Here is a 72,089-nt window from a genome sequence, read left to right as displayed (position 1 = left end):
CGTAGGGGCGAGCAGGGGCTGTCCCCCTACACACGCACGTTTGTCGTCCTCTCAGCAATAGGGACTTTTAGATTTGCGTGGACTGATACGTGTGAGGTGTGACGTCCATTCAAGGCAGTGCATTAAAAGGACGTCGATCGTAGCAATCCACATTGTCGTTGTGCAAATCTAAAAGTCCCTAATAGAGTTCCTGCACGTTCTCACAAACAAAGGGCTACTTAATATGTAAGAATGAGTGGTAAAGAGAGCGAACTAGAACGGGAAGATAAAGGGAGAAGAGAGAGAGGGAGGGAGGGAGAGAGAGAGAGAGAGAGAGAGGGAGAGAAAATGTGAAAAATACTTCAAACATTGAGTATAACAATGCTGAGTATTATTTGTGTACAATCTTATCGAACACAAGCTTTATTCTTTTGTGAGAAAAATATAAAATATTATATATATCAACGACAAAAAATAGCAAAAATATTGATTATGATTAATATTTCACATAAATGTATTTTCTTCATCTTCTAATAATAAAGGAAGTGTTATTACAGTGATATAATCAAGATAATCAATTAATTATTATTTCCGTACAATGCAAGCGATGCAAAGTGGGTTGGGACTATACAGCTTTTCCTCCGAGTGTAGGTTATGAACCGGGAATTGAGTTGGTTTGAAAATGGTTACAAGCCTTAGAAATATTAAAGGGGCTGTAGCATGACGAGACTACGAGTCTTTTCCCGTGGTCTGACGTCTACGGACGACGCGACCGCAGTATTCACGTGCGTGCAACCATGGTGGTCCATGGTGCAACATACGCGAAACCGGAGCGTGAGGAGAACGGTCTGTTTCGCGAACGCTAGCGCGCACTGACCCAGTTCATCAAGTCCACTCGTTTACGTGCAGTTGTCCAAAAGAAGACGTAGATGGCGTCAACCAGTATTTCACATGCTACAGCCCCTTTAAGATACAGCATCTGACAAAACATACGACGTTACCAATTGAGCAAGGAGAACAGCATTGTATAAAATAGACATTTTATAGCTACAGAAACACGTTTACAATATACTTAGATAAGATTTAAAAACAATAAACTATCATAATAATACATAGTATATAAATACAAATTTAACATAGAACATTATATATCAAAGTGGCCTGCAGTAGTCCTACAATCCAAAATATATTTTTTTTATAATTATTAAAGAATATTTCAAATATTCTATTAAATACATACATGATTAGATATATATATAAATAGTTGATTTAAATCTGATTTTGCACTAAATATTCCATCATTTTTATTTCTCTTCACCTCACTGTTATGCACTGTTATTTATATATTTTTTCTATTTATTTGTATTCATGGTATGAAACAAAATATGATTAGCCGCCTATGGCCGAATTGTTTACATTTTACAAGCAAGATTTCAAAATACAAAAATACAATACTAAAAATGGTAAGAATATACAAAACGCTAGATAATACTCCGGATACATAAACTACTGTAGATTAAAAGAAATACAAAAAAACAGAAGTAAATTGCACTTGTTATCAATGAATTTAATATTCCCACCATTTTATCCGTTCCCTTCTTCCCCCCCCCCCCCCCCACTCCCCCCCCCCCTCTCTCTCTCTCTCTCTCTCCCTCCCTCTCTCTCTCTCTATATATATCTTCCTCTCTCTCTCTCTAGTCTGTTGGTTGTTGGCAGATATATCGATAATTTAGTTACAGATATTTGGTTTAATTCAAAGTTCAAAGTATTCTTGATTAGCTTAAAATAGAATATAATCATAATCCACGGTATGAGTATTAAAAAAAAGAGTATAAATATTGCGTAATTACAAGCCATCAAATTGGTTAATGGCATGTACAATTGTACATATTGTATAATAATTTAATCAGCACCAAATAATTGACAAAAATGACGGGATAAACGCCATAAATAATAAGTAAATACTAACAATAAACCGAGGATAATGGAATTTCGCTGGAAGTTTTACTTAAGTAAAATACATGATCAATACATGTTTATTATTTATAGTCTTTGCTCTGAAAATCAACAATCCTCAGGCGCTCATCGAGATTAGGTATTAGTAAACGGGGCAGGAGGGGTTAGTCGTTTCCAAAGGGGGGTTGGGGGTTGGCAGGAGTTATCAAGGGGCATACCCGAATTATAGACTCCGTGCTTGCTGTAGTGATTTGTGTAAGATACTAAACGGGGGGGGGGGGGGTAGTGGGGGTGATTGGCGCACTCTATCTTTACCGTATGATGGGTACGCCACCAAAGAGAGAGAGAGAGAAGGGGGGCTGGTGTTGCCGTACTGGTGTCCTATTTGTCACTCTGCACTGGACAGCACTCACTCAATACCGAATATTCAGTACAAGATATATAGCGCCATCTATCAGCTATGATAAGATTGTTCATTCTCCGTCGCATTTCGTCAAGTTAATCGGAACCCTTGAAAACTAATTTTAAAAAAAAATCAACTCAAGAGTAATTTTCATACCCTAATATACCATATAAATCATGTTCGGCAGTATGTACTACATACGTGTAATCAGGCACGTACGCAGGGGGGGGGGGGTTGAGCCCCCCTTCGACTCTTTTATGTGTATGTTTTTGAGGACCCCCCCCCCCCCCCTTTGTAATTAAAAAAAAAATTGTGGTAATGGGTGACCCAAAAACAAACAAGGCCATTAAAGGTTGAATTTTCAAAAGTAGGTTGTGTTTGAATAAATGTTATGCCTAATCTAAATACTTCACGTAACTAACTTCTTATGCGAACAATTTCTGTAGGAAATTAACGATTTTATATTCACAAAATGACAATTTAGCCTGTATTTTGTTTCTCCATTTTCTTAAATTTTCACTTCAAACTGGAATTGTTTTACGCCATTAACATATCCAATCCAATCCACAAATTTATAAAGTGCCAAATTTTAGTTGCTTACACAAATAGTCATTAACCAGACAAGCCAATTAACTCTCCCTAAAACTTCAAACGTCGGCATCCTTCACAATTTCGCTACTCCTTTTTCGACGCCTCTCCAAAAAGATTACGACGACCATGAGCACTGCAGCGAAGAAGGAAAGCCCGGCCGAAATCATGTATGTCAGTCGATAATTCCCGGTGACATCCCGAAGGAGACCTACAGATAATAATGATGAGAGAAAGTTTGAATAATATGGAGAAGCTAAACCTTTTTTTTTTCCTGCATAAGCTGTAGGAATGAAAGAATGAGTGGTTATCCGTTTAATGTCAACATTATAATGATGTCTAACTCAGGACAATGTTATACAGTTTCGTCAATTTAAGGCCACAAAAGAACCGTCCATACGATAACATAATTAAGCTTGAAGCGATGCAAAAGCATGCTAAAATTCCACACGTATCTGTATTCTAATTTCACATGAAATTTAATATATTTGAAATTTGGTATTTGAACATTCCTGTCTATGTTCGAAATATAAAGGGGAAAGGGGGAATTGCCATAGCGCAGAAGAGAAAGGAAGAACGAGAACAAGACCAAGAACAGGAAGAAGAAGAAGAAGAAGAAAAAGAAGAAAAAGAAAAAGAAGAAGAGGAAGAAGAAAAAGAAGAAGACGAAGACGAAGAAAAAGAAGAAGAGGAAGAAGAAAGGGAAGAAGAAGAAGAAGAAGAAGAAGAAGGAAAAAAGAAGAAGAAGAAGAAGAAGGGAAAAAGAAGAAGAAGAAGGAGAAGAAGGAGAAGGAGAAGAAGAAGAAGAAGAAGAAGAAGAAGAAGAAGAAGAAGATGAAGTAGAAGAAAGAAGAAGAAGAAGAAGAAGAAGAAGAAGAAGTAGAAGAAGAAGAAGAAGAAGAGGAAGATGAAGGAGTTATTCCATACCTCCTAACGAGCCGCCGGCTGGTCCCGCCAAGCCTTCAATAAACATGAAGATGGACAAGGTCTTGACGTCCACTTTGGGGTCCACTATCTCGCGATGAAAGACATAGAACAAAGTGGTGTAGACCCCGGTCCCGATCCCGTACATAGCGGTGGCAGTCGCTCGGAGAGGGAAAAGTTTACACAGATACACCGCTGAAAGTGTTTAAAAAAACATGTTGTTATTGTTTAAGTAAAGCTACGATTACAAATGTTCGTACGAACGATAATCTCGTACGAATCTCCCTGTTTTTCCATTGTCTTCCCGGATTTTCATTGTCTGAAAATCGTTCGTAGCAGTTCGTAATGGCATTTGTGACCGAGGCTTTACATTTACATGTTGAATTCTTGCCTTACAGCTAGCTTCATGAGCAAAATGACCATGATTGGTGTACACGTTCCAATGCATTCCTTTATATTTAAGTATCACTATTAGTAATCAAAAATCCTAAGGCTGATGTGTGCTAGTTTCCAATAACCGAATTCGAGTGAAGAGAGAATGCATGAAATGAAGTAAAGCAAACTTTCTACCTCATCAATTGCCGCATAATTGTACATAATGCTAGGCTGGCTAAAGAAAGACCGAACCGGCCAATCACAAGACAAAATAAAAGTTGTGCTTTGAATTAATTCTATATTCATTTTCACAAACTCATGAACAGCATTACATCCATTGGGTTGGTTCTTGATGGATTTTAAAGGACAAAGATCCCCATTTATTATGAATATATTATTTGGGTGATATTCAAGTGAAATTATACAGTGATTTAACAACACAGTCGCTAGAACTTTCAAAAATTCAATCAAATGCAATTTAAATTGCCTTGTCCATCATCTCTTGAAATGTGCGGACATTACAATGATGTATTACGTACAATAATCGGAACATTATTTATTTGGTGTATACAGCAGGGAATTAAAACCTCTGGAAACATGTTTAAAGTGGTCGAAAAAAGAAGAAGAAAGAAGTCGATTGCATGTCTATGGTCCGGATGAAGATAAGTAATGTAGATTCTTTCCTTTTATTTTCATTAATGAGAACTAGTCTAGTAACACATGGCTGTCACCCTTTATCAAAACGTTTTAGGATTCCTTTACCTGTGATGGACACGAACGCCAGAATTTCAGCCAGGACGATGAGGTAGGCAGGGGGAATGCCTCTGGCGACGAACAAGCCATTGGATAGCCGTCCTATCAGGTTGAATGCAGCAAAGACAGAGAGGCCGGTTGCAACATCCTTCAGACCCACTCCGAACTCCTTGAACGAGGTCGACACGTGGAGCAAGAATATACTGTACCCTACCGTCGTTGAGAACATGGATAGCGTGTAGATGGCGAAGGTGTGGTAATTCCGCGCGACGATTGTGTCCAGGCATCCTGACCTTTGACCTAATCCCACTCCTGACATCGTAATTTTGTCTGTGTTACATTCGGCCGCCTTTGATGGTCGGTCGTCAAGGTCTAGGCTCTTGTGCGAATGATGATCAAGTGCGGACTCAACAGTCGTCGTTGCATCGTTTTTGTTTATCCCATCTGATATTTCTATTTGGTGTGTTTCTGAGGAAGACAGTGTACCGCTCTGTATAACATCGGGGAAATTTACCTTGTGATCTACAGTATTACAATTTTCTGTTGAAGTGCAAAGAGAAGAAGAGTCGATTCTATCGACAGCCCCTTCCTCGGGATTAGCTTGGAGGTTAACAGTGCCATTGTATTCAAGGTCAGTACCAGCGGACGGTTCATGGTTATTCAAAGATATGTAACTCCTCTTTTCCCCGTCACTCTTGCTCCCCTCAACATGTTGTTCACTTGGTTTGACCTCCGCCTCTATCGGCGCATAGCACTCTCGAGTCCTCCTCGGCGGCTTCATCAGAGCGCCCATGAGGACGGTGTTGAACATGAACCCTGATGCGATGAGGCACGTACCACGCCAGCTGAAGGCGATGCTTAAAGCTTCCAGGATGGGCGGAAAGACGAAGAGTCCGCAGCTGTAGCCGGAGATGACTACCCCGTGGGCCAGGGCGTAGTGAAGGCGAAAGTTCCGACGTATCAGCAGAACTGACGAGGCAAAAACAGTAGCCTGCGTAGCAGCTGGAAACAGATAAAAGGGGAGAAAATTGATTTATCTGCCACAGTATAATTTAATTGATATTTTTATGCATAAGGATGATTACCCGCACATATTCCCTTAAGATAACTTACTTCAGATAACCCCTTGAAGAAGAAAAAACTACGCCAAACCACGCGCCAGACAATATCGATCCGTCGCTCGCATCACGAACCGTCCTCTCCGCGCATTTCCTATCAAAGTCAGTTTTGCAGAAAACGCGTTTAAATGATAGGACTTTTTGAAACTGTAATTGTTAGACTTTAGAATAGATTATATTAAAAATCAATGGGACTACTTGAGAGCTTAGGTCTTACAGTTGTATACAGTTTGTTTAGATTTTCTTGAGTTGGAGTATTTTTGCTACAATTGGTTTGTGAACAGAGAGGACGGTTTGTGGAAAAGATAAAAATGCTCGATCACGCTACGCGATTTCACCACGAACCGTCCGCTCTACTTGCGCGCAACCTGACAGTGTTCAAAATGAATGAAAGGCTCTGGTTCTGCGCGCAACAGAGGACGGTTCGTGGTGCAGACAAATCGAGCGGATGCTTTGTGATGATTACGGTATTTCGTAACCAAGAATATTCACGCTCTGAAGTTTTTACAGGATGTAGGTAACCATGAGTTACATGCAAAAAATGAAGAAAAAAATGGAAAATGAAAAAATAGCAAATTTTGCTAGAGAGGACGGTTCGTGGTGAGAGCGATCCTTGAAAACTCCAGTTATCCTCCTCCGGTGTGGGTGGGGGAAGGTATTAATCCTTGAAAACTCCAGTTACCCTCCTCCGGTGTGGGTGGGGGAAGGTATTAAGGAGATTTCGAACTGACTGACGGGGGAATCTTGAAACAGAGTTAAGGGAAATGCGATATAAATTATCGAGTATTTCGTAGCGTAGACTTAAAATTGGAATCCATATTCATTTCAGCTATCAACCATCTCTTTATAAAGATGTTAAAAGACGGGTGCACGGGGGCCCAAGGAAACATCTCGAAAACGTTTGGCGAGTAAATCGCTAACAAAACAGCTTTGCAGGAGGATTTTTTTTAAACCCAAGAGAGGGGAGAGAGAGGGGGTGTCGCGGAGGCGGGGAGGGGTGGCAGTATGATGGCAGTATCGAACAGTCAGTTTGTCTGTTATGATTTGCCCTCACCGTTGTGTAATACAATCATGCAAAATTATTAGTTTTCCAAACTTCCAACGCAACGAAAGATGTGAGAAATTACAATATCTACGTCATTTTGACGAATTATTGGGTCAGTGACAGTGGGAATAATGTTTCTGCTATACATTATTGTGTCCATTAAAGGTAAAGACCAGTTATGGTCATGCGATAGCATTGTGAAAGAAACGTTGTGGAATCGATCAGAAAAGGTTGATCATCTAGCATCTAGCATCTGCAAGGTTCTGGAATCATCAAAATGATAAGAAATTTGGCCCATTCTTCGTAAAGTTACAAGCACTATACACAGAAAGATGTATATGGGACTACCCTATATCTCTCACAGACCATGAGAGAAACAAATTTACCAAATATATGAATTAGTAGGCGGTTTCCCGGCAAATTTTTTATCATCATGTATTAGTCAAAACATATTCTTTCACATGATTGGTAATGAGAGCTTCCATTTCATTTTTTGAAATTGGGGCATTTCCAATACTGGTCTTTACCTTTAACCTTCACTAAGGAAAAGGATGAGGGTGATTACCTGGTGCAGAATCTGAATATAATTCAATATTATATCTGTATATAGCTGTAATAACACTCGGAATTCTTCAGATACCACGATTAAATTTTCGTACTGCATACTTAACCACTTCCACCGGAAAAGGGACGTGAAACCAGCGTGAATTATTGATTTTTTTTTTTCTTCTTCATTTTTATTTTCGAATAGCAAACTTTTTCCTCTATTCATTTCCAAATGTCCCTGGTTACCATGATAAAACCATTTGGATTTGGAAATAGCCTTTTGTTTAAATGAATCAGGTTAATTCGATTTTTTTCTTCTAAAAGTCGGTAACGTTGCTTTCTGAGGAGTGAGGAGCAAAGGAAAGTTGGCAGAGGGAAGGTAAAGGACCGTCAAACAGAAAGTATTGAAAACAAGTTGAATTGAAACACTGAAACAAAGCAATCTTTCATAACAAAACACATAAAAGGCTTCATCGATGTCATACATCAGATAACGAACTGCAAACCGGTCGTTGACATTGAACAATATGACTCTAATCGGCAAAACCAAATAATTGCACCCTCAGAATTATGACGATAAGCAAACGATCAAAAAGGCCGTCATGAAATTCTGTTGCCACAAGCACTTGCTTCTCACCATGACAAAAACATATAATAGGTTTTTAGAAAGGGAGAAGAAAGAATGGTTGAGAGGAAAAGGAGTATGTAAAGAAGATGGTATGATCCCTGGCCGCTTTCGACACTCTTCCCCTCCCCTTTGACCCCGATGGTTCCCTTCCATTCCTTGTATCCACCAATATGACCACCCCCGGCCCCCCTCCCCCTTGACACCAGTGCGCCCCAATGGTTGGACCCACGTAAGCTACGTCACACAAACTTTAACACAAAGGGATTGGACGTTCAACTTTTATTTAGCACACAAACACTAGGAATGAAAAACAAATTTACTTAGAAAATGATTAGGCACTTCTCACGTACTTACAACAAACATTACATTGTTATTTGCACAGATAATGATCGATTTCAATAAAAAAAAACATGAATATCAAATTAGATGATAAAATGCATTGTATAAATAAATTGTAAGTGAATGACCCAATATATAGGAATACGCTCGCTCTATTTGAGGTGGAATAAACTGGAGACACTCCTGCACACAATAATGGTCATACATCATGTATATACAGTCAAACCTGCTTTAGCGACCACCTGTTTATAAAGACCACATGCAGTACGTGCATTCTCCGTAACTTTTACATGTCACATGTAAGTACGTCAAAGTAATACCTCAGTCACACAGACACACAGACAGACTCGACACAGCATCCAAACAAACTGACTCTTTTGCATTTGGGGTAATGATCTAATTGCATTTTGCGGTTGTTGTTGTTGTTTTGTTGATTTTTTTTAAAAATCTGTTGTCGGTCTCGTTGGTGTGACAGGTATTATGGGGGTGGGGGTCGAGTTACATTCTGCCCTTTGACTTGAACTTCACTTTAACATTAATGATGCCCAACAAGAAAATGGCTTTCGCTGCTACTTACATGTCACTACTCCTATTGCAATCCCCGCCAGCGATATGTGGCGTGCCTGGGAGAACAGCATAACCCCAGAAGCAGCGAAAGCCCCGCTGACCATCACGACCGGGCGCGTTCCGAACTTTGAGGTGGAATATGCAACGAATGGAGCTGGTAACAAAATATTAAACAAACAAATAAACAAGGGTGTTATTCAAGTCATAAAAATCAACAAATGCAGGAAGAAATTGTAGCTGTATGACACATGCATCGGTGACAATATTGTTCCATGGTCAATTTTTTCTTCACTCACTGAAAAAAATGATTCAGGAATATTTTGATTTGATTTTTCAAAAATAAAGACTTATTAAAAAAAGTTAGTGCGTATAACAAAAAATGGGGGTTCTTTTATTGAAACCCTCAATTGCCTCCAAACAAATGGCGAAAATGGAGAGAAAGAGATAGAGAAAGAGAGAGGGGGGGGGGGGGGGTTAGCAGGAGAAGGGTGGATATGAACACCTTCCCAACCTTCCCGTCACTAGATAGTACGGCGTTGTTCTCTCGCATTTCATCCATAATTATTCAGACCAGTACCCCTCCCCCTCCTCCTCCTTCTCCCATATACACGCTTCGTCAGTGTACACGGTTATATCCCTCAAAGCTCAGAAACAGAGCAATTTCATGAATATACACAAAAGTCTAGATAAATTCGTTCTATATACACCATAATTTGAATCAGCCAAACCGATAATAAAATCCCTTCGTTTTCTTCATTAACTCTGGGGAGACCATGTACAAGAGACACCCCCCCCCCCCCCCCCCCCCCCCCCCCCCCCCCCCCCCCGCCCCCTCTCCGATCTCATGATAGTCTTACTCGTTCATGAATCATGAGACTTTAAAATTAATGGTATTTTGGATTTGAACAATATGAGGATACTTTTATTATTACAGGAACAATCTCCAAACGTTCATGTGTTATTTCCTGATCGGGCCATTGCATTGAAATGGCCAATTGTTTACGGCTGGAGTTTGAACTTAGTAACTGCATCTGGGAGGGAAGAAAGGGAAACATTAGTGTTGGCCTCTCAAAATGGTTTCCTACCTACTTAAGAATTTGTCTTTCGATATGTTTTCACGCTTCGGTGTATCATGTTTAGAATTCATATTATACGAACAAGCGCATATAGATGATTATGTTATATAGGACTAATTCTCGTCTTCATATTGAACAAATTTTTGAGATTATTTACTGTCCATGCATTTCTTTTTACTTTATTTTCGATTAAGTATCGCAGAGTTTCCTAACTAACAATGATTTTTACTCCTCTGCTCTCCCGTCCTGCCTGATTTGAAAACTATAAACTCCTTAAAAATCAAATAGAGGACTGTCATATTGGCGGAGGTTCTCGAAACTCATACAATAGGTCTTTACTATATAGGTGCTTGCATTCTTGGACAAGGTGTTTTATACACATTTGTCTTTCTCGATCCAGGTGTATTGATTGAATACCTGGCAATTAGGTAGCAATGCTGGGGGCTATAATTGATGCAGGGCCCTCGATAGAGTATAAAGGGCAATAGTCAGGCTACCCTTGGTTACAGGTACTGTATCCCTTTGCAGCCAACACTTGTATAGCCCTTTATTAATATGTCACGTATGTTCTATCTGTGAATAATGTAAACGTGAGCAGTGTTCTAGTATTCAAATTATGCAAAATGTCACGTATGTCGTATCCAGGCGCTTACGCAGGGGGGGGGGGGAGGAGGGTTTGGGGTTAACCCCCCCCCCCCCCTTTTGTTGGTTTTTTTTTTTTTATTAAAAAAAAAAAAAAAAATAATAATAATAATAATGCTAATTGCTGACCTAAAAAAAGTGACCTAACCCCCCCCCCCCCCCCCCATACGGAGCAAAATGTCAAATTTCGAGACCAAAAAAAAAAGTGTCCTCTGACTATAGAACCAGTCGGCCCATGTATTGTTATTTTTAATTAAATAATTAATTAACGGTCACCGTATTTTTTTTTTAAGTGGAGCTGAATTGGTATGATCGTATTGGCTAAATTTCACACATTCTAAACTGGCACTAGAAATTTCATAGATAATTTTAAGAGCAATAACCATGCACTTTGAAGGCATTGGCGGTCTGAAAACAGAACTCAATAAATGATATTATAAACGATCGAGTCTCGAACATGGCCATTATGTATGTTCATTGAAAGGAAGCAATAATATGTCTGAAAGGTTTGCTTCGTAAGGAAACTAGTATTACTATGATATATCAATCGTTCATTACATACCGGGTATGAACTTTGGCGTGTACGTACATCAAATCTGAGTATGATTGCGTGCATCTTATTGTTTACTTCTACAATCCTATCTGTTTCATACGGAAGTAACATCATTGTCAATATTCATGCGCAGGTATACATAATATAGTAATATTTATCGGCATTTTAGTTTCTTGTAAAGCGTCAATATATATTACCTCGTGAATTATTGCTAAATATAGTAGTGCAAACATGCTTAATTTTCTTCATTCAATAATGAAAATAACATGGATGAAATAGTTAAATTAATTTACTCATGACGCCGAGCATGAAAGGGCCAATGGAGAATAGCAAGCCCATCAGCGTAGCACTGCTTTCGAACTCGACAATGAAATCGGGGATGAAGATTGTGATGGACCGAAAGCATCCGTTGGAGAAAAAGATGGCAAAGAAACCATAGACGACCAGCAACCACGACGAGTTGCAGTTGGAGCATCCACGACAGGAAAGATTCGATTTCCGGCTCGTCCGAAATCGGGACAGCCCTTTCGAGGGCGTTTCCGTGGTGTCTTCCATACTTAGCTGATGTGGAGTCCCGTGTGGCGTCTATAATTAGAGTATCCGTATAGCATACGACCATGCAACGATCACAAAATTACACACACGCCACAGAAGAAATGTAGAAAGTACGTCCGAAGGATTCAACGATGATTTTGAAAACCGTCACTATGCCTCGAACAGCTTAATCCGCTTTGTTTGTTGAGGCTTCACTTCGTCGTTGAGCCGAGGTCATCCGAGGTCTGGTGAACTTCACGGTTGAGTGGAGAAAACGCACAGAGAAAACGCACAAACGTGAAAATAATATGTATGTCCCTTTGTAATAAAATGTATTATATACCTCTCTATAGAAATCTAGCCCTGATCTATTTGGTCGAAATTTCAGTCGTGATTTTAGCCATTCTCCCGTAAAGAGACAAACAATGCCAGTAATGGTAAATAGTTTATGAGTGATATTCCCGCAAGATTCCGGGTATCATGAAAATAGTTAAATTTTGCTGCGATCCCCATTCATTATTCCCACAAGATTCCGGGTACCAGGAAATAGTTGCCATCTACATAGGATTACATGTTAAAATTAGTTTGTGCGCAGCGCGCGCGGCAACCATAATTTGTGCGATTAATAATGTAGGCCTAGATCTACATGTAATCACGAGATGACGCCACTTTGAAAATATTATGGAGATTAACCTGCTCTTTCATTTGACATCTCATTTTTTGAGTATCACCTAGGCTACAGGATCACAAGCAATAAAGGTTTGTATCTGTTGTTAACCCCATGTGTCAAGATGTCCTCATCTTCATATTAAAAGAAATTGTTGTTTACTGTCCATGCGTTTCTTTTTACTTTGTTTTCGATTAAGGACCGACAATAATTGTTTCCCCTCTGCTCTCCTGTCCTGCCTGATTTGAAAACTATAAACTCCTTAAAATCAAATAGAGGACTGTCATATTGGCGGTCGAGGCTCTTGGTACTCATACAATAGGTCTTTATTATAGTTGTTTGCATCCTTGGACAAGGTGTTTACTCACATTCCCTCTCGACCCAGGTGAATTGAATGAATACCTGGCAAGGTAACAATGCTGGGGGTTATAATGGATGCAGGGTTCTCGGAAGAGCAACAGTATTGACAATGATCAGGCTACCCTTGGTTAATAAGATAATGACACAATTAATATTAAACGAAAACGGCATTGGTTGTATCACTATGAATATGACGGACAAAGAAAGAGGACAAAATATACAGTTCATCAGGTGGATAAAGGAACATCCCTTCACTTGTAAAAAAAAAAAAAAAAAAAGTGAATATGCATGTGACACCTGTTCTACACATTTTTACATAATAGCAGTGAAGGGATGTTCCTTTGTCTACCTGAGGAACTGTATATTTTGTCCGCTTTCTTTGTCAGTCATGTACATAGTGTATATTCCCCTTTTCCTTTACGCTTCACGCTTTCTGTGTCTTTCGTTGCCCGTATTACTCTCTGAAAAATAGGAGTGGAAATTCACTCTGTTTGGAGTCATATTCAATAGAGATCACTTCATTTGGAGTGAAAATCCTCGCTCAAATAGTATAGAACCCACTCTCAAAAGAGTAATTCAAACCAGTACTTGGAGTGGATTCCACTATTAAAACCCATACTGCTCTTTTTGCAAGCAATGCAACCACTTTTACCCCAGCATTTTCCAGGTACTCGTTTACACATGGGTGGGGAGTGGCACATTGTATTGTGGATTAACGCCTCGCCAAAGACGTTTGTGCCGGGCTCGGCTTCGAACCTTCAACCCTCGGATTGAGAGTCAAATGAATGGACCACTATACCACGACACATACCACTATGATCGATTTTGGAGCGAATTCCACTATTATTTCTGAGTGCATTTAGCTCTGTGCAACTCCATTATAAGTTATTCCTTATTATGTTAATATGACTTCTCAAAGAGTGCATTTCCAATCTTCTGCATATCTCGGTTACATTTTGTTCGTACCATGATGAATCTTATTGTCCGACTAGTATATGCAAAGGTTTACTTACGTGAACAAAATACTCCTGGTATACTTCAAATATTATACACCGGCATCTTAACAAAAGCAAGATAGGCCAACAATTCTTCTTCATATAGGTAGGTTCGCAGTATTATAAACGCAAATACATTTTAGTCATGCACAGTGGATAGCTTTATTCAAATTACATAAACAGTAGAGTGAATGGAAATTGAATTTGAACAGGGAAGATAAACCTGCATGATAGTATAACAGCGTTGTTACTGAAACTCGAAGAGAAGTAATGCAATACAATGGTATATCATGGGTTGAATGACAGGCACAATGGTTAAAGACATGCAGTGTGTGGACACATTGCGAACACAACAACACACACACTCTCTCTCTCTCTCTCTCTCTCTCTCTCTCTACATATTAAGTACATGACATACAGTCATGTATAATTATAATTATATACATATATTATAAAAGTGCGAGAATTCTCAACTCTGACATGACAACGGGTGTTCGAGAACCTGAAGAAGCTAGGCCTCACAAGCCGAAAGCTCGTAATCAAATAGTAAAGTACAGCTACGTCTCACGTTCCTAGACCATATATATATAAATCAAGTGAATGGACCAAATAACATATACATACACACATTATCATAGGGAAAGAATATTAGCATGGCTTGGGCAATGGGCATGCAATCGTGGTGTCACATGTACAGGAATGGTCATCAGCAGAAGGAGAATAAAAGAGAGAGAGAGAGAGAGAGAGAGAGAGAGAGGGAGAGAGAGAGAGAGAGGGGGGAGCCAGAGAGAGAGAGAGAGAGAGAGAGCCAGAGAGAGAGAGAGAGAGCCAGGGAGAGAGAGAGAGAGCAAAATCAAATCGTATAGCCTCTAGGAGACGTGGTTGAAATACAGGAAATTCAACGATAACTTGAATCGAACGTAAACTATACACGAGCTTCGAACATCGCGATTGTGCATGCTCCGTTATTAAAATGGGACAATAATTGTGTTTGTCTGAAAGGCTTGCTTCATGCTTCATAAATCGTTCATTACATACGGGTATTAATAATTGTACGCCTGCATGCACTACATCAAATCTTAGTATGCTTGCGTGCATGTTGTTTACTTCTAGTTCTACATGCCAATCTGTTTCATACGGAATAATAACATCATTGCTAATATTAATGCGCAGCTATAGCTAGGTATATACATAGCAGAGTATATATTAAATATATAATATAAAATTATAATATATTACCTCGCGTAAATTGTTGCTAAATGTATAGTAATGCAATGATTGCAATCATTCAATTAATAGTGAAAAATAGTATGGATGTAATATTTACTCATGACGCCGAGCATGAAAGGGTCAATGGAGAATATCCAGCCCATCAGCGTAGCACTGCTTTCGAACTCGACGATGAAATCGGGCATGAAGATGGTGATGGCCCGAAAGCATCCATTGGTGAAAGCGATGGCGAAGAAGCCATAGACGACCAGCAACCACGACGAGTTGCAGTTGGAGCATCCACGACAAGGAAGATTCGATTTCCGGCTCGTCCGACATCGGGATTGCCCTTTCGAGGGCGTTTCCGTGGTGTCTTCCATATAGCTGATATGGAGGCTATAATATTAGAGTATACATACAGCATACGGTCATTGTGTGAGACAACGATCAAAACAAAACACGCACGCCACCATAGAGGAATTGTAGAAAGTACGTCCGAAGGATTCAACGTTGATTTCTAAAACCGTCTGCTAAATCACAGCCAAGCCCGCTTCGTATGCAGTACGTGCCCACGCACCGCACACATTATTTTTTCGTCGATGAGCGATCCGAGGTCTGCTATTGATGAACTCCTCGGTTGAGTTAGCAACGCAGAGAAAACGCACGCGCGTGAAAATAATGTATGCCCCTCTGCATGCAGTAAAAAATATCATCCGGTGGGGGTGGGGGATGACCTACAAGACCCGCCAATACATCACGCTCTTGCAATCAAGGAAACAAAATGCACATGAGAGCACCATGACAATAAAGCATCGAGTTGCATTGTATACAAAGCATTTGACTTCAAGGCCATTGAATCAAATATGAATGAGCTGTTTTGTTAAGAACAGACCGATTTGTATTGACATATGTATTGGTTGCATCGTGAGAGCAGGGAGGTGAGACTTTAACTCACATGCCCTGGTGAGAGGGTGTTGATAGTAGGCCTGGGGTTAGATCAATGTGACCTATATATCTATGATTATAATATTTCACTTAGCTGCATCTTACATACTTGTGCTTATCAAGTCAAAATAATATGTCGTTCATAATGTCCGAATGGTGCAGATATCTTCCCTCTCGTGCAGTCTGACACGGGTAAAATAGTAGTGAACAAAATAGAGGCGATCCACGTACAAGATCAATGAGGTATATCCCGGCCGCGACTTTGCGTTTTACACCCTGGCCTGGACATTTTCCCGGTAAATAGCAATGAAACTGCTTGAATGAGTCTAGTCTACGCTCCTCGATCGGGCGCGCCAGTTCCAAATCGAATCGTACATGCACAGACGTACGTCGATGCAGCATTTATACACACCGTACGCAGCTGCAATACTGAAGATTAAGGGAGAAGATATAGGATTTCAAGTTCAGAACAACAAGTTAAGAAGCTTGCTGCACGATGGAATTCATCGAGGATGATGACGGAGTGGCAATGCAGACGCCTTTGCGGGTATGAATACTGTAAATCCAGTTTTGAATTGTAGTTATATGAGTACGATTAACTGTAACTGTTAGGCATCCATAGTTAGCAAAACTAAGAGTAAGACTAAGTGAGTCGCTGCACAGTGTCACATTGTCACTGTCACTGTCAGTACTGTCTGTCAGTCAACATTAACAACAGCAATGTCAATTGGACTAGCTAAGCATAAGTAACAATGTAAACAAACATAACGTTAGATCTAACGTTATAAAGTGCGGTGCACGCCTCTGCGCCCATGAATCCGCCTATGTTCAGATCTCTTTTTATCTACATGTGCATGTATTTTCAAATAAAAATTTCTTATAGTCATTTCTTGCATCTAAATCTTAACACACTGTCAAATTATCTGTTCAAATTTCTACTATTGTTTGCTTTCACTTTTACTACATATTTCTTCTTTATATAACTATTTATGCATACACATACTCCTGTATCTTTTGTATTACTTCTCTGACATTGAAGGATTAGATTACCTTCACGAAAAAAAAAAGTATATGAATGTAAAGCAGTAAATAAAGTGCAAATGAATTCATGTAAAACTGGTGTATAATTTCCTTTATATGTTATGTGTCTGTACATTACACTAGACAAAGTGATGAATGGAAAAAGAGAGAAAGAGAGGTCTTATAAACAAATATCATGAATTTAAAATGAGAAAGAGAGAAAGGGAGAGAGAGACAGAGGTCTTAGAAACAAATATGAATTCAAGAAGTGAGAAAGAGAGGGGGTCTTAGAAACAAATATCATGAATTGAGAGCTAGAGAGAGAGAGGTCTTAGAAACAAATATCAAGAAATGAGAAAGAGAGGGGGGGGGGGTCTTAGAAACAAATATGAAGAGAGAGAGAGAGAGGCCTTAGAAACAAATATGACTGAGAGGGGGTTAATGAGAGAGAAAGAAAGAGGGGTCTGAGAAATACATACGAGAGAGAGAGTGGGTCGAGAGAGAGAGGTCTTAGAAAACAAATATGAATGGGGGGGGGGGCGGGGGAGAAATGGGTCTTAGAAAACAAATATGAAGAGAGATGAGGGGGGGGGGGAGGTCTTAGAAAACAAATATGAAGGGAGAGGGGTCAAGAGAATTAGAGAAATTAGGTCTTAGAAACAAATGACATGAATTTAAAAAATGAAAGACGTGATCCCACAATAATAGAAAATGGTACGAGTGCAATATTTAAATCACAGTTTATGTATTACATTACCATTACACATATTATGTCGAGTGTAGTCTGTGTATGTGTCGATATGTGTACACGTGTGTTAGGGGGGGGGGTCCGAATCAGCAAATGGTTTGAAAGTAGGCTACACGTCAAAAATTGAAACCCTGAAGAAGGCGGAATTAAACCACAAAAACCATAATATTATTTGGTTTCTCTCTTTCCTTACTTTGATTAATTCCTTCTCTAATTTCTCTCTTTCTTTCAAGTTAGTTTTTGTTTTCTCTCTCTGCTTATGACATTCTTTGTTTCCTCTCTGTTCTTTAATTATTTATTGTTTTTCTCTATTTCCTTCTGTTGTTATTCGTTGTTTTTCTCTCACTCGTACGTCTCGATACAAAAGTACATGTACCGCGTACCGCGACACTGGACATATAGGACGTGGTAGCCTCTAATCGGGCACATCTACAAGGAGGTCAATGAATATCCATATCAGTGACGTCGTGTCAATTCATGAATATTGATGTTCTTGACTGCGCGCGTACGACCGTACGTACGTACGTGCAGAATTGGGGTCATGACTGTACAATGAAGGTAATACGTGCAACACAGTGGTTCAGCCAAATCAGGGCAAAATCTTACCATTAAACAGTTGTATTGTCCGTGATTATGAGGTAGAAGTGTTTGAGTGTTAAGTAAATTTATTTAGTGTGGATTTTGATACATTTTTGATACAGTTTATACAAAATTGGCGATTCTTTTGGTCGTTTTTTAACTCCAAAAAACAAGTGACCAACTCGGTCCTCGGCTAAACCACCTCCCTGTAGATGTGCCCGCCTACCTCTACATGTGCCCGATCAAGATAGGGATCGAGTTAGTGTAATAAAATAGTATTCTATATTCAATATCCGAGAGTTCACGGATGTAACATTAAAGCTCCCTTATATATGAGTTTCACAAATATCAATTTATCTTCTTTTCATGGATTTTCTTTGGATTCTACGTGTTTTACGTTGTCAAACAACCACCTCCCTGTAGATGTGCCCGCCTCCCGCTACATGTGCCCGAGATAGGGGATATGTAGTAAGGCATACAACTTAGTGTTGTATATTGAATTTCCGACATGTCATGAATATAATAAAGCTTCCTAAGATACAAATGAGTTTCATAAATATCAATTTATCTTCTTTTCATTGATTTTCGTTGGATTTTACGTGTTTTAAGTTATCAAAACATGCACCTCCCTGTAGATGTGCCCGCCTCCCGCTACATGTGCCCGAGATAGGGGAAATGTAGTGAGGCATACAACTAGTGTTGTATATTGAATTTCCGTCATGTCATGGATATAATAAAGCTTCCTAAGATACAATTGAGTTTCACAAATATCAATTTATCTTCTTTTCATGGATTTTCTTTGGATTCTACGTGTTTTACGTTGTCAAACAACCACCTCCCTGTAGATGTGCCCGCCTCCCGCTACATGTGCCCGAGATAGGGGATATGTAGTAAGGCATACAACTTAGTGTTGTATATTGAATTTCCGACATGTCATGAATATAATAAAGCTTCCTAAGATACAATTGAGTTTCACAAATATCAATTTATCTTCTTTTCATGGATTTTCTTTGGATTCTACGTGTTTTACGTTATCAAAACATGCACCTCCCTGTAGATGTGCCCGCCTCCCGCTACATGTGCCCGAGATAGGGGAAATGTAGTGAGGCATACAACTAGTGTTGTATATTGAATTTCCGACATGAATGTAAAGGATGTCATTTCACCATTATTTGTAAACAACCGTTATGGAATTAGAAATAAACCACGTTTGAATTTTATTTCCCCAAAGCCCCCCCCCCCCCCCCCCGATCTACACCTTGTTGGAATTGCAACTGATATCCCTTACCTTTCTTCATTCTCTTTTTTTTCTTCTTTTTCTTTCTCTCCTCTTTCCCTTTCCCTTCCCTTCCTTCCCTCTCTCTCTTTTAGATTTGATGGGAGTGGGGGCAAGGTCATTTTGACCCCCACCCGCTCCACACATTGTTGGCGGGATTAACCGCAACTGATCTCCCCTTCTTTTCTCCCTTTTCTTTTCTTCTTCCTCTTTTTTGTTCCCTTTTAGCTCTCCTCTTTTCCTTTTCATTCCTTTTCTCTTTTTTTTAGCAGGGACGGGGGGGGGGGGTGGGGGGGGGGGGCAAGGGCCTCCCCCCTATCCACAACTTGTTGGCGGGAAAATTGCAACTGATATCCCCCTTCTTTTCTTTTCTTCTTCCTCTTTTTTCCTTCCCTTTATCTCCTCTTTTCCTTTTTTCTTTCCCTTTCCTTCCTTCTCTTTTATTTTTTGATTGGGGGGGGGAACAGCCTGGAAGGCAAGTCCCCCCCCCCCGATCTCCTTCTTCCCTCTTTTCTTTTCTTCTTCCTCTTCTTTTTTCCCTTTCTCTCTTTCCCTTTCCCTTCTTTTCCTTCTCGCTCTCTCCTTTTTTTTTTTTGGGCTGGGGGGGGGGGGGCTCGGCCCTCCCTTGATCCGCGCTTGGTAACACCTACCTTTTAACTTTGTTTAAAGGTAAAGACCAGTTATGGTCATGCGATTGCATTGTGAAAGAAACATGAATCGATCAGAATAGGTTGATCATCTAGCATCTAGCATCTGCAAGGTTCTGGAATCATCAAAATGTTAAGAAATTTGGCCCATTCTTCGTAAAGTTACAAGCACTATACCCAGAAAGATGTATATGGGACTACCCTATATCTCTCACAGACCATGAGAGAAACAAATTTACCAAATATATGAATTAGTAGGTGGTTTCCCGGCAAATTTTTTATCATGTATTTTATCATGTATTAGTCAAAACACATGATTGGTAATGAGAGCTTCCATTTCATTTTTTGAAATTGGGGCGTTTCCAATACTGGTCTTTACCTTTAACAGTGTAGAGGCCTGTATTTAAAATCAGTATCCTTTAATATATTTAATATGATTGTTGATTATTACTCAGTATACTTTTGAGTAATTTATTTGTTTGATAATGATTCATTTGACGGACTATACTTTCTTTGGGTATGTTAATGTTTTCTGTAAGGTAATTTGTTTGTGTAAATATAATATAACAGTGTTTCAAGAACGAAACAGTGCATACGAGCAGGGGCGTCTCCAAAGAGGGGAGTGTGGGGGTGCGACAACCCCCCCCCCCCCCACCTGTCAGGATATTGTCGGTAAAATTGCGCTGCCGTCGGGAAAAAAGAGATAAGGGGGAGGGGAAGAAAGAGAGGGAAAGAAAAGAAAAGAAAATAGGAAAAGGAAAAGAAAGGAAAGAAAGGAAAAGAAAGGAAAAAAAGGGAAAAGAAAGGAGAGAGAAAAAGAGGGAGGAGAGGAAAGAAAGGAAAAGAAAGAAAAGAAAAAAAGGAAAAAGGAAGAAGAAAACAAAAAGAGAAAAAGGAAACAAGTGGAGGTAAGAGCCTGATAGAGGAGGGGTGGGAGTAAACGAGAGAGAGGGTTGTTGGGTGGAGTTGTCTCGTCGAGGGAGCAAGAAAGACACGCGGGGTTGGGCCGGAACACGAGCCTATACTGTCCGGAGAGGGGTGAGAGGTAGGGGGGGGGGCACTTCGGAATTGTGATTTGTTTGAGACTTTGGGGGATAGGGGGCTTGAACACTTTCGGACCTTGACGGTTTTCGCGTCATGTATCGTACAAAGAGATAATGCAATCCAAATATGAATCAAACATTTATTGTCTTTTTTGTTGGGGTGAGGGTGATGCATGGGTAAGGAGGTCTGATAAGGTCTTTTTAGTGCAACACAATTAAAGTAAAAAATGCCGTGAGAAATTTGTCTTCGTTTTTATTTTGGGGTGGGATATCTAGCCTTCGTAGCAACAAGGGGGCCTGATATAATGATAAACACAGAACAAACACATGAAAAATACGGAATGTAAACATAAATTTGAATGCAGGTTCAATAAAAAATAATCGTTGATTAATTCATTCGAGACATGGTAAATTCAAAGCAAACAAAGAAAATAAATGTAATAGTTATTCGAGTCGATATATACATGCTTAAAGGTTCACACACGAAATATAGATAATCAATTAATTTCAATAACCAAACCATAATAAAAAGAAAGAAAATACAACAAAGGGAACACATAGAACGAAAATTAAGGCTGATATAAGTTGTCATGAAACAAGATAGATAATTATAGAACAAACACATCATAATATACATATCACCTGTCAATTCATCATACACATTGAGAACAGGAATATATTGTTGTGTTTTTTGTTTTGTTTTTGTGAAAAAGCATTATATATTGTCATCCTATATGCTCACTGTCTCCCACGAGTTTGAAATAGTGTCTTATTGTCGGGGTCATCTCGTAGGAGAGGTTGGTAATCATAAAGCATATTATATTGTCTTACTGTCACGTTCTAAATCTGTCTTTTTTTCGGTCGAGGTGGTTTCCTTGTAAAATATATCGTCTTGTCACCAAAGATTAGCCAATCAGTTGAGGGGGGGGGGATATTTCACACAAGGGGGACAAATTACGATAGGATTACGTGTGTGTTATGTTTCCCTTTTTTGTCACCACTGGAGAGGGGGAAATATATTAGCTAGATTATGGTAATGTTTTTATATAATTATCAAAGCTTAAAGAAAATAAAGGCCTACTTTTAAAAAGACATAACATAAAATAGGGGACACTACCGTTTGCTTAATGCCTTACGATCGCAAAATCGTATCTTATTTGACTTAAAATCTTGAAAATATTACTTCCTTACATTATTATGAGGAGGAAAAAAAACCGTGCAATATTGTATATTTACGAAAAGTTTGAATATTGTATATAATCTAACTCCCTACAACCAGGGGCGTCCCCAAATGGGGTGTGGGGGTGTGACGCCCCCGCCTGTCAGGATATTGTCCGGAAAAGGAGGAAGAAAGAGAAAAAGAGGAAGGATAGGAAAGAAATGAAAAGAAAGAAAAAGAAGAAGAGAAAAAGAGGAAGGATAGGAAAGAAAGGAAAAGAAAGAAAAGGAAGAAAAGGAGCAAAAGAAGAAGAAAATAGAGAAAAAGAAAACAAAAGAAACAGGGGATGAAAGAGAGAGAGAGAGAGAGAGAGAGAGAGGGGGGGTGAGTAAGAAAGAGGGGGTATGTTTGGTGGAGTCGCCACGTCGAGGGAGCAAGAAAGATACGCATAGATATAATATATATAATATAATATAATGTCTGGCTACACCATTATCTCGGGCACATGTAGCGGGAGGCGGGCACATCTACAGGGAGGTGATTGTTAGACAACGTAAAACACGTAGAATCCAAAGAAAATCCATGAAAAGAAGATAAATTGATATTTATGAAACTCATTTGTATCTTAGGAGCTTTATTATATCCATGACAGTCATGTCGGAAATTCAATATACAACACTGGTTGTATGCCTCAATACAGTTTCCCCTATCTCGGGCACATGTAGCGGGAGGCGGGCACATCTACAGGGAGGTGGTTGTTTGACAACGTAAAACACGTAGAATCCAAAGAAAATCCATGAAAAGAAGATAAATTGATATTTGTGAAACTCAATTGTATCTTAGGAAGCTTTATTATATCCATGACATGACGGAAATTCAATATACAACACTAGTTGTATGCCTCACTACATTTCCCCTATCTCGGGCACATGTAGCGGGAGGCGGGCACATCTACAGGGAGGTGCATGTTTTGATAACTTAAAACACGTAAAATCCAACGAAAATCAATGAAAAGAAGATAAATTGATATTTATGAAACTCATTTGTATCTTAGGAAGCTTTATTATATTCATGACATGTCGGAAATTCAATATACAACACTAAGTTGTATGCCTTACTACATATCCCCTATCTCGGGCACATGTAGCGGGAGGCGGGCACATCTACAGGGAGGTGGTTGTTTGACAACGTAAAACACGTAGAATCCAAAGAAAATCCATGAAAAGAAGATAAATTGATATTTGTGAAACTCAATTGTATCTTAGGAAGCTTTATTATATCCATGACATGACGGAAATTCAATATACAACACTAGTTGTATGCCTCACTACATTTCCCCTATCTCGGGCACATGTAGCGGGAGGCGGGCACATCTACAGGGAGGTGCATGTTTTGATAACTTAAAACACGTAAAATCCAACGAAAATCAATGAAAAGAAGATAAATTGATATTTATGAAACTCATTTGTATCTTAGGAAGCTTTATTATATTCATGACATGTCGGAAATTCAATATACAACACTAAGTTGTATGCCTTACTACATATCCCCTATCTCGGGCACATGTAGCGGGAGGCGGGCACATCTACAGGGAGGTGGTTGTTTGACAACGTAAAACACGTAGAATCCAAAGAAAATCCATGAAAAGAAGATAAATTGATATTTGTGAAACTCAATTGTATCTTAGGAAGCTTTATTATATCCATGACATGACGGAAATTCAATATACAACACTAGTTGTATGCCTCACTACATTTCCCCTATCTCGGGCACATGTAGCGGGAGACGGGCACATCTACAGGGAGGTGCATGTTTTGATAACTTAAAACACGTAAAATCCAACGAAAATCAATGAAAAGAAGATAAATTGATATTTATGAAACTCATTTGTATCTTAGGAAGCTTTATTATATTCATGACATGTCGGAAATTCAATATACAACACTAAGTTGTATGCCTTACTACATATCCCCTATCTCGGGCACATGTAGCGGGAGGCGGGCACATCTACAGGGAGGTGGTTGTTTGACAACGTAAAACACGTAGAATCCAAAGAAAATCCATGAAAAGAAGATAAATTGATATTTGTGAAACTCATATATAAGGGAGCTTTAATGTTACATCCGTGAACTCTCGGATATTGAATATAGAATACTATTTTATTACACTAACTCGATCCCTATCTTGATCGGGCACATGTAGAGGTAGGCGGGCACATCTACAGGGAGGTGGTTTAGCCGAGGACCGAGTTGGTCACTTGTTTTTTGGAGTTAAAAAACGACCAAAAGAATCGCCAATTTTGTATAAACTGTATCAAAAATGTATCAAAATCCACACTAAATAAATTTACTTAACACTCAAACACTTCTACCTCATAATCACGGACAATACAACTGTATATTATGGTAAGAGTTTGCCCTGATTTGGCTGAACCACTGTGTTGCACGTATTACCTTCATTGTACAGTCATGACCCCAATTCTGCACGCACGCACGTACGATCGTACGCGCGCAGTCAAGAACATCAATATTCATGAATTGACACGACGTCACTGATATGCATATTCATTGACCTCCTTGTAGATGTGCCCGATTAGAGGCTACCATAGGACGTACGTTGAGCATTGCAGAAGAGCTACGTGCGCGCGCAATATCTTGTCATGGATAGACTTTTCCCAGTCGGTTCCTTGAAATTTATTGGGAAAAGGTCCAGGCCAGGGTGTAAAACGCAAAGTCGCATCCCGGCCCCCCACTCCGAGAACGGACGGACCCCATGCGTGTTACCAAAAAATGTCCTTTCGTAACAAAAGAAAAAGGTCGACCCGTATTGACTTTACACATGGGCAATTCCACGGTAACGGAAGGACACTCAGACAAGATTTTTGAACTTCAGGTTCATACTAAAAGAACTGTTTTATTAGTATAAGATGTGAAACAGTACAGATATAATACCTATATAAGTGCCTTTAATTCTCCCCAAAAAAATTGTCATTATAGTTAAGTAGTTTAAGAATGTGCATATTAATTATCTCGGTAACGGAAGGACATAAAAATGGACATGGTTTTTCCAGTTAATTAGTGTTTATCCAAACTTTGTGAAGTTGATGAAGCTTTCCACTTGACTGAAACACATTTTGTTCCCCATAGTTTAATACATACTAATAAAACATTTCTTTTAGTATGAACCTGAAGTTCAAAAATCTTGTCTGAGTGTCCTTCCGTTACCGTGGAATTGCCCACATCGGACTTTTGCTGAAAAGGGGGGTCGCTTGGAACACGCATATGCGTACCCTAAATAACACTAATAATAAACACTGAGGGGGGGGGGGGGGCGGGAGGTATATCTCCAAGACTCCAGCAAAAGTGAATCTGGTATAACCACGGAAACATAGAAGAAAATGTGTGATCGTTGTGCCCTGGTCCAGACACGAGTGATTCTAGAATATAAGGGGGAGGGGGCGCTCATAAAATATATTTGAAATGTGTCTCGCAATTTTTCATTTTTTTTTTGTTGTTATTTGAACGAAAATTCAAAAGACAATACATTGATACATGGATTTATTTCTTACACGTTTTCGATCATGTATATCATGTTAATGTAACATAACTGTACTATTTGTGAAATACATTTTCACAAAATAATTCGTCCTTGTTTTCACGAAGTGACGGTAGTGAGGAAAATCGTAACGCAAAGTGAATGCAATTTTTTTTTCACTACCGTCACTTCGTGAAAACAGCGACGAATTGTGTAGCCAGCATTGACCTTCGTATACTTTGCATACTGCCATAGTGACGTAACATAATGGTGATTATAAGGAATGATCTGTTTGTCCTTGATCTCAAGTTCGTGTTATTGTTATATAATATAGGCCTAGATATCACATGTAAGATAATAAGGTTTAACCATACAAAGGCTGGGCTGTTTGATGTTTTAATACGCCCTCCCCCTAAGATCTCGGCCTAGGAAGGTCTAATTAAAGGTAATACAAAGTTTTGGGAAATTTTGAAAATTGGGTGGATAGTGATTCTTTACAATTTTGATATATTTGGATGCCCCTGTGGATGTATTATAAGCACAAGAAATATTAGACTCTAAAACCCTTCTGCTTTCGAGAAAAAATTGAATATAAAAATTTACCGGTGCTCCCGGTAAATTTTGATAGATTTCAAATAGCGCCTACAGCCGTACAATGGTAGCTGCGACCATGAAAATCTCAGAATATTTAGTTGAGACATATAATTTCCAAACGGGAAGAGCTAATCGGTCGATCTTAGTCAAGAAACATTGTTTTTTATTTGTGTGTGTGTGTGTGTGTGTGTATTGGGTTTTTACAGACGTGTATCAATCAGATATGATTATTTACGTCTAGGACCGACCTTTAAACGTCACTATCCGAAAGACGTGACTCAGTTTCGAACCTGCGTCCTCGGCTGAATCAGTTTGTAACTTCCACTTTTTAGCTGGATTACAGGCGCACGCCACAACGCCTAGTTTGTAGCTTAATTAATATCTTGACCTTGAGAGGGAGCTATTCATCATAAAGAGTTAATTATTTACAATTTCATAACTTTAGACTCGATTTCAACCACAACAACGATCACTGAATATTGTAGGATCGCATATGCTTCCAATATGTTCATTTGAACCAAATTCATGACCCCATACCAAAACTTTGTAGTTTTGGTATGGGGTCATGAATTTGGTAATTTACCTTTAATGTGAAAATTAGCATGGTGATAGATTGAAGTACGAGTAAGATGGTAATGGTTTTTTTTTCAATTAAGTTTTTTTTTAATATTTTGTATTAATATTTTTATGAAAATATACATTTTTTGTGTGGAAATTTTCAAAAATGCGTGATTTTGAACAATGCATGTGCAGATTTGATTTGAATTTGCTGTTTTAGTTGAGTAATAACATTCATCAATTGAAATATATCACTTCACGTCTTAAACATTCATAGAAGAATACGATCGATATTCTAATTGACAAAAAGTGTATTAAGTAAAAAAAAAAAAAAAAAAAATAGATAAATATCGAGAAAGCTTAAAAGCAATGCTTGTGATGGCAGATTTTAGTCAGCGGGTAAAAATACAGTTTATTATAACATTATGACATACATGTAGATGAGGTGGATGTGTGTCTAGTTGTTCCAGATATAAAATGTATAAATATATATAAATGTGTGTGTGTCTACAAATCAACTTTTTTTTTTATTGGGGAGAGAATTTAAATTATGTTTTAATCTACTTTGGAGTTACTGATAGTCTGAACATACGGGCTAACATTCTCAACAATTTTGAAAATCAATATTTCGCAATGAGATTTTGATATGTATGAGTGTAGCAATAGAATCACTTACTTATAAGTAAGTTATATACATAAGGGAAATTTCAATGAAAACGAAAATGGGATTTTTCAGAACTGAAACCCGCGTCAGACCACCTTTTGAAAATTCAAATTGACAGTTGTAAGAAATATAGTACAGTCAAACCTATCTATAGCGACCGCCCAAGGGAAACACAAAAGTGGCCTTTGTAGACAGGTAGTCTTTCTAGACAGGTTCCTTTAGTACATGTTTCAATGAGAAACCATTTTCAAGGGAAACATAAAAATGTGGTCCTTGTAGACAGGTGGTCACTAAATTAAGCAGGTTTGACTGTAATTACAAAGAGACGTTGAAACTATAGGCCGATCCAGGTATAGGGAACCATTGCGCCAAAGCCCCCCCCCCCCCCCCTCCCCCTCTCTCTCTCTCTCTCTCTCTGCATGGGATAATGAAATTTTAAGGGTCTTCACATTTAGAAACCCCCCCCCCCCCCCCCCTGGTATTCTCAACCTACAGTTATTACATGCGGGAAAACGAAACCACGACTTTATCCATCCACTTGCCTGTCATCTGGAGGGCGACTTATGTTTGGAGAGTACAAACTTAGATCGAGATATATATTTTGTTTTAATATGGAAGTAAAATAAGAAGGCATAGAGGTAAATCACAGTATAAGTAGATTACTTACACAAAATTAATGGAATTGGAATGATAACAGCTCATATGAAAATATCCATAGTGTAAATTTTAGTCCCCTTTTCAGGGCAATTACCATGTATCGACAGCTTGTGACAGGAATATGGGTACTTTGTGATAATCGGCTATTATGTTTTAGCTCCGACATGGGTGTCGATCCCGGGGGGATGGGGGGATATATCCCCCCTATTATTTCAGGTGGGGGGATGGCCTGTACAATCATCCCCCCCCCAATAATTCACCATCAAAAAAAAAAAAATGAAGAGAAAAATTAATGATGAGAGCCCGATGAGAGTAGTTAATGGTTATTACTCGCAAGATGACCATCAATATACACATTTTGCTATCTCATTTTCATAATACATATATAGAGAACAGTACAACGAATCGTCTTCTTTCTCTAATAATTTAGTGAAACGGCAAAGCTTCCGCGCTTTGCGCGGGAGGGGGCAACTGAATTCAGACTATAGGATTAAGAGTTATAATTAAATGAAACTTCCACGATACAACAAATCGTCTACTTTTTCTAATAATTTAAGGAAACGTGAAAGCTTCCGCGCTACGCGCGGGATGGGCAAAAAATTAATGATTGCAGACGTGGATTAAGAGTAATAATTAAATGAAACGTCAAAGCTTCCGCGCTTCGCGCGCGAGGGGGAAAACTGAATTCAGACAAGGACACGATACAACGGATCGTCTTCCTTCTCTAATAATTTAATGAAACGGTAAAGCTTCCGCGCTTTGGGCGGGATAGGCGAAAATGAATACAAACAAGGATTAAGAGTAATAATTTATTGAAATGCAAAGCTTCCGCGGGGGGGAACTGAATTCAGACAAGGACACGAAACAACGAATCGTCTTTTTTCTCTATTAATTAAATGAAACGTGAAAGCTTTCGCGCTTTGCGCAGAAGGGGTCAGAACTGAATTTAGACGAGGATTACGAGTCGAGTATGGTTCACCGAATCGTCTTCTTTCTTTAATAATCTAAAGAAACGTCAGAGCTTCCGCGCTACGCGCGGAGGGGGAACTTGATTCAAACAAGGATTAAGAGTCGAGAATGGTAAATCGAATATCGAATCGTCTTCTTTTTCTTTAATAATCTAATGAATCGTCAGAGCTTCCGCGCTTCGCGGGGGAGGGGGAAAACTGCCCTCTCCCTGCACCCAACCTCCTAGGGAGCGCGCTCAGTAAGTGATTCACGTGCTTACTACCACCCCCCCCCCCTCCCCCCCTAAAATGAAATCCTGGCTACGCGCTTGGGGAGGGGGTGCAACCTGCCACACGCTTCTACCTCTTGGTTGCTTTGATCCATTGCCGAAAATATTTTGGCACCTATCATCCCCCCAACCACGGATACAAATCGACACCCTTGAGCTCCGATTAAGCTCAGGTAGACCTCTGCATAATGTGACTGCGCAGCACCATGGTAATGTGAGTGTAACATTTGAAGTATAGGGGTCTAAATGCAATTAGATTATAACTGCAATATATACAATTTTGGTTAAGAGGATTAAGCCACACTATAAACAGGGACTATGGATACCTATTGTCACCTATCTTTGGTCCAGGGCAGTGATCGCAAGACACCATGCAGGCAGCGCTAGGAAAACGTGCGACTGATCACTTAGCCAGAGAAAGTCCACAGGAGTGGACGAAAGCTTGCCCACAAAAAAGGTTGGTAGAAGCTTCAAAAACTACATTTCATATGCGATTTCCTTTGCTCTTCTTGATTATGAAATGTAAATGTTACCAGCAGTGAGTGTGTGTGTTTCAGTCTTTGTGTCACTTTATATATCCCGCATTTAATTAACTTGAGGTACTAGACTATATGTCCCATTTGCAGGCCAAAAAAATAAAAAGGTTAAATTTCAACGGCATTTGAAAGATTATAATAATTTAGAACTTCCCTCAAAACGAAAGGCCTTAAAACTGTTCTTTTTTTTAGTGGAAAATGCCGACCGTTAGTTGTTGAATCGACTTTAGGGATTGCAGTCCTTTCATTAGATAGTCTGATTTTCAGACCCTTGTACCAAATGAACGCACGTTTTGTGCTGCGAAAAAAAATCATTAAATTTAAATTTAAATTTGGCCATTACATTGATGTAAACAAAATGATGCCCATGTACCATTTACAGCTCATTTTTATGTATTTCAATACCAATTGAGAAAAAAAGTCTATCAATCAGTCACTCAATAAGGTCTGCCAGTGAAGTTTAGAAAGTAAACGGGTTTCCTTGCATAATTTTAATACTAGAACACTCAGCGCAGAGTATAAGGACATACATGACATATTGATAATTTATGCAAAGTTCTACATAATTTGATGTTGGCTGCAAATAGGCCGTTATACCTTTGATAGTGTTTCAGTAAGATTATTAGTATCATTGAAAGAAACGCAACTAAAGGGGCGCTCTTTATAAATTTGAAGGGACAATGTCACGTTTCAACGTGTGAAATACAATTAATTTCATTCGATTGAATTAAAATCATCAAATGGGAAATTCATACAAACATTAATAAAGACAAAGAAAATAGAATAGAGGCTACACAAAAGCACGGTGTGTTTTAAAAATTTGTAGAATGTGAGACATACAAATCATAATTGTTCAAAGTTAGTTCAAATTTTAATTAAATATAATATTGATAAATTAAAAGAAATACTTTAAAAAAAAAAATAAGTGTCGATCATACATTAAAAATGTAGAGAATAATAATATGTGAGTATTTATGCTTGTAAAACTTTAATTATGTAAGTAAATAAGCACGAAATGTATATTACTGGCAACTGAAAATAAAAGAATTAAAATATACCAACAGTAGCTTTAGAGAGTGAGTGCCAGAAATCATGACGATTTAATAAAAAAGAATATTGTAAGAAAGCAAAGACAAAGACACAATTTGATTTATATCTAAACGAATATTGCCTATATATTTAAATTGAAATAACATTTTTTTTCAAAATAATGATCGACGACGGATATAATGCATGCTGGTGGTTAGCCTTACATTTTCGTAGAGGGCTTTCAAACAAAATTGATGCATCCTCAGATCACAATCGAGCAGTCTGCTTTGAAAGTAATCATCCTTAGTTCAATTTCTGGAATATATTCTCATAATTTCTAAATCCTGACAGTTCAAATAATTGTGATCAAAGTGTCGGATATAGGCTGAAGTTTAACTATGGCTGGTGTTGTGATTGAAAACCTTAGCACGAAGAAGCTAATGGGAATTGTTGTTCTCCTTCTGCTGATACAAATCGCCTGTTTTCTTGTGGGTGGTCTTATCGGTAAGTCTATGCCGACGTTTCGGCCTGGATGCCTCTGCGTGCATGTAGGCATTTCACCCATTCCTGCAATGGTCATTGCTTGTGTGTGTTTGTGCATGTGTGTGGTTGGCGAAGTGAAGCATGAGTCATTGTTCCCAAATTTCAATCCATTTTACGGGCTCTTTGTTCACCTCGAAACATTCCATTGCACACCTGAAATACTATTGTTTAGAAATAAAAAAAAACTTTTGTGAGAAACAATCGTTGTAGGCCTACATGTGAGTGTAGGGAGGAGGTTAATGAACTGTGTGTACTGTCCAGATCAGATCCAGGGTCGTGTTATATGAACATTATAATTTATGATAGATCTAGACCCTATATGGCCTATAATTTCATTTCATTAAAAAAAAAAAGAAGGTGAATATGATTGTGTAAAGATGAAAATCATCAAAACTCACTTATATCAGACATTACTACATCTATAGATCTAGTACTGGTACTAACTGATTTGTTTCATGAAATATAAATCTAGGGCATACTATATTACTTAAGTAATAAATATGAATAATGATGAGGATAATGTCTTAATGATAATAATAATAATAACAGTAATAATGATAACAATAATAATAGTAGACTAATAATAATAATAACAGTAAAAATGATATTAATAGCTAATAATAATAATAACATAATAATAATAATAATAATAATACCAGTAATAATAATAATAATAATAATAATAACAGAAAATGGGGTGATAGCAACGGAGGCAAATTTCCCTTGAGCATATCAAAACCGCCAGTCCTCTCGTAGCAGTCGATATCTCTATACTATTAAATGATGATGATGATGATGATAATAATAATAGTGATAACATTGATAATATATTAGTAGAAATTATTCAACTGCCCTTTCAAGAAATACAAATTATTATAATTATCATTATTATTATTATTATCATTATTATCATTATTATTATTAGTAGAAGTAAAAGTAGTAGTAGTGGTACAATTGTAAGTAGTAATAGTAGTAGTACACTGTAGTTTTAGTAGTAGTAGTAGTAATAGCAGTAGTAGTAGTAGTACCAGTAATGGTAGTGGTAACAGTGGTTGTTGTAGTAGCATGGACGTACACATATACTGTACAGTGTAGATCTACATGTATATGGTGATAATTATTAAGAAAAGATCATACTTTCATACAGCATAGTACAGTTGTACAGGTACATGTAGATTGATATGTTATTAACAGCAAAAATTTACAGAAAATTATAACTGTTTTGTTTTGGGTTGAATTAACAATGCACAATTTGTAAATAAATCTGTTGTACAGTGTACGCGTATAGTGTAAGTTAATTGATATGAAGTGGGCTTGCAAACATCCTTCACAAGGGACATGGGCCCCCTACACTTGTAGCTGTTTGATTGAATGAATTATTTGTTACCCGGTATGTACAATATTAACAAGTGTACATGTACATGTACATGTACATGTAGTTGATGCTGCAGCATCATGATACGCAAATGACACTGTAAATTGTATTGGGCAGCACACTCACACAGGTTGATAAATGCTTTTGAACCGCAAAGGAAATGAATTACAAGGTCAAAACACTTAACACCACACAACTGCAGAAAATGGTTATTACCTCCACAAAGAACGAAATAGCTCAGATTGCCTAGAGGCAGACCGGTCTACATGTTTTAGAACCCCTGAACTGAGATTCACTTTTCTATTGTGTGTGAAAAGTAGGGCTGAACTTCCAAGTGCAACCTAAAATTTATTTGCTACAATGTATGTACATGTATACAAACTGTACATTAGACATGTACTGAAGATAACCTTAGTGACAGTAGGGAGGTCTCACCTAGCTCCCTGGTGACAGCCATGTACAACCTTAGCCTGCTGCAGAGCTTAAAGTGACTCGGTAACATTGCCTCAGATTCTAAAACAAAATCCTGGATTTAGCTCATGCTGCAATCATAATTATAAACCTTTAGGTCAGTCAGGAATCCCATGACTTTCACAAGCCGATCGTCTACATGTACATGTACATGTAGATATATACATGTACATGTAATACAAACGATGTATGCTTGGAAATAAAAATTTCGTTTCCTAACGGTTTTATACCACTACAGTCTATTGGGGAAAATGTGTACATTCATGGTAAAAACCGGTCCTTTAAAGTTTTTTACTTTTTTGAGGCACTTCATGATCATTTTGAAGTGCAATTTTTTTAGGGCTTCAATATTAGGCCTACACCATATCACAGACACTGATAACGCGTAGGGCCATGCATCTCAGATTCAACATTGTTAAACGATGCCTTTATTATGTTTGTTATTGTCAACTCACATTTGTTGGTATGTCTCTATGGGGGACGAAGATGAAAACAAAATTGCAATGGATAGAAATATTGAATATTTCAGGTACTGGTATTTATGTCGTTGTGATATATATTTTCCAATCAGGGATAGCAATTCGGTCGATTTCAGTCAACATGTTTTTAAAAGCTAAATTAATATCTTGACCTTGAAAGGGAGCTACAGTACTATACAATATAAAGAATTTATTATTTACAATTTCATCACTTTAGACTTGATTTTAACCGCGACAACGATCACTGAATATTGTAGGATTGCATATGCGTCCAATATGTTCAGTTGAACCAAAGTCATGAGCCCATACCAAAACTTTGTATTACCTTTAAGAATAAAATGTTGGTATGGTGATAATACTAAATGTTTCATTGTCAGAATTGTTTTCAAATATCTTCTAAGTCTAACACGGGAATAACCTACACAATATACATGTAGGCCTAAGGGTGTCTGTTTTTATGTCAGAACAAATGAAGTACATGTAGCTGTTATTTAACAAAATAAGAGGATGAGAACATCAATACTTTGTGCCTTTTGTGGTGGCATTTTTTTAACCCATGGCATTGAAAGGGTTAAAATGATTCAAGTACAGCATGATAGCCTCCATTAAACCGTGGACCGTAGTAAGTCCTCCATTAAACCAAGCCGGCAAGCGACAGGGTTGACACTCCAGGAGGGGAAGTTTTATTTCTGAGAACATGCCACAAGTAATACACTCTGGCCCTTTGATGTGCCGAAGACGATGGAAGATACATGTAGTCTGTCCGATTCAGACACAGTTTATTTCAGAGTAGGATTGTATTTATAACAAAGCATGGGTCTAGCAACTATTACTCAGCACTTATGATGACTCGCAGCACTTGTATGGCGCCATTTATCTGTTTCAAACATTCAAAGGAGCCCGCTTCTCCAAAAGATGTGTTTTGAGTCCAATACTGTAACTCATCCATTAACTCAAGTGCAATTTCAAATATTAACCCAACACTAATTTTGAACTTGCAGCCAAACTCTAATCCTTTCTTTTTGACAAAATGAAGGCTGGAGCAAATGTTGGATCAACTGTTGACTAGGATGAGTTTATTGTGTGCCAAATCAAACGCATACATTTGTACATGATATGCCCTCAATTTTTTTTACAATCTAGACCTACAATGTTCTCAAACAATGATGCCGTCTAGGGTTCTCATCAAAAGCAAATAGAGACTTAAAGGTAAAGACCAGTTATGGTCATGCGATTGCATTGTGAAAGAAATGTTGTGGAATCGATCAGGAAAGGTTGATCATCTAGCATCTAGCATCTGCAAGGTTCTGGAATCATCAAAATGATAAGAAATTTGGCCCATTCTTCGTAAAGTTACAAGCACTATACACAGAAAGATGTATATGGGACTACCCTATATCTCTCACAGACCATGAGAGAAACAAATTTACCAAATATATGAATTAGTAGGCGGTTTCCCGGCAAATTTTTTATCATCATGTATTAGTCAAAACATATTCTTTCACATGATTGGTAATGAGAGCTTCCATTTCATTTTTTGAAATTGGGGCATTTCCAATACTGGTCTTTACCTTTAAATTAAAACATAGGGAATCCTCCTTCCAATCCCATGCTAAATGTTAACACGATGTTATACTGCACCAACCATTGGTTTTAAAAATCTTCCCCTAAAGGCTCAAAACCCTATTCTCATTACGCAGAAGCAAAATGACAGTTTTACACTGCTGTAGATCAGCGTAGACTACATCAGAGCGCTACATTGTAACAACTACCGGTACTGTATAAACCAGAAGACTGCTAGGGTGTCTGGCAGTGTGCCATAATGGGGAGTTCTTCATTATGAGCTCTCTCATCATAATTGACAGATACTGGAGTGATACTGTTAGTGATACACATACAAGTACATTACATCAGCTTATGAAGCTCGTGCACTGTACTGTACAGCCTCAGTAACATTATGGAGAACTGATGAAATGAAATTTGGCAGCGGATGGGGGCAGTTGTTTGAGAAATGTCTTTATTTATTTTGTTAACCCAAGCGTACAAAATCAGGCAGCATATTCCCCCTTAATGATAAAATCATTTTAAATTGGTTCATTTCCTTGAACTTGGATGATGTGTCAGTGCCTGTGCCAGTGTACTGTAGGAGAGTGTGATGTGTGTTCTGTAGAAATGACAGGCGTTTGACAATAACAATACTTCATGCTTGCTTGTTGCCTGTTGTAGATCTTTTATACTGATTTCATTATTATTTTATATTCTACTTTTTTTTTTACTGTCGAAGATCGACACAGAGAATGTGAGTGTGTACATATAGGTTCAAGCCCATGGGGCATGCACAATGTATATTAAAAGGTAGAAATCTCTTCTTATTTTCTAACAGGCTGTTTATGCACTGTTGGCCCATAAAAGAAGAGAACATAAAATGAGGTTATGGTGGGAGCTGAAGGCAGTTTTATAGTTCTGAGTCATCTACAAATACAATAGAGGTTCTGAGAGCACTTCCTTACAGTTTCATTGTATTGTGTAGTACAGTCTAGGCTTAAAGCTCAAAGTCAAGCTAGGAATTGGGTTCTTGTGTTGGTTCACCGAGATGGGGAAATATTCACTCATCAGATATTGGAATTAACTACAGTTTTTTTCTTACTTTACTTTTCTTTTCCATTTTTGTTGTTGCCTGTCTCATATTTATATTTTCTAAGTTGTATAATACATGTACCAGTGCTCAGGGGGCCAGGCATATCCACGACTCTGTAGATATAAAGGGGCACACATAAAAGCAATTCTCCATTCTCCAGACAACCACAGACTATTTGATTTTTGTCCCCCCCCCCCCCCCCCCCCCCCCCCCCCCCCAAAAAAAGGGCCAGTGCCTCCCGTGCTACCCCTGGGCAATGTACAGTGTAGATAAAATCCTAATTTCACTGACATCAAGTAGTGTTTGATGACGTCTCCTCTATCAGGTACCTTTTACTACCTGCACAAAGGTGTGGAGTGCGAAACACAGATCTGCCTCACCAATGAAAATAAAGTTTTGTGCCAAAGGAGGCGCGATAGCTCAGTCGGTAGAGCAGTGGTCTTGTAATCCGGTGACCGGGTTAAAAACCAAGTCGATGCGCTAGTGCCTTTTGGTATTAAAGGCATTAATTCTCATTACCAGGTCCCTCGGAGAGGACCTAAAGCTGTCGGCCGTCTGGTTGCTATATACTAACAAGCATTTACAACATGTATGCTTTCTTAGCAGTCTGGTAAAATAACCACCACCCCCACCACCACCACCACCACCACCACCAAGTCCTTTCATGTATTTATTCTCCTATTTTGTTTTTGTTTAATTTATTTTCTGCAGCGCCCTCGCCCACTTCAGCCCACACCCATCTCGCTACAAAGTGCATTGACCCTGCCATCAGTCTTCAGAAGGCCTTTGTACCCCATGGACCCAACGCCTGTTCTAAGGTGTCCACCTTCGCAGAAGCTACAGAGAAGAACATTGAGGCGGACTGGATCGTCTTCTCCATCATGATGCCCCACCGTCCGAACAGGATGGACCGCAGCTTCCAGTACATGTTGGGTGTATTGTCTCTGGATATTGTATATAAGGAGGATAATGAGATGGGTGAGTTATGATTAGTTAATCAAAATGAGACCATCCACATTGTGACTGTGGAGGGAGAGGGGTAGGGAGGGGTGGAGAGGGTATTGGTACATGTAAGGGGAGTTGCATACTGTCTGAACAGTATTGACCGCAGCTTCCAGTACATGTTGGGTGTATTGTCTCTGGATATTGTTTATAAGGAGGATAATGAGAAGGGTGAGTTATGATTTATGGTACATGTACTCAACAGGACACCATACCAGTGTACAGTTTCTGTGACTGTACATTGCCAGTGGGAAGGATGCTGACCCATCTGAACAGGACGCATTATTTTCCAGTACATGTTGGGTGTGTTTTCGTAACATATTGTTTATAAGAGAGACAATGAGATCGGTAAGTTATGATTAAGTAATAAACAGGGGACTAGATGTACTGTAGAAAGGATAGGTCAAAATGTTGCTACACTGACCCAACAGGAATTTTACAGGATACTACCTGACTTCCAAGACATGTGCATTTTGTCATCTGACACTGTGTACATTTTGAAAGGGGTGCTGTCAGGGACGATAGTCCGGGGATAGTTGTCCTAGAATCTTGTAATTTTAATAAGGAAGACAATTTTCTAATTGTTAAGGATTATCTGTTTGTTTCTTTTGATGTGTTTGCTGGTGATGACTCTTGTCTAATACTGCTTGCAAAGACGATGTGCACTAAAATTAACAATGACAGTGGTCTTTCTATGCAGGTTTCATTGTTATTCATTTGACCTTTCTACAGCTGTGACCCAGAGCAAACATTCACAGTTCACACCCTGTACAGTAAGAATGACAAAGGTCTTTCGATACATGTCTTATTGTTCTTATAGATGTGTTTTGCAGGTGATGACTCTGAACTAACACTGGTTGCAAAGACGATGTACAATAACATAAACAATGACAAAGGTCTTTCTATTCAGGTCTTATTGTTCTCGTTGATGTGTTTTGCAGGTGATGACTCTGAACTATTAAACACGGCTTGCAAAGACGATGTACAATAACATAAACAATGACAAAGGTCTTTCTATTCAGGTCTTATTGTTCTTGTTGATGTGTTTTGCAGGTGATGACTCTGAACTAACACTGCTTGCAAAGACGATGTACAATAACATAAACAATGACAAAGGTCTTTCTATTCAGGTCTTATTGTTCTTGTTGATGTGTTTTGCAGGTGATGAGCCTGAGCTGACGATTCTTGTGGAGATGATGTACAACAACGATGACAACGCTCAAGGAGAATGGAAGAAGATGTACAGTATCAACGAGACGAGGAAACTCAACTGCGAATTCTTTCATCAGAAGGTAACTTCTACTGTCAAATAAATCAATTTATTATAAACCATTCTTAAAGGTAAAGACCAGTTATGGTCATGCGATTGCATTGTGAAAGAAATGTTGTGGAATCGATCAGAAAAGGTTGATCATCTAGCATCTAGCATCTGCAAGGTTTTGGAATCATCAAAATGATAAGAAATTTGACCCATTCTTTGTAAAGTTACAAGCACTATACACAGAAAGATGTACATGTATATGGGACTACCCTATATCTCTCACAGACCATGAGAGAAACAAATTTACCAAATATATGAATTAGTAGGCGGTTTCCCGGCAAATTTGTTATCATCATGTATTAGTCAAAACATATTCTTTCACATGATTGGTAATGAGAGCTTCCATTTCATTTTTTGAAATTGGGGCGTTTCCAATACTGGTCTTTACCTTTAAGTATGTATAATGATATTGGCTGATGAGAGCCAAAAGAAAGATCCAGTCATGGAAAAACGGTAGGGAAAATTCAAAAATGGTTGGGAGAATTCACTGTTAGAGGGTGTCGCACGGCGAAGCCTTCAAAGAAAACCGTAAGTATGGGTTTGAGGTTTGAGAGTTTTTCGGGGTATTCTTGCATGTTAGAGGGTGAGTACAGTAGAAGGAATATAATAAGTAACATTTCATACAAAAATGACGCAGTTTTTTCATCAACCTTCAACAATGTTACCGAGTCACTTCAATGATTGCCATTGCGAAACACTTTTAAAAAAAGTACCATCGGAATATGTATGTAGAATGTATTATTCCTTAAAAAAAAGTAATTTTGAACATTTTTCCTTCTTCTTTCCCTTAGAGTCCTGAAGCGGAGGGCTACAGCTACGACTGTGAGCCCATCCCTCTCTTTGAGCTTGGTACGGTGCATCACAAGTACTACCTCCTCAACATCAGGTTACCTGTGTGGGAGGTAGACCCTGATACACAGGAGGTTGTCAGGGAGCTAAACACTAATCTTGGGGCTGTCCAGGAGCTGTCTGTCGTTGTAAGTCATTCAGTTGTTTTCATAGATACATGTACATGTAACAATATTAAAGAGAAGATTGAGTTCTGGGAAGAGATGAAAAATAATTTGTGAGCATTATCATAGTTAATATGCAAGTGTGGGAGAACATCAGATAAAAAATGTTTCCTGAAAAGCATGGCTCTTCAAATGCTTTCATCTTCTAAATATGGCATGTAACAACATAAAAATTGGGATGGATTTTTATGCCACATGTTTGTGTAGCCCCATATACATCTTTCTGTGTACAGTGCTTGTAACTTTACCCAGACTGGGCCACATTTCTTATCATTTTGATGATTCCAGAACCCTGCAGTACACACCAGTACTTATATGCTAGATGATCAACCTTTCCTGATCACTTCCACACCGTTTCTTTCACAATGCAATAGGCCAGTTTCGTAATGTATTCAGAGACCTTTAAATCGCATTACGTAATCGGAGGGTCGGACAAGCAAAGAACTCGCGGTGCGTAGCAGACTACACTTTGCGTGCATATACATGACTGTGTTCGCTAGGTGTGATTGTATCGTTTGTTTTCGCTATTTTGAGAGAGAGAGAGAAGAAAAATGAGGCAGTTTCAAACTTGAATAATAAATATCTTTGAGATGTGATTTTGTTCTTCATACATTTGATCTTTAAAATCGCTGAGTCTTAGGCAAGAATAATAGAAAAGCATTGCTGGTACAGAACTAGCGATTCACATCTTGCAGCTAAACCTGTTCGGCCAAGTCCCCGGTACAGGCAGCGCACGATACCCCCTCAAAAAGAAGAAAAACGAGGTCGATGATACAAGCGATATTGGCTTGAAAGCCAGTGATGAAATAGAAAGCGAAGCACCAAAATATAAGTTAGCTAGCCGATATCGGTAATTTCCATTCCATTTTGCATTTACCTTAGCTTGAATCTGAGAACAAATTAGGACGTAGAAATGAAAGAAGTGATGAACTATTTTCCACTCGTTCGCACACACAGTCACCTCTGCTAATTGCAGAAGCGTGCGCGCGTACCACGTGTTCATGTTCGTGTAGGCGCGATTCACATTTTCAAAATGAAAACAATTTTACGGATTAAAAAATGTTTGTGAAACGCCTCGATACCGACTATTTCAAGGCGGACGAGAAACGGCTAACGAGAAGCAAGCACTGACCGCAGAATCAATATTATTAACAAAGGCAACGAGAAATAATGACAATTAAGGTAATAATATAATATATAAGGTCTTTGTTAATAAAATAATATTTATAAAATAATATCGTCCGATGACAAAGAGCTAAAATAAGAATGATGAACAATGATAAACAAATAATTTTGAACGAAAAAATGAAGAAAAACAATGAACAAGGAAAAAGAATGATAGAGCAATGGAAAAAGGGAATAATAGAAGTAATAAAAAAAAAACTTATGATGGCAATGAAGAAGAATCAGGATGATGAATAATTTTATTGTTTAGAATAAGATTAGGAATTAAGTTTGATTTTCATAAAATAAAAGCTAATAGTCTAGTATTATACTACAATTATGCAGGACCTTCGTTATTCAACTTCAAGAAGCAATTATTATCATTTAAAAAAAACATTTAAAAATAAAACTGTTATTACATTTTCTATTAGATCTGTAGACTTCTACTTTTTATTTGTTTATTATTTATATTTTTTTCCTTTTTGTTCAAGTTGGGATGTTCTGTCTTTTTGCGTCGGTTTGACCTGTATAATCTAGTCACAAGTCGCTATCATAAGCTGCCGAGAGCTAACTAGAGGGAGGATTGTACTCGAGCTTCTCCAGGCCACATAATCTATGGCCATCGGGAAATATCAATCGAAAGTCTTCAAAACTCTTAAAAGCCTTCAGTTTTCGACGATCATAAATGCATGGTCCGCCATATTCTCTACTAGATAATTGAATACGTCATAGGTCCCAAAGTCAGGAATATCGTCAAACTTAAGGGAGGTATGTAACTAGTTCACTCAACGAAAATCCTGCCCGTTGTAATTTCCCCATACAGTCACGTCTACCGAGTGACACGGACCCCGTAGGTCAGGGGCTACGGGCAGGCTAGTCCGCTACTGCGGACGCTAATTTAACGAGTCTTTTCTCGGGTGTATACCGTAGTCGAAACTCCTCTTTTTCTTAGAAAATATTGCAGCTGCCTGAAACTCAGCTTGATGAATGGCAAGTTGGAAGACATTTCCGGCCAAAACAGAAATTCATATGTATACACGCAGTTTTGATAGAAAGATATGAATGCAATTTAACGGCAAGAACCGACAGTCTAATACACAATGCACAGATTCAAAATGGCGATTTGACAAAGCTTGTCGGGCCTGGTTACAGTAACCGCGCATTACGTAACCGCCGAAACTGGCCTATTGCATGACCAGAACTCAACTTTATCAATAAGCGCTATATAAAAACTGAGTATTATTATTATTTTAAAGCTAGAACTGCATTTAGTAGTTCCCTCCAGATTTGGTTCACTTGTCTATTCCCAATAATGCTGAATTTATTTCCCTACCTGATCATTCTTGGGAATATACAAATGGACTGAAAGTAAATTGACCATTGCTTTCGAGGTTGCCACTTCACTATAGAGCTCACCACCAACCTTGAAAATTTCCAGGAACTCTTTGCCATTCTGTCACTTTTTAGATCGAGCATAGCTTCCATATAGTTGGTGGTTAGTTAGTACGACCAAATATGTTTAGAGTTCCCTCTTCTTTTTTCCCCCTCTCTCCTGCCCGGGTGGGGAAAAGAGAACTTATCAATGTGACTCTTCTTCTTCTTCTGTTGAAGTACAGGTCACAATGTTGTAGGTGTATCTTCGTACTTTGGGGTTTTGCAGATATATATGTACAGTTGTGTGGAAGATCTAATCTATGTGGGGTTAAACAAAACAGGCGCAATCCTAGCGCAACTGTGTTTTCTGCACCTCGGTCTTTAAGCTGGCTACTGAGGTACAGGCGATTGCACTTGCAGGGAGAACGTTCCACAGTCTGATGGTGTCAGGAACGAAGGTTTTCTGATATGTGCAAATGCAAGTATATTTATTTATTTGGAGTGTGCAAGTGTTCAACTACCCAGGGGTTTCTCATCACTCCTTTACAAAAAATACAGTGGGTTTTTAAACATGCATAGATGTCTACTCCCCTCATTGTAGAGTGTTTTCTGCAGTTGTGATTAATCACAACTATATCAATCGCAATTATTTACAGAAGAGAAAGGAGACTGTAAACTTGCGATTGATTGGAGGACTTGTGATTGATTCAGATCAATCGCAACTCTTTATAAGACAGGGCCCTGGTTCTAAAGTGTAAATATGAAATATTTTTCTTGCTATCATTATATTCACATACAGGAAATTCATCAGAATGGTGGGTTCACACTTGTATGGTTAACATTGAAGACAGCTCTGTTTCCACTGGTGATCCTAAATATGATCTGGTCCTGGAAGAGGATCACATGGCCAACTTTGAAAACAGCTGTACTCCCATTTACAATTACCTTAGCCATAATCTGATTATAAAATGAAAACATGGAGTCAATTGCTTGCTATCATTATATTTACATACAGGAAATTCATCAGAATGGTGGGTTCACACTTGTATGGTTAACGTTGAAGACAGCTCTGTTCCCACTAGTAATCCTAGCAATGATCTGGTTCTGGAAGAGGATCGTTCAGCTGGCCAGACCACCTGTTCTTCTTGAGAGGTAAGTAGGAGTATTGCTTGCTGTAGCTGTGGACTGTTTTTCATGATTGTCAAGGTTTCACCAGGGCCCCGTCTTACAAAGAGTTGATATAATTGCAACTTCGATTAATATCAATCGCAACTATGTAGATAAGAGATAGAAGAATGCAAACTTACGATTGATTTTAGGACTTACTATTGATTGGGATCGATCGCATCGCTTTGTAAGTAGAATCCTTCAGCATAAGCTCAAGAAAATTTCAATAAATAAATAGATCATCTTGAAATTAAAATTAAAAATACCAACATGGCACACAGAGCAATTAAAATAAAAAAAAATGAATACGCAGCAATTCACAAATATCATACTTACGTATGGTCTCCAGTATGGGCGGTTTCATTCTCTAATGACGAATGTCTATCCTATCTTGTTGACCGATGTTACATGTAAGTATACTACTGAAAGTCATCTCATAGTTTCTTTGACTTGTTCAGTCATTCTTTCAAAGGTACCAAAATAGAAAATGACCCATCCGTATCTCCAGGCTGTTTAGACCTTTTGAGGATTTTCAATTTGTAGTTTGCTAGTTCTTTGTATTCCTTTATAAAAATAAGATGATAGATTTGCTTTTCTTTTCATTTCTTTTTTTTTCAGAACAATTCTGGCTTTAGCTATCACCATCAGTATTCTTAATTGTAAGTATGGGTATATTCAGTCGATTTCATTAATTATTGCTTAGAGTCTGTTATGCCATGCTATTCTAATTCTAGTATTCCTGATCAATTTACTATGTTGTCCCATGTAATCATAAATTTGTTGCTATATTTTGCAGTACCCCTAGAGTGGCTAACGTTCTTCCATGACATGCCCTACATGTTGCTGCTGAGTGACATCAGACAAGGAGCCTGCTATGCCATGCTCTTCTCATTCTGGATCATCTTTGTAGGAGAGCACATGATGGTAAGCATACCAATCATTTTTGGACGATGTGTGTCAAGTCACTTTCCCAAGGGGCAATTGAAATATTCTAATGGGCCATTGTAATATTACATGTGTATTAACCGGAATAGAAGTGGTTAAATTAAACCATAAATCGGTATATTCAATTATTCCTGCCTTTAAGCAAATATTGTAGATGATATTTTGAGAAACAATCCATTCAATGCTTTTGAATAAGAGATGTTACATCTTCCTCTCTGATTTTCATTTTTATTTCTAGTATAAAAAAATGCCAAGTTTGAATTGTGAGTAATACAAGCTTCTAAGCTGAATGACATCTGAATGATGTTGTATTATGATATTTGGATACGATAAGATGACAATCAAAATGCCCATTTTTACAGAGGCAGGAATAGATTGCAGATTGATTGGAGATTATGAGGTAGCAAGTCACATATAGAAACGGGTGTATATCTGAGCCTTCTCTTTTCTATTCCTATCAACAATATTAGGATCAGCAAGAGAGGAATAGATTGAGGGTGTACTGGAGACAGGTTGGTTCTATGACCCTGGGATGCATGTGCCTCTTCGTCTTTGATGTAGTCGAGAGGTGAGTAACAGAGCAGTGTTTATTCTGTGTGCCTTTATAGTTTGTCAAGGTCCCCCCCCCCCCCCCACTCCGTGCCACCAAGTTAACATAATAGATTAGATTTAAAGAAAATTTAATTATTTCTGGGTTTTATCACATTTAATCCTAAGTATACTTTTAGGAAAACATTTTTCAAAATGTTTTTTTTTTTTATGTTTCAGGTAGTACAAATTAGCTATTTCTGACCCCAAGGCTCTACACTAACAAGTGCTAAGTGCACATGTATGGGCTCCTAATTCTAACTGCAGAACCTTCATGTGTCAACAATTTACAGGGAGGGCAGCAATGCATACAGTTACTAAATAATCTAATCTCAACACCTTACAGTTATTCCTTTTTTTCCTCCGTCATAAAAGTTTATTGCTGTGTTTTTTCTTTCTTTGTTGTTGTAGGGGTGTCCAATTGACCAATCCTTTCTACTCTCTCTGGAACACAGAGACTGGCAGACGACTAGCTGTATCCTTTATTATATCAAAGCATCTTGTAATCCTAATACTTCAGTTCAATCTATTTCCACATTTTAATAAAATTCAAACCAATATGTAATTTTAGACATATGATGTAAAATAATAAACTAGAGAATATATTAAAAAAAGCAATAAATACCAAGATGTGTGATATCGACAGGCCAAGTAACCTGTCAGAGGTCAATCTCCCAAACATTGAAACCTAGGAAAGCTCCAGATATATACAGTGTAAATTATTTTGTGAAAGTAATGGGATACAAAATCTACTACTACCACGTATTACAACAAGAAGGTTCTACGTGTTTGACTTATTATCCCTCTAACCTCACACAACACAAGAAACTCAAACAGCAACAGCAACATGACTGTGGTGGTGGTGGTTAGAGACATTTGTATTAAGCGCTATATAAAAATTAAATATTATTATTATTATTAATTGAATGTCCCATTCACCAACTTAATATCGAATGTGCATGTGCAGCATTTACATACATGTACATAATCATGAATATGTGTATGAATAACAATAGTTTAGAAACATAACAACAAGAAACAACAACCTTAACTGATCTGATCAGATGATCTTTGTGGTTCTTGCTGGTATCTGTGCCTTTCTCTACACAATCTTCCTCATCTTCATGGTATATGGTGTCTTCAAGAACATCAGCATGAAGAGAGCTGCTCTTCCACACATGGTGGCTGCTAGGAGACTACATTATGAGGTAAAGATGGGAAGATTGGATGGTAGGGATGGGGTGGGCAGGGGGGGGGGCGAAATTTATAGAAGGGGTTGGGGTTCTGATATAATAATCATGGTATGGGGTGTCTTTTAGCATGAAGAGAGCTGCCCTGCCACACATGGTAGCTGCTAGGAGACTGCACTATGAGGTAAAGAGAGGGAGATTGGATGGTAGGGATGGAGGGCAGGGGGGTAGACTGGGAGGGGTTGGGGTTGGGATGGCATGATTCTGTCCATGGGATTTGAGAAATAAGAAGGGATAGCAGGCTTCAGGGAAAAAAAGAAGGGAGGGGGTCAGGATTATAATTTGTGTATGGTGTATGGTGTCTTCAACAACATCAGCATGTTGCCTTCCAGTATTACAAAGTAAACCAAGGGTGGTGGGGAGAAGTGGAAGATTGAAAGGAAGAGGGAAACAGGAGATTGTAATTTCCTTTTTTATAGAGATAATACAGTCAAACCTGTCAATAGCGACCGCCGAAGGGAAACACAAAAAGTGGTCTTTGTAGACAGGTGTTCTTTGTAGATATGTTTCAATGAGAAACCATTTTCAAGGGAAACAAAATATGTGCTTGTTGTAGACAGGTGGTCATTGTGGACAGGTGGTCACTAAAGCAGGTTTGACTGTAACAGCTTGTGATAAACGTTTCATTCTCCCATGGCAGGGGCTGATCTACCGCTTCCGCTTCTTCATGATCTTCACCCTCATCTGCGCCGTCATGACGGCCATCTTCTTCATCTTCTCCCAAATCAACGAGGGCAACTGGAAGTGGGGCGAGGACAAGCACAACATCCAGTACAGCAGCGCTTTCTTCACCGGTGTCTACGGCATGTGGAACGTCTACGTCCTGGCGGTGCTCATGCTCTATGCTCCGTCGCACAAGAACAAACCAACCCTCCAGAACGGTAAGCGAGACCGGTGCCAATTTGTGATTCATTTACCTGAAGCTTATCATTTTTTGGGGGGTATAATTTATTTTTATGCACTTTCCTGTGGCCACTTTTGTGAACAGCATGTAGAAAACGTATTTCTTGGCTGTTTTCATACATTATGGCGGCATCTCATTAGTACAAACCAACCCTTCGGAACGGTGAGCAAGATTGGTGCCAATTTGCGATTCACATTTATGCGGAACACCTTTTTTTATTATTTCATGCACCTTATTGTCGCCTCGTTTGCGCTTGTTTAATTTGAAGCCAACCTTTCAGAATGGTCAGCAAGTTCTGTGCTGGTTTGCAATGCATTTGTATTATGAAACTTAGTTTTGTTTCATTCTATGTGTATTTACATTGCCATTATTTTTGTGCTTGTGAAGTTGAAGTCAACCTTCAAGAAAGGTTGGCAAGATGGGGGCCAATGTGCAGTTTCAGCTGTTTATGACATGTGGTTTCTACCTATTCAATGAGCTGTCCTGTTGGGAATTAATTTGTTACGCCCCCACTACAAAGTAGCCGGAGGCATTATGTTGCCCGTCCGTCTGGAATCCCCGTTCTCGTGATCGCGTTATCTCAAGAACCGATTGATGAACTACCGCCAAACTGGGTCATGTATGGATCTTGCAGAGCTTATGAACTGAATTGCTCCTGTTTTGGTTTGTAAAATCGCTCTATGGCGGAGGCATCATTTTCGATTGTGTGCAGTCGAGCATACATCTATTTTTTTAGGGGTACCACTTGGATTTTAGTTTGGTTATAGGATGGATTAACGGTGAGAGTTTATTATGCAAGGTCCACAGTTTTGGAAAGAATTCCACTACCATCAGGAATTTATCTAAAAGAAGTTGTTGGTGGAGCATGTGTTGCCCATTATTAAAAAGAAAACAGACAACAGAAATATTATTCTGAAGTCTCCCATAGGTGTTAGTGAAATAGCGCCATCTCTTGCTCACATCCCTTCTTTAGTCAGTAATAATGATATTACTACAGTGCTTTTATAGCATATGTCACTCTTATAATGTCTCAATGTCCTTAGGAAGAAAGATATAAAAGAAAAAAAAAAGGTGCTGTAAATGCCCAACTATAACTCATTAAAAATGTTGTTGAAACAAGTATGCTGTGAGAAGAGTTATGAACTATACAACTTGTGGATTCTTCCTTCATATAAAATGGGATAGTGATCCAAAGTGCAGGGGCAGCACAAGTCAATGACTGCTCCTCTAGAACTTGGTCTGAACAACTGGACACTTCAAGAATCAAGATATTTATCTGAGCTAGGCCCTGTTTCATAAACTTTTAGCCAATAACAAATGCTAAATTTCTATGACAAATTTTATCTCAGCCAATCAAATGCCATGATTTTAGCAGCTTATATAACATTATTTAAACTTGTTATTGATTAGAAGTTTTATGAACATAGCCCTAATCTCAGATTGCGTGAGGGTGCATACCATATTATATAATTTCATGCCCTGAAGAAGAAAAAAAACTGCATAAGTTTGTCAACAGGATGTGTGAGGGAAGCTGACAAGAAATGAATATACTACCGTGATTATAAAGGAAGTTGATTACTGAGTATTGTTCCTTCATCTATGAACATGGCTGTACAATATCTACTTATTTATCATCAGTTTGCTAGGTATACTGCTTCTAGGTAACTGGCCTTTAAACAGAAATGGAGACAATGCTGTATTTCTTATTTATAAATCATTCTATTTCTTGAGGGCAAGAAATATTCATCTTATATTTTGCCAAGCTACTAATTAGTACCGGTCGTATATCATACAGAAGAAAAAATATCAAAGAATGATATCAAACATACAAAAGGCAGATTTTAACAGCCCAGATGTTAAGGTAAAAATGAGTTGATAGCTACTGATTGCACCTTCTTTAATGCTAAAACTACTGCTTACATCAGCAATGTACTCATTTTCAGCTATGAAAGTATTTACTGAAATCTACTTTTGTATAGAAATGGAGGATAGATCTGAAGAAAGAAAAGTAAAATGAAAGAGTGAATCATCATGATTTCATCTGTTATAGTTTTGGAAGTTGATCATACATGTAACTTTAGGACACTGCAATCATATCCAATGAGAGTTTTTAGCCAAAAATCATTCATTTTAGTCTGCCTGTGAAACCTAAAGGATTACTGCCCTCTGTTGGCAGGTTTGAGTCTGAATACATGAGTAATATGTGTCTGTCTGTATGTCACTCCCATTGATACATGATATGAAAACGGAAAGATAAAGATCCTTAATTTCACTTGTCTTCTCATGAAGGTGCTTGTTAAACTTGTAAAGTAACACAAAGAGAACAAGCATAAGAGAAAGAGAAAGAGAGACAGGGAGGAAAAAGGAGGGAGAAGGAAAAGGAGGGGGAGGGGGTCAAGGAGGGGGAGGGGGGTCAAGGAGGGGGAGGGGGGTCAAGGAGTGGAGTACATGTACATGCTGAAAGGGAGAGAGATAGACAAGCAAACAGATATCGGTATCTAATAAGATCTAAATAAGGAACAAAAAAGTGGTTTGTGAGAGAGAGAGCGAAGGGAGGGGGGGGGGGGTGTAAAGATGTCAAGAGAAAGAAAGATAGATTAGCTGACAACTAATGAGGAGAACGAGAAGCAGAAAGAATTAACAAGGATGATAAAAGGAGACAAGACACAGAGAGAGAGAGAGAGCTAGGGAGAGAGAGAGAGAGGGGGAGGGAGGGAGAGACAGAGAGAGGGGGAGAGAGAGGGAGGAGTGAGATGGAGAGGGAGAGGGAGAGAGGTGAGGTTGGGTTTGGGGAGACTAAAATAAAGCATGGAAAATCGGAAATGCACTTTAGATGATTGTTGCCATTCATCTGTCTTGACTGTGCACTATCTGCTCCATTGCCAGTCATCATTTGGTCATTGAGAAAAGTGGACTGATAATTGACTCTCGTCACATATTGATTTGATGATGTTTGTATCAGGTTAGGCATACAGTTTTTGTTCCCATCCGTCCCCGTTGATATAACATTCTTGCAAGCCTTCACAATTTGTTAAATTTGTTTGTACAGTGTTGGTATCTGTGCCCCCTAGACATTAGAGCAAGTCCCAATTCAGTTCATTCACACACAGCGAAAAAAAGCACTCAACTTCTAGCAATTTGATAGTAGTATAGATCATTGATTTTGTTTTGTCCATGTATGCAATTCCTCCCAGCGTAAATTCACTTTGTGCAGCATTGTCTATGCCCCCAGACATCCTAAGAAGTCAATGGTCAGTTGATTGAGACGAATATAAACTTAGCTTCTGCAAATTTGATAGTAATAATCAATGTTTTTTTTCTCTAGAGGTATCGTCCAATGAAAGCCAGAAGGTCATTAACCCTTTTCTGTGTTACAGCATATGTGTCTGTTACTGCCCTTTTAGCTATAAATTCTCCCAAATTAAAGTATATGCCTCCAGACCTGTTCCTTGTCCATTGATTCAAACAAATATATAGTTTCTCTCTAGTCTACCGGTACTTGAAATTGAGCATCTTTGATCCCCCTCCCCCTCCCCCCACCCCGAAAGAATAAAGTTTTACCCATTATAGATGCGATGAGCTATTTACACAAGAGTTTTTATTAATCATAAATAAAATCATCGAGCTCGTTGACTACCAAGTTTCAGCTAAAGTCAGGATTTAATTATTTTAGCCACCTGCTATATTCTCTGCATTTTTTTGCTGTTTTCTTGCTATTTTATTGCTCTAGCTTTTATTTATGGCAAAGAAAATGACAGAGGAGCTAGTCGCTGATTTATATTTGTTTAAAATGGCAATTTCCTTGGCATCTGTTGTTTATAACACATGTACAGTAAGTACATAGAAAACAACGACAAAGCTGTGAATGTTGTGTATTTTAGCAATTTTTTGCTCACTGTGTACTGGATTCTCTCATTTCCATAGGCTTTAATACAGACACCACCCTGTTCCCGTAGAGAGTGGGTTAAATTTTGAGGAAGAAGATGATATTAAAGACCATAGAAGTAGGCTCTCATGGGGAATTTGACACCATTCAGGTGTTTGCCCAATAATAGGTGTTGTCAATCACCAGGATTAGCCTTCAGTTTTATATAATGCTCTGCATTTTTCACCCACACCCCCCCCCCCCCATATTGTCAAGACATTATCTTACATTTCTATCACCTGATGGCTCTCTGAGAGACTAGGGGTATATTTCTTGATGGGACCATGAGTTTGCTGCTGTGCAAGACTTGTTCACCCATTAATGTTTTTTATATCAAGTCTGGTGTCCGCGAATTATGATCTTCTGCACTTGGAAAATGAAGACCATCTCCCTTTAACCCTATATCTGAACCCCCCCCCCCCACCCCCAGGCAATATAGGGTTAAATGGAGAATGCGGATTATTAAAATGAAATGTTTTTCATTACCATATTACTGTGGGGGGGGGGGGGGGAGGGGCTATCAAGCTGTTATGTTTTAAAAACAAATACATTTTGAAGGACTGTTTAAAAATAAAGAGAGAACAACAATTAACATGTTCAAAATGGTTATTTTGATTTATAGTCTTACGCAGGATTATGTTTGTCATAGATATGCTGTCGACTTTTCTGTCGAGAAAGATGTTGTCTTTCAACTGCAAATCAACCGGGCATGGTGGCTCAGTCGTTAGAGCGCCCGCCTCATGAACGGCAGGTCGTGGGTTCGAACCTCGGCCGAGTCATACCAAAGACTTATAACAATGGGACCTTCTGCCTTCTAGCTAGGCGCTCAGCATATTAGATTGGAGAAGGGTAGTAATAACATATTATGTTATGCAGGGCCCGCTGGAAGAACGGTTTCATAACTGAAGTGGCTATCCTGGGTAAATAAAACGTTATTATTACTGCAAGACTGCAGGTGAAGACTACGCTTTTAGGGAAATGTTGACTGACCCTTCATGGTGCCTTAGCGTCAACCGGACCGGAGAGGTGTTGGGAGATCAATAACTGCCTGACCTAGTTTCGACAGTGGTTTTTTCAAATCATTGTAATGAGCCACTTTGTATGTGAATCAGGGTGAAATGAGCGTAATGGGTAGTATCGTCAGCTGGAGTGGGGGCGGGGGGGGGGGGGGGGGGGGGGGGAGGGGTACAAGTTATAATTATATAGTTTCTCAAATCAATATTATGACCCACTTGTGTAGATAATGTCAAAGATGAGAATAGCATCCATGGAAATAGTGCTGTCAGTTGGGAGACAGTGGGGGGGGGGGGGGGTCTCAAAACTAGAGATCAGTAATTCCATGATCGAGGAGGGGGGGGGGGGGCATTGCTTGAGTTACACTTAGAAGATACACTAATGATGATAATAAGAATCCTGTACATTCTGTAAGATTTTATAGACTAGAATGCAGTGGATATAATAATTGGGAGTGGTTTGAGTGGTTTGAGGGCTGGAGTTTGAAACCTGTAGGTTCACAAATCATCGTAATGAGCCACTTGTGAACATCATGTCAAAGATGATCACTTTTTGTACTTGATGACATTTTTAGACATCTGTGTGCCTTTGCAATAATTATGTAGTGCTAGATTATTATTTTTCTTGAGGGGGGTGTCGAGACCGTAGTTTGAAACCTGTAGGTTCTTGAATCATCATAATGAGCCACTTGTGTACATCATGTCAACGATGACATCGGAGTACAATAGCATCGATGGGGTAGTGCTGGGAGTTGGTGGGCACTTGAAAGGTACTATGTCCCATTTGCAGGCCAAAAAATGAAAAGGTTAAATTCCAACGGCATTTGAAAGATAAAACTAATTTAGAACTACCCTAAAAAAAGGGCGGGGGCTTGAAAATGTTTTTAAGTGGGGAAATAACGACTATTAGTTGTCAAATCGACTTAAGAGCTATAGAGTCAGTAAGTACTGTAATAGTCTGACTTTCAGACCATTGTACCAAATGGTTGTACGTTTTATGCTGCGCAAAGATTCAATCGGTTTAATTTTGGCCATTACAAGAAGTGGGTTATTGATGTAGACAAATGCTCATGTACCCTTTACAACTCTTTTCATGTATGTTATTACCAAAGAAGAAAAAAAGCCAGTCAATCACTCAATAGTGTCTGACAGTGAAGTCTAGCAAGTAAAAAGGTTTCCTTGCATCATTTGAATATTAGGACACTGCTAACATTTTAATTTCACAGATAGGACATACATGTACATGACATATTCATAATTCCTGCAAAGTTCTACAGAATTTGATGTTGGCTGCAAAAGGGACATAGTACCTTTAAATTCAAACCTGTAGTTTTTCATCAAATCATAATGATGATCATTTTGTACTTGATCACATTTTTTGTTTATATCTGTGTGCCTTTGCAATAAATAATTCTGTAGTGCTACTTGTAGATTGTTTCTTTTCTTGAGGTAGGGTGTCGAGACTGGAGTTGAGAACCTGTAGGTTCTCAAATCATCGTAATTAGCCACTTGTGTAGATGCTATCATGTTTTTACATCAGATTCAGAGTGCAAGAGAATAAATAATAGGGCTAGGAGAATTTTTTTTTTTTTTACAGGGGTGGGGAGGCTTGAGTATAATACATTTAGGTTTTCAATTTAATGTAATTGAGTCCCTTTTGCAGAGATGCCAACCAGTATGATTAAATCGTATTTAGTACGATAATAAAAGTTAAATACAATTTTTAATTTTTTTTTAAAATAATTTGTTTAAACCCATAAAAACCACAGAATCGCATAGAAACATGTACATGTAAACCCCCGCAACCCCAATAAAAACTTGCTTTACAATTTTCTCTTTAAATTTTGATGAAAGAGCAAAATTTTACTTGACCGTACTTCCGGCCGGCATGGCACCCAAGTCCGACTTTGGTCTATGTGTGCGGTTTTATGTTATTCTTGATTTTCTTCATACTCCTTAATTCATTAGCCCGTAGAAATGAAACTGAATTTGACAAATTTGACAAATCAATTTATAAAGAGAAAAAATCATTGTTATAGACAAGTACATTAATGGTTGACAGTTATAATGCAGAATAGAGTCATAAAAGGTTGGTTACACAAAATCAATTTAATATGACATGGATGACAACAGAGCGAGAGAGTAGTAGCGGACCAAAGGTAGGCAGAGGATGTTGGTAGAGCACTAGAGCAGAGAAGAAAAGGTTGAAAGAGAAAGATTGAGCCAAGCGTAATACAGGATGCATTCAATGTACTTTAGCCGTGTATATTCATATAGTGGAATAATGAGTTCAAGTTCAGTTAGGCAGTTTACATCAGATTATACCTGATAATAAATGGAAAGGGGGGGCGAGGGGAGATCGTAACTGTTTTTGTTTTGATTTATTATCCATCCTACAAAGGATTTCACTACACTTTCACCAGAAGAGTTGATATGTTTATTAAGACTTAACTTGATTCTTTTTAAACTAAGATGGTAAGCAAAATTACACATAAACACACATTGCATGTATTTATTGCTGGAATTGCATTTCAGTGAGAATGCTAATATCCTAACCATACATGTATGCAAGTCAATGACACTACTTTCTTTTTATTAGGGTCGCATGCAGGAATAAGCATTCCTCCTGCTCCCTTGTGAAATCATCAAGTATCATGTTCCCATTCATGATGTGAGTGGTTGTCAGCATGGATGTGTTTGGAATAAGATAAACCCTGTTCACACTCACCTAGTGAGCTAAAAAAAGAAAGAAAAAGAAAATAAATAATCCTGGAGCAAAAAAAGATTCAGTTGCTCTGGAGACAATAGCAATGAAATAATGCCATAGGTAATTGTTGCCGGAGCATATGTCCGAACAGTAGCAAAACCAAATAATCTATTAAAGAACAGATAAAAAGAGCAATTATGTTTCTGTATCTTGTTGCATACAAGTAAACTGTGCTTATGGGTCTTTGGTGTACACAATAATGTGTCACCTTTACATTTACTTGCAAATCATTCACACACAGAATGTAATTATGCCACAGGTGCTTTTCTTTAGGTGGTTTACACTTCATGTGTGAATGAGGCTTTTGACTCCCACCTCCAAGTCTGTAATGCCGCTTGAAATTATTGTCATTATTATTATTATTAAGTATTTGGCGTCACCTGTGCCTGGGAGGCGAAAAGCGAACTTAATCACCGTAACCCTTGGGTCTCCCCTCCCGGTATAACTGAATGGGGGTGTGCAGGTGGACCACTACACTGGGGTTTCCTCCTACTCGTATATGAGTAGTGCAGTGAGTTCTTAACATGCAAAGGTGGTGACTCTCCTCTACACTGGCTTCCATTTAAAGTCCTATCCGAGGGACGGAGTGCTTTCCACTTAACATAGCCTGCGTCTATGAAACAAGGGGAGGGGCACATTAACTGAGAACGCAGACTTCAGTCATCGGCCTGGGTTGGATTTGAACCCGAGATCTTACGCTTGACAGGCAGACGCTTTAACGACTGAGCCAACTCGCCTCCTCATGTCTAAACATGTCTGAACAAGGCTTAAAGATACTATGTCCCTAGTTGCTTACTGGCTCTATAGCTCTTAAGTCAATTCGACAACTGATAGTCGTTATTATCCCACTTAAAGAAATTTTCAAGCCCTCTCTTTTTTAGGGAAGTTCTAAATTAGTATCATCTTTCAAATGCGGTTGGAATTTTTTTGGCCTGCAAATGGGACATAGTACCTTTAAGGCCCATCACACCTCCAAGTCTGATATGTCGATTGAAAATGAAGCCCTTGTGACCCTCGTCGGTGCTACCATGAGTGGTGATGCCCCTGTTTAATGCCTCAAAGTTTTAACATTTAATATCACTCGCTCCTTGGCGAGCGTTGCTCATGATCTTCTGTCCCAACACCTCTCGTGTGAGCATGAACATTGTATGAATTCACTTCCTCGATGCTTCATGTTGTATTTAAAGTGTACCGGTACATGTTCCAATCACCAACAAATATTGTCATCTGTATGGTTGGGGGTTCCATGTCTCTTAAAAAAAAATGAGCTTCAAGTATTACTTCTATAAATAGATATTGCAGGTTAAAATACACTCTCAGATTCATGATAGAGGGACTTGTGAGGAGACTACTTGATGCATGCATACATGTACATGTACATATTTTCCTAGAAAAAGAGCCCCCACGGAACCCTAGTCCAACTTGGATCCTGTGTACACGTTTTTATGTTAATCTTTATTTTCTTCATACGTCATATCCGTTTGCCCATAGAAAGCTTCATAGAAAGTTGGGTGATGTTTTGTAGGTTGATGTTATACTTAAACATTCTAGCTGTACACAAATCATTTTTTCAGGTGATTGGTACACTTGAAAGGGGAAGTCCACCCTGATATTAAATTGGCATAAAATGTGTGCATAATTTTTCCAAGATGAATATTTAATGTACTTTACGCTGGTTCTGTCTGGGACTACTCCTATATGGCCAGATACTCTCAAGATATTTGTCCCACCATCTGCTAAGAAAGCATGCTTGTCAGTAAGCAATCAGGGGACAGACAGCTGTCTCCTCAAAGGGACTTAATAATGAGAATTAATGCCTTTCCAAAGGCCACTAGCGCATCAACTTGGTTTTCGAACTCAGGACCACCCGTTGTGAGACCGCGGCTCTACCACTGAGCCATCGCGCCTCACCCTTTTTTAATATACCCTGTATATTGTATTTCATGCAGTACCTGCCATAAAGTCATTGCTGTTTAATACAGCTTTGTCGCATGAACCCTAACAATATTCTCTTCTGTATTACATCCCCACTGAGCTGCTAGGATCATGTACATGAGATTTACGGTTTAGCACTTCATGTAATACCCTCCTTTACTGTTTCATGAAGGTGGTCCATGAACACGAAGAGGTCCTTCGAGAGGCGCCCAATAATATGCGGTAATCACTTCAGTGTCCATGCCATTCCCCAAGAACATCCCCACATCCTTGTTCCCCGGTCCCCAATTTAGGTCGCTGAGCTTGTGATTTCCTGTGGTCTGGGAGTCAACAGCCAGTGCTGGCGTTAGACAAAGTACAGACAGCATCGCAGGGATCTGCTCAGAAAATTCCACTGTTGACATGCAGTGACGACATTTGATAGATGCAGAAATAAATCAATAGTGTAACAGCCAGAAAGCAAGGTGTAGAATCTCCGGGATCTGCTCAGAAAATTGCACTGTTTGATATGCAGTGGTGACATGTGATAGATACAGAAATAAATCAAATAGCCAGATAGCAAGGTATAGAATCGCAGAAATTTGCTCAGAAAACCCAACTATTTGACATGCAGTGACGACATTTGATAGATACAGAAATAAATTGATAGTGTAACAGCCAGAAAGCAAGGTGTAGAATCTCAGGGATCTGCACAGAAAATTCCATAGTTTGACATGCAGTTGTGACATGCGATAGATACAGAAGTATGTGTGAATGCTAGGTGAAATTAAAAAAGGAAAATTGAGACATGGAGAGGGAGGGAGGGAGGGAGGGAGGGGGGAAGGGGGAGACAGAAGAATGAATGAAGAAAGGGAGGGGGGGGGGGAAGAAAGAAAGTGCATTGCAAAAGAGAGAATCTGAGATATGGAATGATAGAGAGAACCAAATAAGAGGCTAATAGACAGGTAAAGATATGATGATGAGATTTAGAGATAGGATTGATAGATAACCTGTAAGGATAGCTGAGGCAAGAAGAAGCAAAGAACACACAAACATACTGAAAGAGAACAAGAGGAAAGAAGGGAACTTGGAACAGAACTGCATGAACGTAGGAGAACTAAAGACAGAACACTGTAAGAATAAGAAACAAAGCAAGATTAAGAGCAGAGAGAGAGAGAGAGAGAGAGAGAGAGAGAGATAAAAGAAGGAACAAAACATTTGCAAAAGAAAAAATGTAAGAAGGAAAACCATTATTAGGGTAAGAAGACAAGAATGAGTAAGAGTGTGATGGAGATCATGGAGTACGACCCTACATGTAACCTTTGCAGTAAAGGTGTCAGCGGAAAAGTGATGAGAAAATCGTCTTCAAGCAGTAAGAAGGGAACCAATTCGTCCTTGTTTTCACGAAGTGACGGTAGTGAGGAAAATCGTAACGCAAAGTGAATGCAATTTTTTTTCACTATCGTCACTTCGTGAAAACAGCGACGAATTGACTGAATGAAAAATCGATAAGGAAGAAATAAAAATGAGAGGAACAACATGCGAAGAACAGACATGGAGAGAGAAAGAAAGAGAGAGAGATATAGACGGAGACAGAAAGAGCAATGCTAAATCCCAAGGTATTAGGAGAGTTTGCATGTTGCCTGAGCAAACCTATCTAGACATATATGCTCAGACTAGGGGAATGGGGGGGGGGGGGGGGGGAGGTGGAGAGGGAGAGCGAGAGGCAATCAATACAGGGGGGACACGCACAATGAACAGCTTTTTCACCGGAAGTTTGCACGTGATGTTGGCAAGCCTTGGGGAGAATGAGGTCTTAGATAACACAACATTGATTTAGTAGGAAATAATAGAGGAGGGTGAAATTGAGGCTCTTTTGCCTGCATAGCATTGACGTTGGTAGAGGGCTGGCAAAGCCCGGGGCTACGTAGTCTGGTGTACACAACTCTGCGTGCGGGGCTGGGTTTCGGGGAATGAACCCAGGGCTCGGCCTGGTTGCAGGCATTCTATGCATGTAATGATGTATCGTGTGTTGTAATTGAATAAAGCATTTAGTGTACACCTAAGAGCCTAAAGAGAGAGAGAGAGAGAGAGAGAGAGAGGGGGGAGAGAATGAGACAGACAGAGATAGACAGAGAGAGGGAGAGAGAGAGAGATGCAGACACAAGTAATTATCATAAAGAAAGTCAAGCAAGCACCTGTAGAATGCCTGTCTTTACAACTCAATACTGAACTGGTATTTAAGCTTAACTTCCGCTTGCAATTTTTTTTCATTATTATACCTGATTTACATACAGTGTACCTACTGTGGTATTAGGGCATATATTTTAAAGCATTTCTGGCACGTACAAGATGTACATGTACATGTAATTTGTATGTAGACCAAGCATTGAAACAACCTGCCTTGGAATAGAGTCAAATTTGCACACATTGAGATTATGTATACATGTCCACAGTTGAAAAGAGTGGTTTTAGAATTGCTCGGTAGAAATGCTTCTTGTTTTATGTCAGTTGTCAAAGACAACGTGATAAATATAGAAAATCAATACACAGACATGATTTGAACTGCACCTGTTATTGTGAAACCTGATGTGTTAAGATCTACCATAGATATATGAGAGAGAGAGAGAGAGGGGAAAGGGAGGGAGAGGGAGTGAGGGAGAGGGAGGGAGGGACAAAGGGGAGGAGGAGGAGAGGAGGAGGAGGAGGAGGAGGAGGAGGAGGAGGAGGTAGTGATAGATCTATTACACGCATGTAGTGTACTTGGGGAAGAGAGCAAAAGATAAAGAGAGAGAGAAGCAACAACTGATGAGTTAAGATCTACTCTAGATACAGAATATACCTGAGAGAGAAAGAGAGAGAAAGAGAGAGGGCTTGGGGGGGGGGGGGTTAGAATGTGTGAGCGTTACAAGAGAGATGGGGGAGTGGAGGTGGGGTGTTCATTATGTGTGTGTGTAAGAGAGAGAGAGAGAGAGAGATAGATATGTGAAGAGAGAGAGAGAGGTGAGAGAGAGGAATAAACGGATGGACACAGAAAGACAGACAAAGAGGAGACAGATAGATGGAGACAAAGAATTGCAGTCCAGACATGTTCAATTGATGTAAGATTATAGAAATCAAAGAGTAAATACATGTATATTCATAATGTGCAAAGTAGGAAACGTCTGCAGCACCAATTTGTTTTTTAATAAGACAGAACCCAAGTATTTATTCAAGATGACAGTTGCATACGCCGAGACGGGATATCTTCACTTCCTCTAAATAAGATGCTTTTAATGCATTTAGTATCTCCTCTTCCGATCCAAAAGCAATATAGATATAAAGCTTAATCAATGTTGACAGATATGAATGTTTGGTTTGATTGTGGTGTATCTCGGTGCTTAATAGATTAAGCCGTCATCAGTACTTGATTATTATTTGCTACTGAGATGCATTCTTGTAGATGCATTCTTGTAGAGGATGTATATTGTTTAGAGAGAGCGAGAAGGGTATTAATCTGGACCCTGTTTCATGAAACTTGTTAACAATATCAAGTTCCAATAACTGTTACAAGCTACTGAAATTGTGGAATTTGATTGGCTGAGAGCAAATTTGTCATAGAAATTTAGTATTTGTTCTTGATATAAAGTTTTATGAAACTGGGCCCTGGTGTAAAAAAATGTGAGTTAATACATGTATCCTTATGGTTCTCAACATACGATATATATGATATTTCCTGATTATTTCCCATGAGTGCCTGGAGGACTCATTAACTGCAATAATTGGAGGCCTGAATGTTTTCCACATATGTTCTAATTAAATAATGAGCGACATTTGACCAAAAATCAGACAAATGTCATGCATTCCACATAAAAACATGTTTTTACGTCAACATTTGAGAACCAAAGAGGGTGGAAAATGATTTGAAATTCATGACTCATGATCGTAGAACTAGAACAAAAAAGGTTAACCTTTAGTGACACTTATTTTAAATAAAGATGGACAAATCTAAATGCACTAATGCTAATATAATCTATAGATTATTGCTTATATCAATCGAGTATGCTTTAATGCTTATCAATCATGAATATCATGGTTTTAATCAGATGTGTGCACTGTGCACCCACATACATGTAGAGATTAAAAAAATTGGCCACCCACTTGTGACATTTGATGTGGCAAATTTCCAGGTTTAACGAGTACAAGTGATCAATAAAGCTTTGTAATTGTTTGATATCCATCACAGATTATTGCGAATAAGAAAGGGGGAAAAAGAGCCTCAATAAAATTATCAGCTTCCATGTATTTATGCATGTGCATGTACATTGTACATTGTAGTTTGGCTGTTTAGGATTCACAACTAAGTGAACTAAGACTCAATCCCTGCTGGTATTTTGCAATCTAGCGAGCAGGTAAAAAGTAGAATCATTTGATTAAATATACAATTAATGTTCATAACCTCAGGAGCACAGTATGGGTGAATGACAGGACGTGTCCTATGTATATACGACATATACCTATGTTTTCAAACCCTTAGGGGGTTCCCCTTTAAGCACGTAACTTTTGAGTCGTACTTTAAATTCTCCCAACAAATTTGTCATTTGCATTGATTTTATGCAGTGTGTGCACTTCGCCTATCGGTTACGCTAAATGTCATTGCAAGCAGCTAATACCGGTGGGAAAACTGCCATTTAGCGAGAAAAGCTTGACAATGGGTCACGTGTACATTTTCACGTCTCGACATTTCTTCGGTTACACTTTACGAAAGTTCACTGAATAACCAAATCGGCAGAGGAAAGCGATTGGATACATTTGACCCCATTCAAGCCGCTCTTACGCTTGCTAATCGGGCAAAGTCGGGATAAAAGGGGTATGTACAGGTGCCATCAGTTTCGGTGAAGGACCCTGCGGATTTTGACCGGAAAGAACAAAATATGAAGATTGACAAAACAGACAAGGAAAGAGGATTGATATATTTAGAGAGGAAAGAGGAAATTTGTAAAGTATGAAATTCATGAACCAGTTTAAGATCCAAATGGGACATTTTTAAATGTAATCATCTGAATTAGCTGGAATTAGATTGAGGTGGGGGAGACGGTGTAATTTCAGACACAAAGTTATAAAACCATTTCTTAGAATGGGTTTATTTTTAGTTCTAAAAAATGCAAATGATTCAAGTGGCTGCCAACTCTGTTTCACTTTGTGTTGATCATTTATAAAGAAAAAAAAAAGAAGAATATCTTGATGACCATATGCAGTTTTGTTGAAATAAGACAAGAAAACGTTTTGTCAACTCTTGTGTTCTTAGTAGGTCCATGAGCTAAGGATATGTGTAAATGAGATTTTAAATCACCTTGTACTGTAGGCATTAGATTTGTGATTTATGCTATTTAATGGATACAAACAAATAAGCATGCAAAAGACTGAGGTGGCTGCCGACTCTGTTTCACTTCTTGTTGATCATTAAGAAAGAAAGAAAGAAAAAAAAAACAGGAATATCTTGATACCCATATGCAGTTTCGTTGAAATAAGACAAGAAAGGTTCTGTCAACTCTTGTGTGTTCTTAGTAGGTTCATGAGCTAAGGATGAGTTAATGAGATTTACTCAAACACCCAAACAAATCACTTTGTACTCTAAGCATTAGGTTTGTAAGTTATGCTATTTAATGGATAGAAACAAATATGCATTACTCATGTAATCATTTTAATTTTGTTAATACATATTATGAAAGTTGAAAAATTTGTTACTTGATAGACAAATACAGCTATCTAATAGAAAAATGTATAATTTTGTTGCCCAATAGTGTTACCTGTCTATTTTGATGGAGATGATGTTCCATTTGATCCATCCATCTAATCATCCATTCTAATCCGGGGGAGAATTTCATCAATCACAACTTTAAAGAGAAGGTTGAGTTCTAGGGAGAGGTGAAAAATAATTTGTGAGCATTATCATGCAAGAGTGGAAGAACATCAGAAAAAAAAATTTCCCTGAAAAGCATGGCTCTTCAAATGCCTTCATATCCTAAATATGACATGTAACAGCTTAAAAATGTGGGTCTCATTTTTATGCCACATGTTTGTGTAGTTCCATTATTCCATATACAGTACACGCCGAAAATCTCCGCAACACGATTTACACGATTCAAAATTTACACGATTCGACTGCTCGCGGGAATCGTGTAACCATTTATTTTTACACGATTCGTTTTTTGCCAATGAAGCGAAATTTGAATATTGTAAAATTACACGATTCCTCAATTCAGGTCGAATCGTGTAATCGTGTAATCTGCCCGCCGAAAATCTCCGCAACACGATTACACGATTCAAAATTTACACGATTCGATTGCTCGCTGGAATTGTGCTACAATTTATTTTCAGTGGTGATGGTGAGCAGGTTAAGGACGTCTAGTTCAGTAAAAGCAAGAAGTTACTTCTTGGTTGAACGAGGACATCGTGGACGATACGAGGGGATAGCGAAGATTACGCTTTCTTTCTCTTGTATATATTTTTAATTGCAGTGTCTTGTCTCTAGTTTTATTATAGAATGTTTGAAAGTTAAAAAAATCAGTCCACTTCCCGAAAAGCACTCTCGGATTTAATCCTCGGTGAGAAAAAAGAAAAAAGCGATGAACGACGAAGGAAGGGGGGAATTTTGTTATTCCTAAGTTGTAAATAAGTAAAAATAATTACAAAATGTAGAGGGCTAACATAATTAAGTATGTTGTGATACTCTTACATTACAAGGCTGTACCAATTAGAATTACGGTTCACCAGTTCATTCGTTACTATGAATATCGTTATACTTTTTTTTTATTCAATCATTATCCATTTTACAAACCTGGTTTGTAAAAACGCGTCATATGACGCACGAAAACCAAGGTTTGTCGACAAACCTCCTTTGTGAATTCGGGCCTTAGACTTTGATCACTTATTGCTTTTTTAGCGTTCCTCATTTTCGTAAATTACCTTTTACAACATTGCATTATTCAGCTATATGTATAAAGAGCTACGGTCAAGGCTTAAGGGCACACTTCCTGTCACATATAAAAGAAGCTTACTCTGAATGTGGCCTGCCATTGACCCTCGCCGGGGACAAAGGCCGTTGCCCTAGCTACAGGCAGAGATCCTTACATAATACCTATTGTTCAGGGGGTTCCCCTTGAACATAGGATCCCCCTGAACAATAGGTATTACATGTACATGTACATAAGTATGTAAGCCACTGGCTACAGAGTGTAGGGAACAGTTGCAAGCAGAGAATGAATAGAATAAGTGAATGGCCAACTTTCTTTGAGTTACGTTTAGCTAGCGGCACAGTGTCCCCCCACTTTTTCAAGTTCCCCCAAAGTGTCCCTTTGTATGTAGGAAAAGTACCTAATTTACTTTGACAAGTGTCCCTATTAATTTGTAAAAGTGCCCCTTCCCCTTTTCAACTCTGATAAGTGCTCCTTTTCTTTTGACACACACCCCTTTTCCTTCGATGAGTTCCTAATTTCCTTTACAATAAGTGTCCATTTTCCATTCTCATTAGTGTCCTTTTAATCTCTAGTAAGTATCCCTCTTTAAGTACGAGAAGTGCCCCTCTTCACTTTTGATACCTTTTCTTTCAACTAAAGCTTTTTTTTATCTCTCTCTCTCTCTCACTCTCTCTCTCTCTCTTTCTATCTTTTCATTCCCCCATATCTTTCTCGCCTCTCTTTCCCTCATTATGTTCCCCTCTTACCTTATTAATTTGTCTCTTTTCCTCTCCGTTTCATAGCCTTCTCATTTCTGTTAATTTTACTAGGTTTCGCCCTTCTTTTTTTTATCACTCTATTTCACTCTTTCTTTTCTTCCGGTCAACTTTTTAGTTTTCCCTTTTTTCTCTCTTTTTTTCTGTTTATCTTTATCGTGCCTTTCAACCCTCATTTTCCTTTTATATGTTCCCTTCTCCTCCTAGCTATCTTTTTTCCTTTACTATTTCATCTATCATGTCTTCCTGTTTCTGACGTTTTCCTACCTTGTCTCACGGATTAGTATACGATACATGTTAGTGGAAAGTGCTGAGGTTTATACACGAATATAAAGTACAGTAATTACCTGATGTACACTGAAGGTAAGTTGTGTATAAAGCAATTGGTGTAAGCAGGATAAGATTTAACAATTGTTGCAGCTTGTCGCATCGTTCTACCAATGCCCTTATAACCCTAATAACTATTTACACGATTACACGATTCAGAGCGACATTCTTCAATCGTGTAAATTTACACGATTACACAGTTACACGATTGTTACATCTGGTCGAATCATCCGACCAATGCACTTAACTATTTACACGATTACACGATTCAGAGCGACAATCTTCAATCGTGTAAATTTACACGATTACACAGTTACACGATTCAGGTGAATCGTGTAAACCGTGTAATCCTAAAAATAAATCGTGTAATCGTGTTGCGGAGATTTTCGGCGTGTACTGTACATGTACATGTACACTGTAAATCTTTTACAGTGTACATGAGACTGAGCCAAATTAAATCTTTTTGATGATTCAAGAATCCTGCAGTACACACCAATACTTGTATGCTATCAAATCCACACCGTTTCTTTCACATTGCAATCGCATGACCAATACTCAACTTTACCTTTAAGTTAGGAGTCCAAACATCTTGTAGATTATATTGGATTGTCCTGGGATGTAATTGCCACCATAGAATAGCCCTAGAATACTCAGACAATACATCTTTCCTCTCGGCGGAAAAAAAATGTGTGTACTTTATTCATTATGAATGTATTATGCTGTGGAAGTGAAATTCAACAAAAGACAAATTAACTTCTTAGAAATGTAAACTACAGGGAAAAAAGCGGAAGCACTCGTAAATTTATTTAGATTAGTTTCACAACAGGTCATTATGATGATTTCAGTGTGTGGGCCGAATTGTATGGGGAGATGGGAAACATGTTTACAAAAGCGCGATGTTTTTTAATGTGAGAATGTCACTGCATCCTGTGCACCCATTGTATTACGGGCCAGCTCGCTCGTTGCGCATTGATGCATCAAGGCGAGATATCATGAATGGATGAGATGATGCTAGCTGGTTTATTTCCTGAAGGCCACGCGAGGACAGACGAACCCCCGTCTCTCTGGGGGAACGGCCCAGAGTGCATCCACAGCTAATTTCATCAGCGCTTAACCCCCAGAGGGGATAAAAGCCGGACCTGCATCGTCGGTCATTAGGATTGCCAAACGCGATCTTATTGTTGATGATGAGTCCAATTAGCTTCTAATACCCCTTGGCTGCATTCTTGGGAAATCATCATTGTTTTCTCTTCTAGTACAAATATAATCATCCTTGCACTGTTGAATCACCTTTTCTTTAATACAGAATTATCAATTTCATTACAAAGGTGACCTTCTTCGTTTATAAAAAAAAACTAAATAATTGCTTTTTATTCCTGGAATCATGTTGTATATTTGTTTTTTTTTTTTTACATCTCTTTAAATTTTAATTTCTCTCTATATGACATGAATCTTCTGAGATAATAAAGTATGATTTTATAAAATTAGAATTTGAAGCGAAATGAAATGTTTATAATTCATTGTGACCTTCTTCCCATGTCATTAATTTGTTTATAAATTAGCAGCATCTTCTATGAAATCTAATTTGTTATATTCTTGTACTAGAGCTATCTTCTTTGTACCAGTACATCCTTCAATCTCAGTTTTCTGATTGGACATGAATGGAAAACAAATGAAAAAGGTCGTAGAGAACTTCCGTATGTTATGTAATAAATGTGTTACCAAATAGATAAAATATGATTCAGGGTTGGTAAATAATCGATTACGATCGATCAATTTGATTATGTTGATTCAACTTGTGCAGTAACAAAATTGAAATATAAAATTATTAATGCCTATTAAGTAAATTATTACCACTTCAATTGCTTCTATAACTTTTTAAACTTATCCCTGAAATCTCTATGACAATTACCATTTGTCTTTCAATTTGAAATGTACATTTCATTGCATTCTCAATAATTTGCATGAACCATTTATAAGGAACATGTGTGTTTATCCTCCTCTTACTACTACATTAATTTAACAAACAATTTTTTTTTTTTAACAAGTCAAATTTTGGGCTTTGATTACTTGTCTCATTGCAACATATATTGTATGAGTTTAATTACAGTACCTGAAGTGTAAAAATGGTAAACAAAACAACAACAAAAGCAATTTTGACCACATTTGTAAATAATTTTGAGTAGGATTTGCCACCCATGGTACAAAAGGGGGTAGATGTTGGAGCTCAGTACCAATAAAATGAGTGCAAAACAATTGGAAAGTCTTTCAAGTAATCAACTCAATGGCAATTTCTAATGTATTGCCAAAAGGAATATGTTCAGATTATGTCATGTGCCATTGTACATTGCGCATTTCCAAAGGCGATGGATAAGTTGATTAAAATTACCCTAGGTTGATTTTTCAAGAGTCTTTGCAGTTTACAATAACATTTTCAGATTGTAAACAGTTTTTTCTTCACCACCTGAAGGCTTGCCTCACATAACAACACATAATTCCAAGTATTGTAGTTCATTAATTAATAACCAACCTGGGTAATGGAATGACTGTTACTAGGTCCCCAGGAATGAAACATACATACATGTACATTAGAATATGTTATGTTTAAAGATCAGTCATTCATCCAGATTCCTTTTCACCTCGTTTCATGTGTGTACAGGTGATACCAGCGAAGGAAGTCAGGTGGAGTTTGAGATGTCCACCAACGTGTCTTCCACCGCTCCATCCACCTCTGCTGCCCTCAACCCCTCCGGAGCCGCCTCCCAAGCCGGCACCTCAGAAGTCTACCAGCTCCTTGGAAAAGTGGCCAACGACTAGAATCAAGGATAAGTTTGAGAAATGGTATCACTGTGCCACGCCCTGGGACAAGCCGATACCAGTCTCCATGTTAATGTGCCCTGCTTGAGAGTGATTATATACCGGTATCTGTGCCAATGTGCCACACCCGATGGTAAACTGATACCGGTATATAAAATGACTCGCACATATTTGAAAATGAGACTTTGCTTGCATGGGTTGTTACTGGAACCACCATGAATATAATGCCTTCTTGTCAATGTAAGATGGAAATTGATATGTGTTTCAAAAAGTAATTGATAAATTCTTTGATTACCACAGTCTAGTATTCATAGATTGATTAACATTTGTACATGTGGTACATTTTTTCAATTCAACTTTATTTCATTTTGCAAATAAAAACATAATTTAGAAACATCACTCATACACACTCTCAAAGTAATGGATATGGGAATAAGACATTAGAGTAAGTTGCATAATTCTGCTGAGAGCAAGAAGGACATTAAGATATGAATTTCTAGAGAGTGTACGCCCTTTTGGCTCTCAGCAGACAATACACTGGTGAAGAGGGACACAGACAAAAAAAGATTGGTTATTTCATTTTGCTTGAAGAACAAGGTAAAACCATGTTTGTTTTCTCTCTCTAATAATAATCGCTTATGCTAGAAACTAAAATTGCATGTTAGAATGGGATGCAGACCTGTGCCATTAATTAGGAGAGTTTGGCCAACCCAGTTCAACTTGGGAACAATATGGCAAATGTTGTTGCTGTGTTGGGCAAGCCCTAAACAAAAGAATATATGACGTGTTGTGACCAACTGAGGCCAAGTTGGTCAAACACTGTATAGATGGCTCTGTTAATGACAGAAAAGGGAGCCCCTCATGCAAGCTGAGCCTGAGCTAAAGTAAATTATGTTGTAAATACAAAATATAGGAAGTGGCAAGTGGGTAATAGTGGTATTCCAAGAATATAGAAACTACATGTATGTAACTGATCTTGATGCCATAACAACAAACAGTTGAATGAATAAGGCTGAAAAGATACTGTAAGTCCTTGTTAGTTAATTATTGCTAAGGCTACCAAATCAAGAGCACACTGCCTTATGAGAAAAGGAGATCTTGTTGATTGTGGGTCTGTTTATGTTTACGTTTCTTTGCAGATTGAAGACCGAGCCCAAGGCATAATTTGTAATCAAAGAAGTGGAAAAGAAGTAAAGAAAATAGAGAACATGTTCGACACTTGAAGAATCTAAAGAGCCCTGAAGAAATTGTTTGAAGGCATTGAGTACATTTTGATAAGATGATAATATAAAACATGTTTTCCATTAATCAGAGCCAGAGTTTTCTTAGGGCTTTATTATTCAACTGGTTATGATCTATGCATGTGCAGTGAGTCCGAGGTAAAAACAAAACCATGAAACAGAAAGTACATGTAGAAGTAATATGATTTGACATGATTCTTTAATTGCATTAATCCATGCACACTTCACTGAGAAACATTGTTTTGAAAATGGCATGTCAAAAAAATACCACAATCTGGCACATGAATTTCGACATGCCATTTTCAAAACAATTTTGCTCAGTGAAGCATCTCGATTAATGTAATCAATACATGATCTGAAAGCATACTACTTCTACTTTGTGAAAAATAAGGAATTATATTCATACGGCTCATAGTTTGTTTGCAATAACTATTTCTTTTTAGATATTTTTTTTTCTTTCTGGAACGCCCTGTATTTTACCTCTGAGAAATTTCACAAAGAAAAGTAGACACCAAGCTTCATTGAAGAAAAAAGTAATTATAAACCTATCATGTGTAATGATAATGCAACAGAACCACCTCTAACTGGTTTTCGAAATGTCGATTTAATCTGCAAATTGAATGTCAGCACTGCTCGACTTTTTAAAAACGTTTTTGCATCTTTTCCTAGGCAAGGTACATTACGTTTGGTTAGAATGAAGCCCATTTCTTGGGGAGGGCTTACATGTATCTCTTTCTGTGCCACATTTGCTAATCAGCGTAATCACTTCTTTACCATGTTCGCTGATAGGCACATGATTACTTGAATGGGTGCCAGATCAGCTACTCAGCATAGACACTTAGTAACAATTATTACATCATTGCAGAGAGGTCTATAAAAGCGTTATCAAATAACCATTTCCAGCCTTAATTGACCTGAAGATCTTCCTTTATCACATGTATTTAACAACATTGTGAATGTAATGTCAAAATAATTTGGACGCTTTTTCAGCTTACCCTAACCCTTTCAAAAAGAACAATTAAACCTGAGGTAATTTCTTAAGAGTGGCATATTTAAGTAGATCATGTGAGTTAAAAGGTTTAATTTATTGGACAGCATTAGGGGTTTGTTTGATCATGGCAGCATTATCTTGATTTTTTATTACTAATTTAGGAACTTGCCTAAAATGTACAAATCGTTGTTGTCATCAGTTATCGCTCTAAACATGGCATCATTGTCGATCAGGTTTCCATTCTAAGTTTTGGGCTTAGTTTTGAACAGATTAGAGTTTTTAAATTATAATAACATAACTTTCATGAACATGTAGATGTAATAATAATAATAATATTAATACTCAACTTTTATATAGCGCGAATTACAATTAAGTCTCTAAGCGCTTCCAAACTTGGATATTATTGAACCGGCTTTAGCTGTGCTGCCATTATAGCGCTCTAGCATTCCAAGGAATTAATTCCTGCCAGGTACCCATTTACATCACCTGGGTTGAGTGTGGCATATCTTGATGGGTTCTTAAATTGTTACAAATGACCTTTATCTGCCCATGTGCAGATGGTATCTCTGAAATGGCTTAGAGACATTTGTATTAAGCGCTATATAAAAATTAAATATTATTATTATTACTATTATTGTGTGAATGTAATAACTATGCACCATCCCAATCTCCTTATTCAACCTATTCTTTAAATAATTGTTTCCTGAGTAGTTGTGTCAGAGTTGGTATCAGAGAGGACAGAGGACTGACTATGATAAAATATATGTAAGATAAATGTATGTAATGCATAGCTGCCAAGTGCCAACCATTTTTCTATTTCCGTCCTTATCTCTTTATCCCGCCTGGTCTTCTGATAATTGAAGAGTCCTTATTTCCTTTCAGTCGACTCTGATAGAAACCTGCCAACTTCATTGTTAAATTTAAGTGTTGATAAATGTTTGTTGATGAAAAACCTTTTCATGACCAGAGAGAGAAAAGGGATGTTGTCCAGTATTCTTAACAAGGTATCATTCATTTAATTGTATTCATTTTTCTAAAGGCATTATGTTAAAATAACAGAATCTTTGTGTTTTGGAATAGATGTTTGAGTTTTGGAAGAGGCGTTTGTGTATGAATGAATGTAATATTATTATGACAGTATAGAGCTACGCATTGTTTATAAGTCATTGTTGTATTCATAACATTTTTTTTGTTGCAGTTCAGCAAAGACAACAACAACATTGATGAATTGTTAAGAAGGTTCAGAATTCATCACTGTATATATAAGTGTATGTAATGTATTCATTTCTGTAGTATTATGCCATGGTGATTTTGTATTCGACAATAAGCAAAGTATGACTGATATTTTTACTGCCTTGATATTGTTAGAAGTCGATAGTGTCAATTATATCTCTGTAAAGGAATGCATACAATACAGTTATTAATCTAAGCTGAATTTGTTGTTAGTTTTTCTTCGTAAAAATCTGTTAAGGAAATGTCTGTGTTTTGGTTCAGGGTATACCTATTATCCTTCTGGTCTAACAAATACTATTACAATCTTACCTGCATAAAAGGACCACTAAATTTGAAGGGAAACAAGAAAGTTGGTCCTAATAGAGAGGTGATCATCTTGTGTGTTTCAATGGGAAATACTATTCAAACACAGCGTTTTTCTATAAAGTTG

At 38.3% G+C, this 72,089-nt stretch overlaps 2 protein-coding genes across 3 annotated transcripts; one reads left to right on the top strand and one right to left on the bottom strand.

Moving 5' to 3' along the window:
* Positions 1-2,837: 2,837 nt before the first annotated feature.
* Positions 2,838-15,959, bottom strand: LOC591388. 2 transcript variants are annotated; one of them, XM_011684599.2, is made up of 5 exons: positions 15,376-15,959; positions 9,232-9,375; positions 4,988-5,980; positions 3,854-4,045; positions 2,838-3,137 (listed from the first exon to the last, which is right to left on the bottom strand). In XM_011684599.2, exons 1-5 carry the CDS (start codon positions 15,635-15,637, stop codon positions 2,986-2,988), a joined length of 1,743 nt encoding a protein of 580 aa, XP_011682901.2. In that variant the 5' UTR covers positions 15,638-15,959; the 3' UTR covers positions 2,838-2,985. The 2 variants fall into 2 exon arrangements, with proteins under 2 accessions (XP_011682901.2, XP_030852661.1); XM_030996801.1 differs by lacking the exon at positions 15,376-15,959 and adding an exon at positions 11,786-13,233.
* Positions 15,960-31,740: 15,781 nt separating this feature from the next.
* LOC580081 (protein wntless homolog) lies at positions 31,741-70,787 on the top strand. The gene is made up of 12 exons (XM_030996175.1): positions 31,741-31,987; positions 37,701-37,967; positions 39,153-39,283; positions 40,104-40,289; positions 43,879-44,015; positions 44,649-44,689; positions 44,827-44,954; positions 45,446-45,543; positions 45,975-46,038; positions 46,628-46,771; positions 47,454-47,694; positions 68,037-70,787. The coding sequence occupies exons 1-12, from the start codon at positions 31,882-31,884 to the stop codon at positions 68,192-68,194; spliced, it is 1,701 nt and encodes a 566-aa protein (XP_030852035.1). The 5' UTR covers positions 31,741-31,881; the 3' UTR covers positions 68,195-70,787.
* Positions 70,788-72,089: the final 1,302 nt, after the last annotated feature.

Source organism: Strongylocentrotus purpuratus, unplaced genomic scaffold (genome assembly GCF_000002235.5).
Source record: "Strongylocentrotus purpuratus isolate Spur 01 unplaced genomic scaffold, Spur_5.0 spur5_scaffold_3, whole genome shotgun sequence".
NCBI classification, from domain to species: Eukaryota; Metazoa; Echinodermata; class Echinoidea; order Camarodonta; family Strongylocentrotidae; genus Strongylocentrotus; species Strongylocentrotus purpuratus.
Note: the sequence above shows the minus strand (reverse complement) of the source record. Positions and strands in the feature narration are given on the sequence as shown.

Coding starts and splice junctions, on each gene's coding strand:
- LOC591388 (XM_011684599.2), bottom strand. CDS start 15,637: ATGGAAGACACCACGGAAACGCCCTCGAAAGGGCAATCCCGATGTCGG. Junction 9,376..15,375: donor TTTCATGCTCGGCGTCATGA/GTAAATATTACA, acceptor TTTTGTTACCAG/CTCCATTCGTTGCATATTCC. Junction 4,046..4,987: donor GGCGTTCGTGTCCATCACAG/GTAAAGGAATCC, acceptor AAACACTTTCAG/CGGTGTATCTGTGTAAACTT.
- LOC580081 (XM_030996175.1), top strand. CDS start 31,882: ATGGCTGGTGTTGTGATTGAAAACCTTAGCACGAAGAAGCTAATGGGA. Junction 40,290..43,878: donor TCCAGGAGCTGTCTGTCGTT/GTAAGTCATTCA, acceptor ATTTACATACAG/GAAATTCATCAGAATGGTGG. Junction 46,039..46,627: donor AGACTGGCAGACGACTAGCT/GTATCCTTTATT, acceptor TGATCTGATCAG/ATGATCTTTGTGGTTCTTGC.